Raw genomic sequence first — 72,089 nt, forward strand, 5'->3', positions numbered from 1 at the left:
TGCCTGTTGTGCTGTGATTGGCTGAGTGACACATCACACACATCACACACACCCATTTGGAGCATAGATACGGCCGCCACATACACTAGCGACTGGAAAGAGGGAAAAAAAAGTAGTGAAGAGCATTGAAGGCTCTGCCATCAATGGTTGATGGTTTTCCATCATTGCCAATTAATCATCAATGGTTAGTAATCGATGGTCAAGCTATGCACATAAAGAGGTCTGTAATTCTTATCAGGAGGCAGTGACTGATGTTTTCCCATCAGTGGCCTCCCGTTGCTGTATAAATAAATAAATTGCTGTCAGAACATCGATGGTTGCAACCTATCAATGGTCAAAGGCCAACTCTAGAAGGTGGTGGAGGAAGAGAGAGGAGAGAGAGAGAGACACAGACAGAGAGAGAGATTTATTTTACATTTTCAACTGCAATGCATAGTCTACAACACAGGTTCTCAAACTTGGTCCTCAGGACCCCAAACAGTGCATATTTTCCAGGTCTAAAATGTGTCAGTGAGTAATGAACACACCTGTGCTGGGTGACGTGGATAATATGACCTGTGTGGGGTCCTGTGTACCGAGTTTAAGAACCTCTGGTCTACAGGATGGTACTACACATAAGAATACTGTAGCAGTAATTTGTCACTGTGTGAATACAATTCGGTTTAACATGTAAGCGCTTGGTAAACACAATTGTATTAGTATAACTGATTAGTACTGTGTAGTGTAAGTACTTTAAAGTACAATTCTGATAGTTTACTCCCTATAGTTGTTAAACATACTAATCCTAGGCTACATATAGCTTATATAGCGGCCTTTAGCGCCAAACTATTAAGATAATTAAATGCTACAGAAATCCACAACAAGACATATTATACAGTATATCAGGGTTTCCCAAACTTGGTCCTCAATGTACCCTTACAGTCCAGGTTTTAAGGATATCCTTAAGAACATTATTATGTATCATTAATATAGTATCCTAGAGCAGGAGTTTCAAACCCTGACCTCAAGGTACATAACAGTCCATGTTTTAAGGCAGTCCATGCTTACACAGATGGTGTAAAATTGGAATTGCTATTTCATCCTTTTAATTCAGGACACATGAATTACACAGGTTCTGTAGCTGGCTGACTTCAAGTCTCCATTTCATCTGGTCTTAATCAGCCACAGAACCATTCACAGGTGTGAACTTAGTGGGACGATAAGGCAAGCCTATGTACAGCCAAGTTTTGAGAATGACACAAGTATTGGTTTAAACAAAATTTGCTGCTCCAGTGTTTTTAGACCTTTTTGTCAGATGTTACTATGGTATACTGAAGTAACATTACAAGCATTTCATAGGTGTCAAAGGCTTTTATTGACAATTACATTAAGTTTATGCAAAGAGTAAATATTTGACCCTTCTTTTTCAAGACCTCTGCAATTCGCCAACAGTAAAGCATCCTGAGACCATTCAGGTGTGGGGTTGCTTCTCAGCCAAGGGAGTGGGCTCACTCATAGTTTTGCCTAAGAACACAGCTAATAAAGAATGGTACCAAAACATCCTCTAAGAGCAACTTCTCCCATACATCCAAGAACAGTTTGGTGACTAACAATGCCTTTTCCAGCATGATGGAGCACCTTGCCATAAGGTAAAAGTGATAACTAAGTGGCTCGGGCAACAAAACATCAACATTTTGGGTCCATGGCCAGGAAACTCCCCAGACCTAAATCCCATTGAGAACTTGTGGTCAAATCTCAAGAGGCGGGGGGACAAACAAAAACCCACCAATTCTGACAAACTCCCAAGCATTGATTAGGCAAGAATGGGCGGCATCAGTCAGTATGTGGCCCGGAAGTTGATTGACAGCATGTCAGGCGAATTGCTGAGGTCTTGAAAAAAGAAGGGTCAACACTGCAAATATTCACTCTTTGCATAAACTTAATGTAATTGTCAATAAAAGCCTTTGACACTTATGAAATGCTTGTAAATAGATCTGAATACTTGAATAAGTTTGAGGAAAGATAAGCACCCCATTTAGTGATGGAATATTGCTAGTTCAGTAGAGGTTAAAGTAGAGGATGGGGCGTAGCCAGGAATGTGTCCATCAAAATAGTAGCCTATGGCAGTAATAAGGGGCAAGGCAGCTACTATTCATTATAAATAGTCTGGAAGGGAAGACATCTTCTTCTTTTCCAGTTTTGGAACCAGGAAAGGCTGAGTATCGCTGCTTAACTTAATTGCATTCATTGTTATCTACAGCCCATTCCAGCCTAGTCTCAGTCCTCACACCTGCCTCCCACCTCACTCCCTGCTGTGCCAGTAGTAGGCTGCGCTCTGCCCACCCCCAACCCCCGTCTCCTACTCAGCGTTTCCCGCCTTCAGTATTCCCTGGACCAGCCATTTGCCAACACCATTCCGATTAAGCGGCAACGTCCCGCAGCGGTGTACGTAGGACGCTGCCCCATGCATGGTCACGTGGGCAGCACGCACCCCGGTGGCTCCGGCGTCCATTCTCTCCCTTACAAGCGGCGAAGGCCAGACTCTCGCTACAATGGCAACCCCTCTGGGCCCCCGCGGCGCATGTCAGGCCGCTGCCCCGTGCATGGTCACATGGGCAGCGCACAACCCGGCCTCTCCGTCACTCACCCCCCCCTCATTCACCCTCCACCTTGTTACAAGGGGAGCCCCGATTATCCGGGCACCCCCTGACACACTATACCGGACCCCCCCGGCCCAGGCCACCGCACCACCAGTTGGCCCCGCCCACACCACTGCGGCAGCCATTTTCCCACAGTAAGCCCCACCTAGCAGGATGCTGTCCCCTGCTATTTCTTTACCCGCCCCCACTGCTTCAGGAGCAAGGGGGCAGCATCCCAGCGGCCACCCCTCCTTTATCATTTAGCTCCAGGGGCTCACATCCAGTTTCTCCAGGTCTTTATTACGTACAGGACTCTGCACCCAGCCGCTTCCCCACCCCCTTACCTTCAGCCAGCCCCCCCCCTTTTTCATGCTGTCCTACATAGGCGCTCGCAGATTGTTCCCAGCCCCCCCCCCATTGTTGCACACAGTTTTGTTCACCTATCCCCCAGTAACCATGCAGCATCAGCTTCACCCATTTAAATTTCCCTGCCTGTCTCCATTTCACAAGTGGCCACTGGTTTTACCAGCATTTACACCCGCCACTACACCTCAGCGCTGTTACACAACCCTCCTGCCCCCCACTACTCCTGGGCCCGCTACCACCGTTTCCCCATCACGATCAGCTGAAGGAGGTCACACCCCATGCTGCCACCTCACGTGTTATTATTTCAAGCCCTTAGGTTGCCATCTTAGAGTCTTCCAGGGTTCCGCAGGAAATGTCTTGGGCTGTCCAGGTTGATCAGAAGGGAGTCAAGTCGTGGTGGGCGCACCGCGCATCGAGGGACAAGCGTTCACAGGTAATGGCCGGGCCTTCCTCTGCCGGATCTGGTGAGCAGATTGACTCCTTTTGCGCAGCGTTTCCCCCTGTTTTTTGCATATTTTTGCATATTATATTATATTTATTGCAATGAATATTATAGCGATCCTTCCACATACACCGATAGGCCCAGTAAGTCCATGAGGTATTATGTGTGAGTACTATATTAACAGCTAGGGTCACGGTTGCAGCAGGGGATGGGGTCCATTGTGGAAACTCAGCTCCACTTTGGAGATTGGAGGGTAAAGTTATGGCAACACAGAAGGGGTAGTGGTTAATGTTACTGCCTCTCAGTGCAGACTTTGAGGGTTCATTTCCATCATTGGCCCCAACTGTGTGGAGTTTGTTTATGCTCTCTTGTACTCTGGTTTCAGGGAGCGGATTAAGAAAGGCAAGTTTGTAGGCATGTTTGCCAGTGCGGCGGAGGCTAAAAGGCTTAAACCAGACGAGGGCTTTGTTGGCAATTTGGGGTCAGTTACCGTCGTTCATACCGGATTTGGTTACTTGGCTTGTTCGTATTCGCGGTGGGTTTTGCGGGAACACCCGCCGGGGAATACATGGATATGATGAAGTACAGGCAGTTTTTTAGGAAGAAGCAGGAAGGTTAGGCAGTGTTTCACTTCGTGATTCAGGGACGTGGAGTTTTTTGGATTGAAAGTTACTCGGCAGTCCTACATACCTATGGGTTTCATGATAGCCTGGAAGCAGCACTGTCCAGCCTGTCCAAGTACCTCAAGTGCCGGGCGCGGTGAAGGCTATGCGTTGAATAATGCCTAGTGCAACAGGGAGTCGGGCGTAGGTGCAATGAATATCTGCATGCTGTGTGGTGTCGGCCCTCGGCCAGTAATATAGCCGTATTGGCGGGGCAGGAGCGGGTCGTGGAGTGAACGAAATGAGCAGCGAGGGGGTATTACATAGTGTTAGAGGGTTTTTAAGTTGGGTTTTCGTCTGCTCTTAACACGCAATATATACGTCGTATTCCAAACGGAACCTTCAGTCCATGCGCAATCACCCGGAAGTCGTTAGGAGTAACTTAGTAGCAGAGGTTAGATTGGGGCGCATTAGGGGCTCCCTTTTGCTGTCTTTCCCTGGGAAAGGATTTTGCACCTCATGGCTGGGGATGGTACGTAAGAGGGTGACGGGCAAGTTTAGATTTATCCAGCATCTTTCCTACCCGGAATGGTGATCTGCCAACGAGGCGTTAGATTCGGCAGTTTGCAGAGAGATGTCCCAATCCTTCGAGCAGGCACTGCAGAGTTTTGGCGAGCAAGCCCACCGGGCTAAAGTGGATATCGAATACACTTTCCGTATAATGCCGTTTTCACTCCGTACCTTTTCTGTGTAAGGGAATTTAAGTCGATGGAACTTATTCTGTAGTTAAGTTCTTTCCAATGGGTTGTTCTGCTTACTTTTCCTTTGTCGACTGTTGCAGCTAATTTTTGCAATGGCGCGTGCAAGCCCGTACACGGCACGGGGGGGGGGGGGGCGGGAGGGGAGCACCACAATTTTTTGGTTGCTTTACGGGTAGCGGGGCCAGTCGTTGGTTTTAGTTTGCAAGAATTTCCTTTTTCTTTACAGGCGTTTTTCATCGATTCAAGGTGTACCGATTTCTCGTGGCAAAACTGAGGTCTCTGTTTACATGTTTGTCCTGTATGGGCAATAGATAGGGACACTTTGCTAGGTCTTTGCCGATTGCCATTGGATAAAGTTAGTGAATTGGGGAAGCATCACTAAAGCAGTTGCAATCGCTTCTAGGCCATGAATTTTGATTGTAGAGTAATACCCACGGGCAGGAAATTGTCGTCGTTTGGACCACGCCATAGCCAGGATTCAAAATCTCACCATTTTTCGCTTGTCTCGGGACTTGTGGAAGGATCTGCACTTTTGTTTTGGTAATGTTTCGGGAGTTCGACGGAGCTAGAATTGGTTACCTGCTCAGGTGGACAATTATGGGTTCAGTTGCTTGAGGACGAGTCGAGCTCCGTAGTTTTCGTGGAGTTATTGTGCGCGAGAATTTGGCCGGATTCATGGATGTGGCAAGATCTAACTGCAAATATGCTGTTTTTGGAGTTTTTTGCAAGCATGGTTGCAGCCGAAGTCTGGGCTACCATACTCGGCAGCCGGAGGCTGAGTCCCCTCCGGCTTTACGTTTGTTTTAGGCATTTTTTCACCTCTTTATATGTTTGCGCAGGAGCATAGATGTTAGGGCTTGTCGCGTTCCGGGAGTGGAGTACGTATAGCAGATGTCCTTGTCTCGTTGTCCATGGATTGGGTTTCGGGGGCTGGCCTCCCCCTTTTTTGGTTGAGATAAATGGCTTACCCTGGTCCTGTTAATATCGGCTGGTTGTAGCGCCGGAATTTAAGTAGTTTGTTTTGTTGTCATTGGCTCCGCGTGCGCTGAGGATTTAGTTGACAGCTTGTAATGTTTAGCAAGGTTTCTTGGCTTATAAGGGCAAGGGAGGTTCGCCATTTCATTCATACCTGTTAGAATCGTTTGTAAATGACACGATCAAAGTCATTGCGGAGCGTCCACGTCGGCAGCTCGGTCTAGCGTGTTCTTATTTCACAAAGTTTCCTGGGATGTCGGTCGCGAACTGATGGTTTCTTTATTAGCTAAGGTAGGGAGAGGTCAAGGGTGGATGCCTCATTATAAGTGATTTCGCGAAGACCTATTGCGCTATCAATTTTAAAGTAGCCATAGTTACAAGGTCGGTGATCGCATCGGTTTATTAAGAGGCACAACTCTTTAATTTGCCAATATGGTTAGCTTAATTAGGGATCTTTATAATTCGCGGGTTGTTATCAAATAAGATGAGTTGGACATCAATGGGTTGTTGTTTGAGAATTAAGTTTCAGTCTAACCTGTAATTGTGTCGTATACATAGATTAATAAACTGATCAGCTTGCTAAAGGGCGATGGACCTCTATCCCGGCTCAAGCACACCCTTTCTCCAATCCAGTAGTTTTGGCCATCCGTTTAATAGGTCACGGCCCCGGGTAGCGCACGCTGGCTCCTCCACGCCACTCATACATTATCTAGGCTTTACTTTACAAGGGTCTTTCACAACTGTTTGATTGCTTTAGATTTGCCGCTAGATCAGTTTGGCACACATTTTTCTGGATTATGGCGGCAACCTGCATGGAACCTCCTTCCGTTGACACCTTAAACATTTAGGTCGATGGTAGTCCTCAGCCTACGAGAATTAGTTGCGTGGCGATAAGTGGCATAGTTAGCAGCGCTTCTTCCGAGTTTGTTGGGAAACCCAGGGGCCCTATGCCTACTGCCGCTATGGATTTTGAAGGGCTTTTCAAATTTATCCTCAAAGAGGTTTTGCTGTTTTTCACCTTCAGATGGGTCACCCAACTATTGTTTTCCTTCCCTTGGCTAGGCTGTTTTTCTATAAATTGTATTAACCTATCCGGGCGTGATTAACCCCTTTTTGCAGGTTTATAGGAATGCTAGCTGTCGGGTGTGGTTCGTGGGACATTCATGTATCTATTGGGCTAATGAGCATCCTTTAGCATTTTCAGGCCCTGCATTTATTAGGTACTAATAAGAATCAGTGGTTCGGTTTTAGGGGCATGCCCTGAGGTGGCCTTTATTAGATGTTTATGGACAGCGGAAGCCAGATTAGGGACCCCATTTGGTGGTACATTTGGGGGGGCAATGATATGTGTATTTGTGATTGCATTGCACTTATTCTTGCTATTAGGAAGGACCTGCAAATAGTCTACTAGAGATGGCCGGCAGTAGGGTAGGCTGGTGGTAATATCTAGTCCGGTCACTAATGGACGGATGTGTTATATTGGCACCTTCTATTGCCTTGCAAGGAGGGGAATATTTATAGGCCCAATGGGATACACCTCAGGGGCACAGGTATAGAGTCTTGCATTAGTAACAGTGCTGTCTTCCTTGGTGTGCGATTATTTCCTGATGGGTGGCGGGGCTCGGCTCTTTGAGCCGAGCTTTTGTGGGAACCAGTGCTCCTAGGTGGCCTATCACAGCGTAAGAGTGCCTGGGTAGCATTTGCCTTTTGATAGCGGCGAGTTGGTCATTCCCTTTGGGGGAGGACTGGGCCATCATCTTAGGGAGGGGTCAAGGGCTATGCCAAGTAAGGGAGAATGGTTCTACCTCAGGCCAGTTTGCGCCGGGCGGGGATCCGCCTCTTATTTAGTTAGTCAAATATAATTGCCGGGCTGTGGCCTTAGAGCACTGCTTTTTTACTGCCACCATCTTTCTAATTACAAATTGATCAATAAATTTTGGCTGTATCCTCTTTTAATTCCACATTGGTGTCCATGTGGTTATTTCTAGTTAGTAGTTACAAATCTGCCCAGCTATTTTGTTGCTCATGGCGTGGCGTGAGTCACACCATGGACTTGTGGCGTGGCGTTCAGGCCTCTGAGTCGCGCCATGGACTTGTGGAATACCGTGGCTACGGCATGTAATACAGTGCTTAACCGCTGGGTGGCGAGTGCTCCACATTTGTAATTGCATGTAATATAGTGCTTAACCGCTGGGTGGCGAGTGGTCCACTGTACTGAATGCCTTGTATAGAATGCCATAATGTTAAACTTACAGTAAATTGGGTGGATATCACATTCACAGCATTTTCATGTACGCACAACCCATACTGTATTTTTAATGTCGCATAATATACATATACAGTATACACTGTAGTACTGTACCGTACGTAACATCTTATAACAGGATGCAAATCACTGCACATACTGTACGGTGCAGTAACTGAATAGTAGAGAAGTTGCCTGAGTTGTTGTCACGGTATAACCGATACTGTAGATTAATGAGATGCACGCACAGCTTTCACTGATATGGGATGCATTACAGTATGACAATTTTTTTTTTATTTTTATTAAAAAACAACAGCGGGAGGAGTGCACAAGGATGAGGCCACTCTCTGTGGTTCACTGTAGCTGTCGTGTGGGCTAGTGGTTAGGTGATCACTTTGGTAGAATTATGGTCCCGGGTTCGATCCCTGGAAAAGAATATACCGTACCGTATATTTTTTTTTGTCACTGACACTATAGTGAAACTACTCTATGGCGTACAGTATGTACATAACTGCAGAAACTGCTAGTGAATCTACTGTCTAGAATGTGAGACAGGGCTCTGCATCACAAACTGTGCGACCAAAACCGCAAAACGCAAACATGCGACAACGCATATGCGGTCTCAGCCGAGTTCACTATGGCTACGTCCCTTGGACTGTGTCTGAGAGTGGTTTCCGTCTGTGAGAGAGCGCTCTGTGTTCAAAGCTGACTGTGCGTTTGAAGCGCAAAATAGCGTTGCATCGCAAACTTATGACATTGGTGATGCTGCTCCAACCTTGCACACTAAGTACGGTAGTAGTGGGATCTGTATGAGAGAGAGCTCTCTGTATTACACGGTTGGCGCTATGGTCGCTGTCAGCCATCTGCGATGGATTACAAATGGAGGGGGGTACAATGGGATCTGTGGCGCCAAGCCATATGCCATGTAGCGCTATGCTATCACTGAGCATGCGCAGTTGGCTGTATTCTTGCAGTCAGTACAGTATTGTACTCTATGCTGTTGCATTTTCATCTGTGGTGGGCGCATGCCCAGTAAGAGGGTTGCGATGGGATTTCTGGCGCATGCCCAGTGGGCTGAGAGTCATACACAGTGCATCAGGTCCCTTCCCCCAAAGCAAGCAAAGAGCCTCACATTACCATAATAAAGGAAGCTTTGTTAATCCATTTACTGTAAGCAGTCAGCTCTGCCCTAGTGTCCTGAAAAATGCTACGAATTGTCACCATTGCCAAGGACACCATCCCCCCGGCTGCTAGGACAACTAGTGTGCCGCTATGAATGTGCCTGTACTGAATATCCAAAACTGACGGTGCCGTACAATTTAGCACCACAGAATAGTGATTTCATAACTGCAGAAACTGCTAGTGAATCTACTGTCTAGAATGTGAGACAGGGCTCTCCATCACAAACTGTGCGACCAAAACCGCAAAACGCAAACATGCGACAACGCATATGCGGTCTCAGCCGTGTTCACTATGGCTACGTCCCTTGGACTGTGTCTGAGAGTGGTTTCCCTCTGTGAGAGAGCGCTCTGTGTTCAAAGCTGACTGTGCGTTTGAAGCGCAAAATAGCGTTGCATCGCAAACTTATGACATTGGTGATGCTGCTCCAACCTTGCACACTAAGTACGGTAGTAGTGGGATCTGAATGAGAGAGCTCTCTGTATTACACGGTTGGCGCCATGGTGGCTGTCAGCCATCTGCGATGGATTACAAATGGAGGGGGGTACAATGGGATCTGTGGTGCCAAGCCATACGCCATGTAGCGCTATGCTATCACTGAGCATGCGCAGTTGGCTGTATTACTGCAGTCGGTATAGTATTGTATTCTGTTGCATTTTCATCTCTGGCGGGCGCATGCCCAGTAGGAGGGTTGCGATGGGATTTCTGGCGCATGCCCAGTGGGCCGAGAGTCATACACAGTGCATCAGGTCCCTTCCCCCAAAGCAAGCAAAGAGCCTCACATTACCATAATAAAGGAAGCTTTGTTAATCCATTTACTGTAAGCAGTCAGCTCTGCCCTAGTGTCCTGAAAAATGCTACGAATTGTCACCATTGCCAAGGACACCATCCCCCGTCTGCTAGGACAACTAGTGTGCCGCTATGAATGTGCCTGTACTGAATATTAAAAACTGACAGTGCCGTACAATTTAGCACCACAGAATAGTGATTTCATGCTGCGTAAGTAAAGTACACCACATTGTTTTCTACAGCACTGTATCGCTCTCCTTTTTTTCCCTTTTCAGTCTCTCTCTCTCTTTTTCTCTCTGTCTTTTTCTCTCCCTCTCCCCCCCTCCCTCTCCCTCTGTCTGTGTTTGTTGTTATGGAGGCTCTGTTCAAGATTTATGGTGCGTACACACTGGGCGATAAAGTGGATGACTCAGGGAGCATATCGTGTAGTGTGTATGCACCATTACACAGTTTATTTGTTTCTAAATGGTTTTGATGGAAACTGTTCTTTTTCCACAGTCCCAGCACCAGCAACACCACCACCACCAACAGCAGCAACACCACCTCCACCCAGTGGCGTCTCCATGCTGCGTAAGTAAAGTACACCACATTGTTTTCTACAGCACTGTATCGCTCTCCTTTTTTTCCCTTTTCAGTCTCTCTCTCTCTCTCTTTTTCTCTCTGTCATTCTCTCTCCATCCCTCCCCTCCCTCTCCCTCTGTTTGTTGTTATGGAGGCTCTGTTCAAGATTTATGGTGCGTACACACTGGGCGATAAAGTAGACGACTCATGGAGCATATCGTGTAGTGTGTTCGCACCATTACACAGTTTATTTGTTTCCAAATGGTTTTGATGGAAACTGTTCTTTTTCCACAGTCCCAGCACCAGCAACACCACCACCACCACCACCAGCAACACCACCACCACCCAGTGGCGTCTCCATGCTGCGTAAGTAAAGTACACCACATTGTTTTCTACAGCACTGTATCACTCTCCTTTTTTTCCATTGTCAGTCTCTCTCTCTCTCTCTCTCTTTTTCTCTCTGTCTTTCTCTCTCCCTCTGCCCCCCTCCCTCTCCCCCCTCCCTCTCCCTCTGTCTGTGTTTGTTGTTATGGAGGCTCTGTTCAAGATTTATGGTGCGTACACACTGGGCGATAAAGTGGACGTCTCAGGGAGCATATCGTGTAGTGTTTATGCACCATTACACAGTTTATTTGTTTCCAAATGGTTTTGATGGAAACTGTTCTTTTTCCACAGTCCTACCACCACCAACGGCGGCAGCGGAGGCCCCACCACCACCACCACCAATGGCGGCAGCGGAGGAACCACCACCACCAATGGCGGCAGCGGAGGCACCACCATTTTCCACATTTAGAACGCGGCTTGCCGCCCTGAGTAAGTACCGTGCACTACTGTACTGTACATTGTGCTCTCCTTTTTACAGTGCCTCTCTCTTCCTCCTGTACTCCAAAGACCCATCTCCAACCTCTTCTCCTTACACACTAATTGTTTCTGTACTTGTGTAACAGGAATATTTTTTTTTTTCCCACAGTGCGGGAACATGGAAGGCCACAGCCCCCCACCGGCCAGTTGCCAGAAGCTGGGCCAAGCAGGCCGTGTAAGTACTGTACCCTACACAATTGTACAGTATATTGTCTTCTTCTGTACTGTCTCTCTCTCCTTTTTTTTGTTTACACAGCGTCTCTTTCCCTCTCTTCTTTACTACAAAGACGCATCTCCAACCTCTTCTCCTTACAGACTTTGTGTTTTTTTTTTATAAAGGACATTACTCTAAAGGTGCCGGTATGACAACCACTGCATGATTACGACATTGTAATCATGCAGTTGTTTGTCAGTACAGTAAGTGATGAGCCTACTCTGAACAAGCAGTTGTTCAGTGCAGGGTCATCAATCATTTGCAAACATGCTTTGCAGATACTGTACAGTAATAGTCATTAAATTGTGGGAGGTTACTGTACTGTATCTACACCGCACCAAAAGTATGCCTCTGTCTGCCAGCTTCAGTCAGTATAATCACTTTTGGTGTAGCAATGTTTAAACTGTATAGTACTTTTCCTGCATTGTACCGTACTGTAGCCATTGTATTGTTCTGTTTGTTTATGTACTGTACAGTACTTTGTTAGGAGCTACAGTAGCCAAACCATTTACAGTAGCACCATACCAATATAAAGGTAAATACAGCACTGTTAATGTGAATATATTTTTTTCCAATACAGTCTTCAGGCAGGGACCCCAAAGGAGGCAGGGACCATGCCTGACTCGAGGTAGAGTACAGTATTTACGTTAGTGTCAAGATTGTACAATATTGTGTATTAGTGTTGTAATACTGTACCCTTTTTTTTCTCTCCACAGAACAAATTATGTTCTTTTTAGGCCTGTACCGGCAGATGGCCCACCACCTAGTGGATCTTTTTTTTTATTTTTTGGTTACTTTATTTTTGTTTATTTATGATTTTTATTAAAATTTGTTTTATTCAGTAAAACGTTTTCTGTCTTTACTTGGTTCTGTGGATAAAGTACAGTATACTGTATTTACATTTATTGATACTGTAACAACTAAAATGTAAGAAAATACAGTACAGTAAGTCACCCATTCAGTACTTTTATTAATTGCACACCACTCTTAAGGGGTGATTTAATAAAGCTTGGGGAGAGATAAAATTGGAGAAACTGTAAATACAGTAGCACCAACCAATTAGCTACTGTACTACAGTAACTGTCATTTTTCAAACACAGCCTGTACAGTGACAGTTAGGATCTGATTGGTTGGTGCTATTTATCTACAATTTTATCTGTCTAAGCTTTAACTAAATAAATACACGACAACAGTAAACTTTTTTTACCCAATCATGTGTTTTTGCTCCAATAGGTGAAAAAGTGCCAACCAATGTGCTCCCAACTGTCATCTCACAGGCGGTGTTTGAAAAATGACAGTTGGGAGCTGATTGACACCTTATCACTTTTCACTCTGTCTCCTAACACTGCTTAGTACAGTAAATAGACCCCTTGGAGTGAAAAGACGAGACCGGCTAAAAAAAAAAAGTAAATAGACCACCCCTAAATTCAAAACGTCCCTCAGTGTATACAGTACTGTATGTCTACTGTACTGTATTCTACTGTAAGTGCCGGGCAGCTGTGAAATCACTGTGATGGGCAACAGGGATACTGTACAGTATATGACTGTGGGCGGCAACCCCCATCGGCCGGCGCGCCCCTGGTGAGTGAAATCCTGGCCAATAGGACGATACACCCCTGCACCTTTTTAATGACAGATGCACGTGTTGGGTCTCAGGCGCACTTAAAGACTGAATTACATACAGTACAAACACCAATTGTATAAATTAATGACAATTTTTATTTAACCTACAGTAACATGCTTTACAGAGGGGGGGGGAACTTCTTTAGCTTTCCACCCCCGTAGTCCTCTACTGTACCCCGCTTCTTTCTTCTGCCGCTGGCATGTCCAGGAGTTCCAAGCTGGACATGGACATGACTACTGTACAGTACCTAGGAGGAAAGAGATGACGTGAGAACAGTCCTTACTCAATGACGACCGATACGCCCTACTGGACCGAGGAATACACAAAAAGAGTAGGCTTTTAAGTTAAAATCATCACCGGCACTTTTGGCCTTAGATGCAGAGTTTCACCTATACCAGGTGCAGACTCTACCTTGCATCAGAGTGCAAGGTCCACTGTACGCCCTGAAGAAAGGAGGATAGGCAGAGACAAACAGATAGTAAAAGACAGACACACAGGTATGGTACGGTACATACAGTACTCACCGGAGATACTCTTGTTCTTTGTCCCGCTCAATCCCACACAGAGGTCCCTGTAGGAGAGAGAATATGCCATGCAAGGCCCTTTCCTTCTCTAATAGTGTCACACTAATCTACTGTAACATTAATATCAGCCCTACTGTATCTCACCAGCCTAACAAACTACAATATAAATTAATGTACAGTACAGTTGGCCTCACAGAGGGCCTACCGGTACCTGTTATGGTGGAAGAGGCTTTGAGGGGGGGAACTGCTTTAGCTCTTTTGCTTTCCACCCATGTAGTCCTCTCTTGTCCTCCGCTTTTCTCTTCACATGGGTCTTCCTCTCTTCAGACCTGTTGGTCTACTGTAGGTTGGTTTAATGTTCCGTTGGCCTCACATAGGACCTATCTGTTATGGTGGAAGAGGCTTTGAGGGGGGGAACTTCTTTAGCTCTTTTGCTTTCCACCCCTTTAGTCCTCTCCTGTCCTCAGCTTCTTTCTTCTGCCGCTGCCATGTCCTGGACAGCGGCGGCGCCGGGTCTTCCTGTCTTCTGACAAGTCCCTTCAAGTCGTGTTTGTTGATTGCAGATCTGTACTTGTATGCGTGACTGTCCTCCATGCATGTTTCCTTGGCATGTGCAGCACCCCATTCAGCGTGTCCTTTATCCGGGTAAGTTCTTCTTTTCCAATCCTGAATCTTGTCCGGCATCTTGAGAGGATATCTTCTCTTAAATTGTTGGGGATTGGCACTTTCTTCCGACTTCCATCAAAGTTAACCCGCTTCGTCCAATTGCAATACAGGTCGTAGGGCACGTGTTCCTGAAATATTGCTTGCGCATATCAATGCATCTCACAATTCACAGCTCTGTAAATTTCATTGTCCTTGTCAACGTTGATCACAGCCAGTGGTATATCTGGTAAGGGTGTTCCAAATACAGTCAGTGGTGCTGGCGTGCTCGACATGACAGGCGTTCCTGGTGAAAATACAGGCATGCTTGCATTGTTGATCCTTGATTCTTCAACTGACCGTTCAGGCAGGCGATGTGATGCCACTGATGTACTCTCCCACTGAGGCAGGCTGCATGATGGCACTGGTGTCATGTCCAAGTGCTCTGATGCCACTGTATTGTCCATATGTAGCAAGTGGAAGGATGGGTCAGTCTCCAAGTTGAAATCGTCATCGTTCTCCTCAGGCTCAAATTCATCCGGTGTGACCATTTCATACTGGATTGCCTGGTCATGTCTCTTCCTGGTACTCTGGGCAGCGGCCTCTTGCCATTCTTCTTTACTTTGCCAGATTGCTTCTTTCATTGCTTCTGCAATGGTGTCCTTCAGCCCTTCCTTCAGCTCTTCTTTCAAGTTGTCAATTTTCGCTTCCAGTTGACCAACTTTTCCGACGAGGTCTCTCACCATCCTGGCACAGCTACATGTGCATGCGTTATCTTCTTGGAATGACAGTTTTCGCCAAGTTGGTGAGCAGGATACATCTTCAACAAGAGGCTCAAAGGTGTCCAATTCTTCTGGCCCATAAATGACTGGTGTTTCCTCCTGGTTCGGGACATTCATGGGTTGCTCCACGTTCCCTGGTCCATTTTCTCCGATGTCCACTTGCAAAGTGTTGTTCTTCGCCTTTGCATTCTTCCTTGCCTTGACTAGAAGAGGTACCTGTAAATTTTCCTTACCTGTTTTCTTCTTGGAAGGTTTGCTTGTAGACCGTTGTGGGACTAGTGCACTCAGCCTTTTGGTCAGTGGAAGTGGGCAAGATTCATTTCCGTTGTAAAAACCTTTGCTCTTCACCATTTTGACAGTTCGGTGCACTCTGAAATACACAAGTATAAAGACACTAAATACAATGTTAAGTAAAATAGTGGAAATACTGATTGGTATGTGTGTGTACTGTATACAGTAAATGTTTCACATTACAACACTGTAAACAATGACAGTACTCTTTCTGTCTCCTAAGACTGTGCGTGTGTTATACAGTATATACAGGTAAATATAGGAGATTACACAGTGCTAAAACTGTTAAAGCACTTACCACTATTGTGAGATTGTATAGAGGCACAAGATAATAAATATGATAAATACAGGTGTATAAAAAACACTCCCTAATTATATACTGTACGGTAAGGTACAGTAGGTGTCAGCTCAACAGTAATAAAATGTGTGAATATCTCAACTGATATACAATACAGTACTGTAAAGTACAGCGCCAAATTTGCTATTTTTATAACATAAATCAAAACTTAGTGTGTACATGACCATTAAAACCATTAGTCTCAAAGTTAAATGTGCAAACTGGTGCAATAATGCAAACACACGTTAAACACAGCAATATTGCGACTGAAACTAAAATGGCCGCCGAGCAAAACAAGATGGCGGCGGGCACTCACGGGAAACTATGAGGGGCAACGGGAGGTTAGGAATGATCCGTATGTGTGTGTGATAGTTACTGGATTCACAAGTAAGCCTCTACGGGGATGGGTGAAGGACGGGGCATACCGCTATTCTTGTGGTTGGTTTTTCCTACCACTATATTGCAAGCAGTTCTGACTATAAAACAACCAGGTGACGTGGTCAATGACGCTGCTGTATTAATTATGCACACCTATAAAATGCCCGCTTTGACCTTTAAGCACGCCTGCGTTCTGATCTCCACTCCCCGTTTTCATGCACCTTCCCCTGTTACCACCCACATACGCCTCATCCTGTCACTCAAAATTGCAGGCCTTCGCTATATAGCGAACAACGATTTTCGGCCACACTGACTGGTTCGCGCATGCGTACTAAAAACCGTACGCATGCGCAGATGTGCGAACATTGCTCGGAACGAGCGTACTGCCGCTTACGAGCGGCTCTGAATGAAGCCCTTTGTGAAAAGCAATACTTGTGTCATTCTCAAAACTTTTGCCCATGGCTGTACAGTATAATAAAACAGACAGAAGTACTAAAATCAGTTTCCACTTACTTTTTAGGAGGCGTCTTAAGTAAAAAGACTCTCCCTGACAACTTTCTAATGCAATGCTGTGTCCAAAGATACGTCAGCTGTGTGGCCATCGTACACACCCCTGTTTTCTTGAACACTCTGTGTCGCCACCCCCAAATCAGCATGTCAGTTATACAGCAGCAATTGGGGCACTGCAAGTGACATCCCAGCCCCAGATCTGCACATGCGGAGTGTTGTGGCTTCTGTGCATGTATAGATCTATAAACATTGGAGATGTGCTCAATCATCGGCTTTACATACATATCTACATATCTGAAATAGGCCGGCCAAGGAGAGTGCACGAAAACTCACCCCATCGGCGATGCCAGCAGCAGAGAGACATTCCATGTCTTGAATATTCAACTTCTGTCTTGTCCCCCAATTAAGGGTGGACATCGGCAGCCGATGGTTGCTAACCATCAATGTTCCTGATTCGATGGAAGTACCATCGGTATTCGATGGTTGCCAGACATCAGTTACAGCTTTCCAATGCTCATCCGATAGATGACAGCTACTATTTAGCTGTAGCCATCTGGAAGTGATGCCCAAAGCTCAGCTAATGTGCGCATATGCAAAGTTCTGAATGCTTCTGTGCATGTGGACAGTATGTATAACCATCGATGATTATACCCTAGAATGGTTAATATGCGATGGCTAGTAGCCATTGCATTGCTGGATTTGATGTTGGAAGCACAATGACCATTCAATGCCAATGTTCATGCCTGTACTCAGTGGGCCTGATTCAGCAGTAAATGCAAGAGCATTGCTGATCACAGATTCCCGATCATCGGGAATGAGGGCGTGCGCAGGCCCATTCTGCGAGTGTGCATAATGGGTCCTGCCAAGATGCGCGGAAGCCCTTGAATGCCTCCGTCTGATTGACAATCAGAGGCATTTAAAGGGCAGTGCATGGGCGGCCGGCGTTCCCACAAACGGGGGCGTGTCCGCCCCACTTTCTGGGGGTGGCCAGCCCAGGATCCTGGGCTAGCAAGCCGGCCAGGCTGAGTAAGCTGAGGCTTTCTCAGCTGGCCGGAGTCCCGGCACCATCCACTATCGCGACAATTGACCACCGATGGTCGTGATGGTGATCCCAACCTGCGACCTCCGTCACAGTGCTGGGATCGCAATTGCAGCAGGGGCTGTCATACACCTCCTGCTGCATTTGCATTATTGCAAGGATCGCAATTGCAAAACTGCCTGCGTGCAGCTTTGAAATTGCGATCCTTGCTGAATCATGCCCATTGTGTCCTCATGAAAACACGTTCTGCAACTTTATGGCTTTTTTTTTAAAGCTTTATTGACAAAAGAACAAAACTTCACAGAGGAGAAGACGTCCAGATTTTCAACTCTTCTCTCTGTAGGTAGGTAGATAATGACACCTCCAATAGACGATTTCAGCGCTGGCAAAGATGGCTTGAGATAAGTGACCCATCTCCTTAGTAATACCTGGGTCACTTAGCACTGCTATTGGTGCTTATGGCGGCACCAATGATCCAGCTGGCTATTAACGCAGGCTGAAGGCAGAGGAAACTCTTTAGTACAAGATGTCGAAAATCGGTTGGTGCTCCTGGCTGCCCAGAAGACTTGGGCAGTCTCCTGAAGCCAGCCTGCACCCACTGCGTCCGCCCACTCACTGAGTGAAGTGGGTGGTCCGTAAAGCCGATAACGCGATTCACGCTGATACAATCATGTTTAACCATTTAAGTACTACTACTTTACAAATAAAAAATGACAAAGACACCAAATAATAATGTGAAACTAGGTGCCACTGTCTGTGACACAATGGTGGCCACTGGCACCCACGTCGCTTGCTCACATAAAATCATTGTGACACAATCAGACGTGTATTAAGAGAGGAGGGGGCCTGTGTGCATTCCCCGTCCGGGGCCCCCTCCTCTCTCCCTGGCAGGCAGCCGCGCACTGACCACAGCAGTAAACTCTGGGAACTAGCCTGTGCCCCGAGTCTACTGCGCATGTGCATGTCACCGGGAAAATGGTGCAGCCGCCATTTTCCTGCTGTTTTCCCTACTGTGCATCTGCAAAACGCCTGGAAAATGGCCGCAGCGCCCATTTTCCAGGTGTTTTGTGCAGCGCTACAGTCGACGAGAGACTTTGGCGGGGTAAGTATTAAAAAAATATTGGTGCATGGTGTGCGGTGTGGATTCCCCCTGGACCCAGGGACCCGTGTGCACCGCACACCCTGCACCCATTATAAATACGCCCCTGGACACAATGGTGGACCGGCGTAGATAGATACTATTCCGAATCCTTGTTCCACCAGATTACAATAAATCCAAGAACTGGTTAAGCTGTACCACGTGTGGTCTAACCACCACCAGCACAAACACCTGCGTTACACACACATGGCACCATCAGTACCTTTTTGCATCTGGGTCTAACTTCTCATCTAGAGGACTACTGCACCAAGCACATTCCGCTAGGCATAACTGTGACAGCTTTACTCTGGTACTACTCTGCTAACAAACCCCTCAAAAACGTCAGGGGAAAACTGTTGGTGTATCCTGCATCCATGGGGATACTCAGGGGTCTATTTACTAAGCTGTGATAGGAGATAAAGGGAACAGTGATAAGGTACCAGCCAATCAGCTCCTACATGCCATATCACAGGCTGTGTATGAAAAATGACAGTTAGGAGCTGATTGGCTGGTACTTTATCACCGTTCACTTTATCTCCTAACACAGCTTAGTAAGTAGACCCCTCGGTTTTATAATACTGCTAAAGTGAACATAGAAACACAGAGCGGGATGCGTTGGTAACGGCGGTATGCATGACGAACACCGCAAAGGACTGCCCTCTCAGTAAGAGTGGCCCTTTGTGATGGAGGGACTTCCGGGTCTATAACCCAGAACCCCTCTGGCGTCTTTCTGTGTATGCACAGAAGGACGCGCATGCCGCAGGGGCTGCTGGGAAGGATCCTTCTCTCAGCACTCTCCCGATAGAAGCCCATAGGCTTCTATAGGCTAACTCTATCAGGAAGATGGCGTTACACATGGCAACCAGGCCCCCTTAGTTCATTCCATTCCGGGGCTTGGTGCATATGAGAAATGCGGTCAAACCCACATTTTCGGAGTTTGAGCGCATTTCTCCCCTTCCTGCATCCCGCCCACAGTGTGGTCCCACTGTTATCACTGTGGGACTGGTTCCTTAATTGATGTTTGGGAGAGATTTTTCACACTTCTATGGGAAACCCAACTGGACTGGTATTGGCAGGAGATGGCACTTACCCTCATCTTGCCAACACATGGTAGAGAAGAATGCAAGAGTCTGCACTTACATTGCAGCCATAAAAACACATGTGAAGAATTTAAAGGGACACACACCCATTTTATTCATTTATTTATTTTACTATTGGAAAATACTGTTATATTGTTAGAGCTAACATGGAGGACATATGTGATACCCCATAAGTACCAACATATTCTTGGATTTTTATATGCTGCCCTGTGCTGGGGAATGTTCTGGAAGTGCAGTGAGCAGAGACTCTAGGACCCAGGAGACCGGGCAGTGTGTGCTTCCGTGCAGTGCAGAAAGTGAAACTAGGTGAGAGAGAGACTGGAAGCAGCAGAAACAAGGCAGTGTCAGAGAGCTGCAGGAACTGGTCTGTAGTTATTATCAGCAGCTGAGTGAGGAGTCTCTGAGCTGGGACATCTTGCAGAGGGACAGACAGGGGGAGCTGCACTACCAGTACCTGGTGGGAAGCCTTGGGGAGAGACACAGTGAGCCCCAGCCTGTGAATGACAGCTCCCAGGCAGACACGTGACAAGAAGTGCATTATATGTATGGCGAGATCTGGTCCCCAGCACACTGCTCTGTTTGCAAGAGATCCTGCCCATTACCAGCCTGTGCAGTTAACATTTCACAAGTTAAAGTGCTATACCAATTCATTTCCCAAGTTGATTCCTACAGATTCTCAATACTCTAGTACATGGTATCATTTGAAAATTCTCTCAAATAAGGAGGACTACAGTGTCCTTAAATCTCAGTATATGACAATTTCTTGAGTCCCCCCTTTAACGCACGTGCGCCGACGACAGCCTGCGCAGGAGGAATAGGAGCATTGTGCTCCGTATTGATAATTTGCAAATAATGCTTTATACTGAAACACTTGTTTATGAGACCTATTATATTGTCCTGCACAGAGAGTTTATTCATTAGTTAAACTTAAGGCACTTATATATCAGTTAAGATGCATGCACACACAACGATTTTTTGAACAATTATCGTTAACGATATCGTTCAATCATTGAAAAAATCGTTCACTTTCTAAGTTAAAGCGATGAACGATTATCGTTCATGTGCGTTCACGTTTGTAGTTCAGTCAGACTGAACAACTCAACGATTTTCTTTAAGGGAATATGCAAAAATTGTTTTTAGTTCAAACAAATCGTTTATTACATTTAGTAATTGAACGATTTTAGTAAACGATTTCATTCATGGGGGGCGTGGCCTGGCACAGCATGGAGTAGCAGCACGTCGCTGTAACTCCCGACGAGATCCGAGTAAATATCCTGTTCCCCTGGTGGTCTAGTGCTGGCTCTTTACCTGGGGGTGTATGAACTCCCGCTGAAGCCTCCGGTGTCTGGTGCGGGCGCGATCGGCGCTCCGGGAGGCTCCTTTGTGTCTCGGACTGCTGGGGCCTGTGACGTGGTGAGGTCTGTGCCTCCTCTCTCCTGGCTGAATCCCTCTGATCGGCGGGACCCGCTGGCACGCTGCTGCGCTGCTCCTCTCCCTCTCAGTTGCCGCGCGCTGTCTGGAGTCTCTGCGTTCCTTAATCCTGACAGTGGGTGTTCTCCGCTGCTGGTGCCTCTCCGCTGGTCCTTGGATTGGTAAGCTCGCCTGTGGGCGCCATTTCAGATGGCTCCTAGGTCACCTGACGCTGTGTTCCTCCATTACAACTCCCCTGTTTTGCTGGGCTGCTCTGACCATTGTTACTTTGGGCACACATAGTGATTCTTTCACTTAGGGTGGAATTATCAGTTGTTATTAGCACTGCCTGACTGCCCACATATTAAGTTACATCATGGGGACAACTAGCAATGTTGCTGGAGCGGGCTGCTAAACTAGAAAAGTTCGCTAGAAATTCTCAGGTGCATCAACCGTCTGGTCAGGGTGCTCTTCATCCCCCGTCGCCTTTGTCTGTCGAGGATGACACGGATTCTAATGATACATCACACTCTACTCAGCAGATCCTACAGGCAATATCCACATCCGAACAACGAGTTACCGATAAAATTGGTCAGGTGCAGATCGATGTGTCTTTATTACGTCAGGACATGCAAAAAATAAGAGAGAGAGTCGGCGAAACTGAGCACCGTATTTCCGACCTAGAGGACATCACCATGCCCCTAAAACAAAGTGGAGGATTTGTCTTCGCAAGTAGTATCTATCCAGGCCAAACTTTCGGATGTGGAGGGGCGCCTCAGGCGCAATAATATCCGTATTGTTGGGCTCCCTGAGCGGGCTGAGGGCTCGACGCCTGAGAAATTCCTCGAGGACTGGCTAATTCATCTATTTTCTCGTGAGGCGTTTAGTCCACAGTTTGCTGTGGAACGTGCCCATAGACTTCCTTTCAGGCCTCCTCCACCGGGTGTTCCTGCCAGAACCTTCATTGCCCGCTTACTACACTTTAAAGACCGGGACACTGCTCTTCGATTGGCCCGCACCAGGGGTCCACTTCAATTTGAAAATCAATCCGTCTCATTCTTTCCTGATTTCTCACTGGAGGTGCAGAAGAGTCATTCACAGTTCCTACAAGTCAAACGCAAACTCCGTGACTGTAATATTCAGTACTTTCTGCTATTCCCTGCTAGATTGCGGGTAGTACATGATAATAACACCCATTTTTTTGCTAATCCTAAGGAGGCGGAATCCTGGCTGGAACGTCAGCCCCGTGCTCCTCGCTGAAAGGAATTAATGCTTGCAAATATTATTGTCTATATTTTGTAATGGTTTTATTTTATTTTTTTTTTCCAGTGTGACTTTGGGGGGAAAAAATTTATATATAGATGTCTGTCTCCACCAGGGGACCAATTACGTTTATTTTTTCTTAGGGAGTTCCTTGCTGAATATAGCAGTAGGATATATTTCCTATTCCCTAATAACTCAAGCTCTAAATTGAAGTATACTGGTTAGTTAGTTAATTAGTGTTAGGTGGGGGGGGGAGTTTAGGGCATGGGAACTAGGTATGCCTTAGGTTTTCGAGGTTATACAGGGAGGGTTAGGGAAGGGGTGGATGTTTTATTTCTTTTTTTTTTTTTTTGTCATCAGGTTGTAATGTCTCTGCTTTTTTGAATGTGATATGTTGTTCGTTGCTGCCCTGCCGGCTAGATGCACACGGACTCGTTTCTTTATGTTTCATCGTTATCTCAGTATTGTTCCCCATTAATGATCCCTGCTGCGCCATCCTGTATCTATCGAGATATATAACTCATGGCTACGTCTGTAGGTGATTTACGTGTATTGGGTTGGAATGTCCGAGGCCTGAACGATAAAGTCAAGCGCTCTCTTGTTCTGACGCAAATTAAGAAATACCAGGCTGAAATTGTATGTCTCTCTGAGACTCACTTATATGGTAGTAAGGTATTGGCCCTTAAAAAGCCTTGGATAGGTCACATGTACCACTCTACTTTCTCAAATAATGCAAGAGGAGTCTCGGTCCTTATTAGTAAATCACTACGTTTTAATTTGGAATCCAGCCAGATTGATACCCAAGGTAGATATGTCTTTATGCGTGCTGTTGTTAATTGTGTTCATCTTCATATACTAGCGATTTACATCCCTCCTCCATATAGCAATGATGTTATGCGACAGGCTGCTATGTTTGTTGCTCAATCTCCTGATACCCCTGTGATCTGTGTGGGGGACTTTAATAACGTTGTAGATCGTCGGTTGGACAGGTGGAGGGAGAGTACTGATTTGATGCTGCCCTCTCCCACTCCATTCGCCAATCTTATAGCTGAATTGGGTTGGATTGATGCTTGGCGTAGTAGAAATCCGAATGCCACTCAATATTCATGTCATTCTACCTCCTATCAGACACTGTCCCGAATTGATTTAGCTTTGTTGTCCTCTAATATTCTGCGCATTGTAAGCGATATAAAATATTTGTCTAGGGGTATCTCAGATCATTCTCCTATTTTACTTGCTATAAACATGTCTCAAGATAGAGGGGTGCGGTTTTGGAAATTACATCCATTCTGGCTATCTATGATGGGAGCTGGCTCTGAACTGGTTGCGGCATGGGAGGAGTTCCAGATAGATAATTTCCAATGTCCAAATCCAGGTATTAGGCACGATGCTTTCAAAGCTTACATGCGAGGCTCGTTTATTAGACGGGTATCTGAGATTAAAAAGTATAGTAGGGGGGAGGGGTCTCGTCTTGAGCTCTTGTGCTCACAGCTGGAGGGTCAATATGTCCTCTCTCAATTACCATGTGATCGTGAATTGTGGTTGAGTACACAGAGGGAGTGGACAGAATACTTATTTGACAGGTCTAGACGTAGACTACTCTTCTCTAGACACAATCAGTATTTTCAGTCGGAGATTGGGGGTAGATATTTAGCCTCTTTAGCTAAGGCAGACTCCCATATTGGCACTGTACAGTGTATTAGAGATTCTGGAGACCAGTTACGCTACTCTGGTGTCGATATTTCTAAGGTATTTCATGACTACTATTCTTCCCTATATGCCTCCAGAGTTTCCTATTCCCCAGATCAACTTCGGGAATATTTGGATTGTGTTACTCTACCGAAACTATCTCAAGAGGCTATCACATGTTTAGATGCACCATTCACTTTGGAGGAGATAGAGTTGACTGTGTCTTCCCTTCCTGCTTCTAAGGCTCCGGGCAGTGATGGGATTCCTGTAGTAGTGTATAGGAAATTTAAAGATTTTTTTAATCCCTATTTATTAAATTTATTCAACTCATTATTTGACTATGGAGCTATCCCCCCGTCTATGTGTGAGGCTATTATTGTAGTACTAGCTAAGTCGGGGAAGGACCTTACTCTCTCTGAATCCTATCGTCCTATCTCATTATTATCTACAGATGTTAAAATATTAGCTAAATTGTTAGCCACTTGCCTAAATTTAGTTATCACTTCACTTATACACCCTGATCAAACTGGGTTCATGCCGGGGAAGTCTACGGTTCAAAATCTCCGTAGATTATTCTATCATTTGCAGAGAAAAGATATGCTTGGGGAGGGGGCTGTGGTGGTGTCTTTGGATGCCGCCAAGGCCTTCGACTCAATAGAATGGGGTTATCTGTGGGCAGTACTTCATAAGTTTGCCTTTGGTCCCCGTTTTATAAAATGGATTCAGCTTCTGTATTCTTCTCCGGCAGCTAGGGTATCTGTGAACGGCCATATGTCAGATGCATTTCCCCCGATGAGGGGGACTCATCAGGGATGCCCTCTATCACCTGCTCTTTTCGCTATGGCCATTGAGCCATTAGCCTGTATGCTTAGGGCGGATCCTGATGTCCGAGGAATTTAGGTCAGGTGTGGCAGAGGATATAGTGGCCCTATATGCAGATGACATGCTCCTCTTTCTGGAGGACTATGCACACTCATTGGAATCAGTTTCACGTATTATTAGTGTGTTTGGCGACTTTTCGGGGTTACATATTAATTGGGGTAAGTCCAATATTTTTCCCATATCGGGATGTATCCCTATACAGAAACATTTGCCTTGCCCCCTGCAGTGGACCCTAAGGTTTAAATATTTGGGTGTATGGATTACTCCATTGGCATCAGATTATATCTCACAAAATATAGACCCCATAACCACTAATTTTAAAGCAAAAATCCACGTTTGGAAAAAATTACCTCTGTCAGTATTGGGGCGTATAAACTTAAAATGTCTATCCAGCCCAAGTATCTATACATCTTACAGCATTCTCCAGTTTATTTACCTAAAAGGGTGTTCAGTAGTATTGATAGTATTATTATATCTTTCATCTGGGGTTGTCGTACTGCTCGTGTTTCTATCAAAACCCTTTGTAAAAATAAAACCTCTGGGGGCTTAGGTCTTCCTAATCTCCGGTTTTACTACAGTGCTGCCCAGTTAGTACATTTGTCTGAGTGGATATCTGATACCTCCAGTTTGACGTTACAGGGTTTCTTGACTGAACGGGTGGGATTCTCTTTTACCCCTTTGTTATTTTTACTATCAGGCATGCCCACCTCTAGATTGCCCCCTCTATTGCGACAAGCTATGCTGATTTGGCGATATACCCATACTCTGTTTGAATGGCCTGGGACAGACGCGGACTCCCCCCTCTGGTTTAACAGTTTGTCTAATGACAATTTGTGGCTTTTAAGGGGTATTAAATCTATAGGTCAGTTATATGAGAATGGTCATCTTAAATCATTTTCACAATTACAAACTGAATTTGCTGTCCCCAATGTAGCCTTATTTAGGTATTTACAGTTACGACATGCTGTGCAGGCGCAGTTTACAGGAGCTGCTCCTATACTATCTCCATCTCCTGTTAAAACTCTACTTTCTGCCTTGAGGTCTAGGGGTAGGGATACCTGTATTTACGCGACTCTTAATAATAAATTAAACCCAGAGTTGCTTGCTCCCCTCAGGCTGAAGTGGGAAGTTGACTTTGGCCCCATCTCCGATGAGCACTGGCTACAGATCTTGGGTTCAATTAGTTATACTACTCCATGTATTAGGTATCAACAGGTGCATTATTACGTATTGCAAAGAGTATACCATACACCTGTATCCCTGCACTGAGCTGGATTTAGAATGGACTCACTTTGTCCTAGATGTCAGGAAGAGAGTGCTGATTTCTGGCACTTATTATGGAGCTGTCCATTAGTAAATTAATTTTGGAGGCAGGTATGGGGAGATATTTTGGTTACGGAACCTTCTCTGCCAGACTTTAGTCCTGTGACTTGTTTGTTCGGACTGGATTTGGAAGAAACGCACTCCCCAGTACTCTATCGATATGTTATGTGTCTCTCCACAATGGCTAAAGTGATTGTGGCCCGCACGTGGTTTACAACTGACTTCCCCGTTCTACATAAGTGGAGAGCGTTGGTGAATGTTGTAATCAGACATGAAAGACATATGTTTAGGTCCCGCAATGCTATGAATACATATCACAAAAAATGGGACAGATGGTGTCACTCAGAATTGGGCAGAGCGAATGAGGCAGAAACTGACGTATAAATATACTGATTGGAGTCGAGTTGTATCTGGCTTACCTTGGGTTGTAGTGAATTTATAAATGTATTCCCAATATTCTACTAATTAAAGTGTTATACTGATGTAATGTTATGTAATAACCTGTTTTTTTTTTTAAATTGTTTTCTGGCAATTTGTACATGTTACGATGCAACAGTTGCATTCGTAATCATTTATAACCTTTTTGTCGGCGCAAAATAATCACACATGTCATGTTTGCTTATATAATGTCTATTTCAATAATTTTTTTCTCTGTTTATTGTAACAATGTAATCTATTACAATCTACTCACGACTGTGTTTCAATATAATGATGATGCTATTTTATTTTTGTTTTTGTTTGAATGTTATGTTTATGGAAAGCTTTCAATAAAAAACAACTGATTTAAAAAAAAAAACGATTTCATTCATTTTTCCCTTAAAAAAAAATTAACGAATATCGTTTACTAAAATCGTTCATGGAAAAAATCGTGTGTGTATGCAGCTTAAATGATAGTAAACGTGAAGCAAGTATTGGAATATTTTACTGTAACAACTATTGTATGCCTTAATGAGTACTTGAAGACAATTCTAGTTACTGCGTAATTAATGGTTATTGCATCATTCTCACATGTTCTGATATTTAAGACCAGTGTGACAAAGTACTGCAGCACAATAAAACTAAGGTGTGCCATTTCTGGGGTGGGGGGATCCCCTGTTACTCTGCCATGCAGGGCCGGCTCTTGGGGTGTTCGACCAGTGCGGTCGAACAGGGGCGCCACCCCATAGAGGGCGCACCCCTCCCCAACATCCCGATTTCAGAAGGGACAGTACTGTCCCGCTATTCCACCCGTGGGCCGAAGTGGCCCGCAGGTGGTCAAATCGGGAGGTTGGGGACCCCCACTGCCACAGCTGTGCAGGCAGTGCCGGACCCCGGAGTAGCTGAATGGATGCTGCGCGCATGCGTGCGGCATCCATTCAGTGGCGGGAGAGGGCTGGGGAAAGCCCAGCTTGTGACGTAGTGCTGGGCTTACCCCCAGCCTGACGTTATTTGGAGGCGTGCCATGCGGGCACGCCTCCAAATAACGTCATTTAGGGGTCATGACCTATGGTAATTAGGCCACCCCCCCATTTTTGGCCGCTATTAACTGAGCTGGGACAGGGTTCTCCGACCCCTGGAGCCGACCCTGCTGCCATGGTAGGAGGAGTCTAGAAGAGGAACGGCCCTAAACCATCTGGTGGTCCACTCCCACGCAGGTTCCAGAAGAACAACAAGTACGATCCACTCACTGGCATTCCACCAAATTAAGGGGTGTTACACATAGTCAAGGCCTTGCTACACACTTCATCAGCTCAGCAGGAAGCCACCAGGGTGTAGCATTTGGCCATTGAAGAGGATCAGTGGCAACAGCAATTAGATAATGAGGAGGTCAGAGGGTGACAAAACCAAGACCTCATGGTACAGAATCTGTCTGGAAATGCCTCCACTGATGTCCCAACTAGAACCAACTCCATACGTGTCAGTTATATTCTTCAAAGATGACTTAAAGTGATGACATTGAAGCCTATTTAACAATCTTCGGAGAGAAAGTTGGCCTAAAAGTCAGTGGCCTCTTAGCACCCTTCCTGTCTGGAGAACTGCTAAAATCAAACTTTAACTTGAGCCTTGCTGATACCAAAGACTTTGATAAACTAAAAACTGAAATTCTAACTTGTTTGGATGTTACAATGTCTGTTCAAGCACAAGGAGTTCATTGCTGGGGCAGGGCCAGAAGGGCCGATGGGCAGATGGGCCGGTCGGCGTTAAACCCTGGCTGGGCAGCTCTGTCTCCCGGTGCACTGCTCGGCCAGGATACTGACAGACGGGGTGAACCGTGAGGCCAGGCCCCGTGACTAGCGGCAAGTCCCCTTATGAGGTGAGGCCATGCCCCTTTTGCCGGCGCGGTCAGGGGGACTGCCAGAGCTGCTCAGCAGTCCCAGCCCATTCCTGGCTGGGCGTACCAAGTGGATAATTCTCCCAGATCTCAAATGTATGGCCTCATCCATCTCACCAAGAAATGGCTACAGCTGAAGAACCTAACAGGGTCACACATCATGGAAAGGGTAATTATGGACCCATATCTATGGTGTCTGCCTGCAGTTCAGAAATAAGTAGGTGAGCCATGAAGTCCCTAAAATAGCAGACCAACTAGTGGAAATGGTGGAGAGGTATGTGTCAGCTAAGGAACTGTTGAGTGCACCCCAAAAGGCCCCTAGTCCCACAACAGCGATCTCCAGCAACATTTGGTAAAACTGTGCCAGGGGAAAAGGAGGCTGGGTGGTGGGGTGAATATAAACACCCTAAGGGCAGGATGAACTATTGATCACATTTCCGTTTTTTTTTCAGCTTTTAGATCGTTGCGGTAATTTGAACTTACGGCTACATCATCGCCGAAATGTATTATTATTTCTTCTTCAGGGTCCATAGGGCTCCACAGGGAGACCTTGGGGTGTAGGTGGTGGTTGAGGACCAGGCAACAAACAGTTAAAGCTTTGCTCCCAGGATGCAATGGTCCTTCCCACTATACACCACCCCCGTGCCAGAGGCACTTCACTTTCGTTGGTACCTGGCTGGAGTCGGGTCACCATTATAACAGTGGGCTGCTCCTGCAGCCCAAAAGCTTTTATTTTTATGATTTTCTTTATTTTACATTTATTCTTCTGAGCAGGCAGTGTCAGACCATCCGCGGGACGTCTGTGCTGCCACTCCATCACCCCTCCGGGAGCCGCAACGCCAGCTTTGACTGGTCCTCTCGGTGGACCTTGCTAGCCAGCCCTGCAGACAGACCCAGATGGCAGCCAGTTTCTATGGGGACAGGTAAGGAAGAAGTCTTACCTCCAGTTTCAGGGGACAAACCGGAGGTGCTGAGGGTGAACACTGGCTCCCACCACATGATCCACTAGACCACCAGGGTACATATGGAGCGGGAATCCAGTGTCCCGGTGGTTAACAATCAGCACGGGGAGGTCAGCTTTCCCTATTACAGTGGCCCCTCAGCTCGGCGCCATTCCTCTGAGGTCTAGCTTCTCTGAGCTGCACTCCTCCACTGAGCCCTGTGGTTCAAATGGCGGTCCTTGGAGAGCCCTAAGGACCACATCCAAATCCAAAGGAGCCACAGGTGGGACAAGGGAGGCTGGATGCGAAGCACACCTTGCATAAAGGTGTGTACATCAGGAAGAGTAGCAATCCTACGCTGAAACCACACTGTCAGGGCAGAAACCGGCACCTTCAGAGAAGCAAGGCGAAGACCCAGATCTAAGCCTGCCTGTAGGAAAGCCAAAACCCTGGATATTCCAAATACCTGAGGGTCATAACCTCTGGGGCGACACCATTCAGTGACGTCCGGCCTGAGGGGCTGTAGATGTCAGACGCTCCATTTAACAACATTAACGTGCATATAGGTTCCAATTATCTGAAGGCTCAAATACTTCCACCAAACAACTAGGAGTAAAAATTCCAAGATGTACATAATAGGAGGACTTATTCATCCATCCAGCACATAATTATCGGGACTCCGTAATATGTTATATTGTGTTGTGAGATCACTGACAAATTGATATTATTTTGAAACAGTCTTTTACTGATTGTAATGAATAATTTTCTTTCCGTGTTTGAGGTTGTCCATATCATATTCTTACTCTGCTAAATTCTGACAGCAGTGTTATATATTTTTAATGAGAAGCTTTATATGTTTAGTTTTTAGATATTGAAGTATTTATAATATAAAATGTATTGATTTAAACAGATTGTGTCCTGAATTTCTGTTTCTGCCATATTGGGAACATTACCCTTGTGATTAGCGTATCAGTGAAGTGGACCTTCCATCTGGCGTACCTATTCCCTCCAGTCTCCCTTCCTCGAGTTCTTTGGAAGTTCAAACAAGACGAAGGCACTGTCCTGCTGGTGGCCCCAGCATGGTCCAGACAGCATTGGTACTCAGATCTTCGGAGCCTCTCCATAGATGCACTGTTCCTGCTACCTCAGCGGCTGGACCTGTTGTCTCAGTGTCCCTGTCTTCACCCGGACCTGGATCATCTGTCTTTGACAGCTTGGCTCTTGAGACATCCCTCCTGAGGTCTAAAGGGTTTTCTCACTCTGTGGTCCAGACTATGCTCAGAGCGCAGATTTTGCTTACCTGCTGCTGGACTGCGCTGAGCCTGTTAGCAGCGCTAAGTGGAATAGGAGGTCCTGCATGCCGCTGCATGCAGCGTGCAGTGCGGACCTCCCTCAGTCAGCCGCACAGCAGTGAGTAGAACTGGCTCCCATCTAACGGGGTAGCCAGGTTAACACAATAGCGGCCATTACAGCAGGTCAGGTTAGAAGGAGATTTGACATGCAGAGAATATCTGGTTGGGGCGCCATAGTGGAGGTGGAGGCTAGCTCCGCAGTCATGCTCTGTTTTTGCAGCCATCAACGCTTCAGCTGCGGGTGACCATTGACAGTCTGCTACATATAGAAAGCCTGCACCAGATCCGGACAGAGGCTTTTCTTCTGCAATGCTACTACAGGTGAGAGTCACTCTTGTAGCTGATTGCCTAACTTGATACTGTTAGCAGACAGTGGAGGTTGGGCTGGTCAGGAGAGCAAAAAAGCATCAATGGCTGTGATAATGGCTCTCCTTGGAACTCAGTCCTCCTTTGGCCGCTTGAAGTGACTATTGTACCTTACCTAGATGATTTCCTCTGGAAAGTTCCTTCCAGGCCTGAGTTGTTGGAACACATATTGTGGATCCACAGTCGCCTCATACTATGCGGATGAATTTTCAAGGGTCTCATCAAAAACCAACTTAGAGGTTCGCATGTCTGGGAATGATCTTGGACATATAGCCCAGAAGGTTTTCCTTCCTCAGGGAGAGGTAACCTCCATTTCATAGTTCATGCGTCTAGCCCCACTCAACAAAGGTCGGTGCGCCTCTACATCCATCTCTTCGAGAACAGGGTGAGATTTATGAGGCCTTTCCATCCACTTCAGACCGGTTCAATGGGGGCCTCCTCTCTCAGTGGTCGGGTTCACCTTTTTCCTTCACCAACAAATGAGGTTGGGCCTTAGTACTCAGGACACCTTTGTTCTGGTGGTTGACTTTTTCTCACTGGTTGGAAGCAAGTGGTTTGGAGTTTAAGATTAGTTTCTCCTCTTCACAAAGTGTGTCTGAGAGAAGGGGGGCAGTGACTCTAGAGAGACACTTACAGGGCCCTGGACTTCTCTGGAAGCAGTATTGCTGATAAACAGTTTGGAATTCAGGGCGGATAGATTAAGAGTCCATGAAAGAGGCAAGCTGTTCTCTGCTCTGGACAGAGGTATTTGCAGTGGTGATTTCAGCAAGATTATTCCCAGGAGTGGAAGATGGAGAGGCTGTCTACCTCAGTTATCAGGATGTTTATACAGGAGAACGGGCATCCCTCTAGGGATTTAACAGCTGATTCACCCGTGGGGTCTACCGCAAGTCAACCTCTCGGCAGTAGGACATGACTCCACATTGGCCCCAAGGGGTGTGGCATTTGCATCCTATGCCTTCTGCTGATCTTTCCATGCTCCAAGCTAGGAAGGACATTCCTTTAAAGCACTACCGCCGCATTGGAAAGGTGTAGGTATTTTGGTGTGAACGCCGGGGCTCATCTCCTACATAGTTGAAGGTGTCTAGGCTCCTCTTTTCCTGCAGGCAGGTTCTCGGTGGTCCTTCGTCTGGAAACTTTGACAGTTCTGGTCTCAGCACTGTCTATTTTCTTTCAGAGGAATCTGGTTTTGCTTCCGGACATTCACAATTTCCTCCAGGGAGTTATCACATTACTACCAATTTTTATTTCTCCCATGGCTCCGTGGAGATTGGAATTAGTTCTTTGTTTCTTATAGTCTCTTCTCTGTTTGAAGCATTACAGATTGACGATTTGATATTCTTATTTTAGAAAGTGGTTATTTTTAGTCCTGGTTTTATGCGGAAGTGTGTCGGAACTTGGGGTTCTCTCCCATTGTCCTTCCTGCTTGTCTTTCCATAAGGACAGGGTTGAGTTTCATTGCACATGATTTTCTTTCTTAAGGTGAGGTCTGCGTTCCTCATTCTTCAGCCTATTGTGTTTCCAGTGTTTATGGGGATTCTCTGTCCTCTTGATCCCTGGATGTTATCAGAGCCATCAGGGTCTACGTGAAAAGGACGGCATCTCTCATGTAGACGGGTTTTCAGTTGGTCCGGTAGGTTTTTGCTCGTCTTCATTGTCGGTCACGCAGCAGGCTATTGTAGGCTGCATTAGTCTGACCATCAGTCCGGTCTTTTGGCCTCATCTCAGGAGCCTCTTGTTTCCATCAGGGCGCATTCCAACGCGCTTGGTGGGTTCTCCCTAGGCGGTTGGCCTAGGGGTTTTCTATGGCTCTGCTTTGAGTCGCGGCCTCTTGGTCGGGCCGACATACCTTTTGTCAACCTTATCGTTTTGACTCTTTTGCGGCCTTCTGCCTCGCATTTTGGCCTTGAGGTTCTTCAGGGTTCTCAGCGCCCTCCTGCCCGGGATGGGAGCTCTGGGATGTCCCCATTGTAATGAGATGCCAGTGTCCCCTAGTGGATGAAGGAGAAAAAAGGATTTTGGTACTTACCGATAAATTCTTTTCTCTGATTCCACAGGGGACACTGGATGCCCATCCGGTGCTGTTCTTGCCTGCCAGGTTTGATTGTCAGTTCTATGTAATAACTGACTGTTTTCTTTGTCTTTTACATGCAGAATGTGTTTTTTATCTTTAGTTGTGTACTTGTTTCTCCTCCTCCTTTGCAGTGATCTATTTCCAGCTCTCCTCGGGCACAGTTGTCTAAGACTGAGGCTTGGGGGGGAAAGTATAGATGGGGAGGAGCTACTCTCACTTCTAAATTCTAAAAGTGTCAGCTCCTCCCAGTTAGCACACCTATATATCCCCACTGTAATGAGACTCCAGTGTCCCCTGTGGAATCGGAGAAAGGGATTTATCTGTAAATACCAAAATCCTGTTTTTCCCTCCTGTGGCTCAGTGGGATTTGTCAGTGGTTTTTCGGGCCTTGCAGGTCACTCCGTTTGAACCTTAGGACTCCAAGTGGCTCACAGCGAAGACTCTTTTTTTCTTCTAGCTATGGCGTCCATCCGAAGGGTATCGGATTTAGGGGCGCTCTCATGTCGCTCCCCATGTTTAATCTTCCATCAGGACAGGGCAGTTCTTCAGACTCGCCCTGGTTTCCTTCCCAAAGTAGTTACTCATTTCCATATTAATGAGGAAATCGTAGTCCCTGCCTTCCAATCACCGGACCTCTCGGTAGGTAAGGCCTCCTTGGATGTGGTCCGTGCTCTCAGGATTTACGTGGACCTTACCAGTTCTCTGAGGAAAACAGACTCCCTATTTGTGCTCTATGGATTTCACAAGAAGGGTTGGCCAGCCAATAAACAGACATTGGCTAGATGGCTTCGCATGACTATCTCACAGGCTTACACGCAGACAGGCCTTCCTGTACCGGCTACTGTCACTGCTCATTCCACTCCCTCTGCGGGTCCCTCATGGGCAGCTCGCCATTGCACCTCAGCTGAATAGCTTTATAAGGCGGCCACAAGGTCTATTGTTCACACCTTTCTTAGGTTCTATGCCTTCAATACATTTGCCTCTCAGGATGCTTCATTTGGACCCAGATTCTCCTCTCAGCTGAGGAGCATCCCCACCCTTGACTAACTGCTTTGGGACATCCCCAGGATCTCCCTGTGGTGCCCTATGGACCCTGAAAAAGAAAATGAGAGTTATGGTAAAACTTAACTTCGTTAACTCTTTTTTCGAAGTCCATAGGGTCCACAGGGGACCAGCCCTGATGCACCTGGCTTCTATGGGCAATGTTTCCAGGTCACCTGTTTGCCGTATCCTTCTGTGTGAGAATGTGATTCTTGTGTGTACCAGTCTTCCTTCTCTCCTTAACTGGCCTTAGCCTTATCACAAACTGAAGTGCCTCACGGTATAGGGGGAAGGACCGTTGCATCCTGGGAGCAAAGCTTTAACTGTTTGGTGCCCAGTCCTTTGTGTACACCAAATTGCGTACCGGCACTCCAAACCGATGTACACAAAATTGTACACTAAATGGCGTACTGGCTCTCAAAGCCGTAGTACACAGAATTGTACATGAACTTGTACACCAAATTGCGTACCGGCTCTCAAAGCCTCATTAACTGCTTTCTTTTTTCTACAATCAGCTTCAGGCTGCACCATCAGCTCACAAAGCCAGATCGATTGTGTACTGCCTTCTGCTACCGGCTCCAAGCCACACCATCGGCTCTCAAAGCCTCATCAATTGCTTTCTTTCTTCTACAAGCAGCTTTAGGCCGCACCATCGGCTCCCAAAGCCGCATCAATTGAGTACTGTCTTCTAGAATCAGCTCCTAGCTGCACCATTGGTCCATCAGCCACATCATTGACTCTCAAGTCTCCTGGATACCAGTTTCTGTTCCTGTCATTCCTCTCTCCATTGAGTCCCATTGTATTTCCATGTGAACCTCTATTACCCCAAGTTATAAGACCAGGCGGCCGCCTAAGCACCGGTGAACATTTCATAGTTCCAAAGGAACAACGGGTGGTTGTTATTGGTGGAAGACCTTGCTAGCCTTGGTTTTAGGGGGTTCACATGGAGCTGGCCCTGGGATTCGTAACACTAACACCAGGCGCACTACAATGTTCAGCATAACCCTAAGCTCCAGGCTGCGATATTTCACACAGATTGCTTACCTCTGCTACACCTGTGATATCCCTTTGTCATTTGTTACTTGCTGTTCCACCAGATTACAATACGAACTGGTTGAGCTGTGCCAAGTGTGGTCTAAATGCCACCAGCCACAACACCTGCGTTCCACCCATAGTACCAGCAGTACCTTGGCCAATACATGTATACCTGGATTTAACTCCTTGTCTGGAGGACCACTGCACCAAGCACATTCTGCTATGTATAACTGTGACAGCTTTACTCTGATACTGCTCTGCTAATAAGCCCCTCAAATTGTCAGGAGAAAACTGTTGTGTAACCTGCATAATGGGGATACTTCGTTTTCTGCTAATGCTGAAATGAACATAGAAACACAGGACCTCATTCAGACCCGCTCGCCAGCGCTATGCGCTCACAAGCGAGTTGATGGTGGGGCACGCGCCACGCGCAAGCCCTGTAGCTAGTGAGAAATTCACTCGCTCCGGGGCTCGCTACAAACGGGGCGGCTGTTGATGCTGATAGACAGCTCGCCCCATTTTGTGGCTGGTCAAACATAGGCATTCCTGAAGGAACGCCTGCCATTTGTGGGTGGCCCTACTGACATCATTTGTGATGTCAGTAGTGAGATTCCTGCTCTATTTGAGCAGGAAGCTCACTGGGGCTTGCAGCAGACAAGACCCTACCACAAGGGTCTCGTCGCAAGCACGATGGTTGCGATAATCGCGACCATCACCTGGCCACTCGCAAAAGCTGTGGGTGGTCACCCACAGCTTGCAAGCGGCCAGGAGGCCGGGTTAAAAAAAAAAAGCGGCCGCCCTGATTTAGAGCGAGTGCTCGCTTTTTGCGAGCGCCTCTGAATGAGGTCCACAGTGTGGTCCCACTGTAGTCACTATGGGTTTGGTTTGTTATTTGATGCTTGATGCCATATTTGGGAGAGATTTTTCACACTTCTGGAAGCTGTGGGAAATCCAACTTGTTACAGAAGTAAATAACCCAGACCCCTTTCATAATGGCAGTGTGAGTATTCCCAGAGCCGTAAGTGTTCTCTTTTCAAAGCATGGTTGGGGGGTCACATAGTGACAAGAGCAACAGTAGAGTCATAATAATGTACCCCATGCTGAAGTATGAAATGTTGAACCAGCTGAATGTACTGTAAGGGGTAAATTTACTAAGATTCGAGTTTGGTTGAGATGACAATCTCTGGTGAGATTAGTCATGTTTTTCATCTCGCAAATTTACTAAAGACAGACTCGGATGAGTTTTGGAGAGATTTCTCTCTTATCACTCGTTAAACTCCGGGTGAGAACTTGAATCAACTCACCAACGGGCAAACTCTGAAGTACTTTAAATGAAAAAGATGCTATTTGCAAATTTACTAAAATTCGCGATTACAATCTCGGGTGAGATTAGAGCAAACTCGCAGAGAAATTGAAGTTTCAAACACTCCACCTCCTGAGCTGCGAGTTTTCCAGAAACATACACAGATCAGTGTGATTTATGTATGTTTCTGCATGTGGACTTAATGTAAAGTCTTTATATTAAAAAAAAATTCTGTAGGGTTGCCCCCGCGGGATGGAGGTGAGTATGGGATCTTTTTTCCAGGTACACCCATGGAATCTACATGGGACAAGGGGACAGACCAGCTGGTACAGGTAAGTATGTGTGAATGGGTTAAGTGTATGTAATAAAGTTTTACTGTATATGGTGTGTATACTGTAGTTTTTTAACTATTTATTTTACAGTGGGGGTATGGGTGTTGGCCACCTGCTGGCACTTGTAATTCCACAAGTGCCAAAGGGAAGGCATGCTGGCACCTGTAGTTCCAAAATACAATAGTTTTCAACTATTTTACACATTATTACCCCCGTACCCACCACTCCAAGGGTGCGGGGAAGAGCCCCGGGCTCCAGACCAAGCCTGGGGTTTCGGGAGAGGGGGGACCCTTTTTGGGGGTCCTCACCTCCCGAGATCTCCGGCTTGGGGTGTGAATGCTTTGGCCATGGAGACCCGGTAATAGGGTCTCCTGGCTGTAGCATTACACCCCAGTCAGTGTGGGACCGGTGCTGGTTTTAAATATAGGGGGACCCCTACGCAATATTTTCCCCCTATATTTAAAATCGGCACTGACCCTGCAGCCAGGTGCTGGTTCCTAATATATGGTGGAACCCTACTCGTTTTGTTTCCTATAATGTTTGGAACCAGGACTGGCTGACCAGTCCGGGGCTGGTTATGCTGATGGGGGGGGGACCCTACATAATTTTTATTAAAGATATAACCCTTTTTTAACAGGTTGACCACACAAGCAGCCTTCTCATATCTCACTGATATGTGCAGGCTGCTTGCTCGGGAGAGATTTGCAGAGAGAAAACACTGTAATGTCGGGTGAGTAATCTCATCTAAACTTGCTACTCTTTGGAGAAATCTTGATCTGCTTCACCATCGGAAAACTCACTTTCAGCTAAACTCACACTTCTTAATAAATTTGCGAGTTTAAAAACAGGAAAATCACCCGAGCTTCGGCCATGCAAATCGTGTTTAAAAAAAAAAAATCGATCAGACGCGAATCATAGTAAATTTACCACTCTGTCTGCACTTGAGGTGAGAAAATTTATGTTTGTCTCAAAACAGGTAACAGACCCTAGACTGGTAAAGGCCAGAGAGAATGTAAAAGTAGTTGATGGAAACCTAATAGAGCGTGATAGTAGCTTGTCATACTCTCACATGGTAGTACGGCAAGATTGCCTATTACTGAGTCCCATTTGAGAGACTACCTATGGATTTGATTAGACCTTTAATAAAGCCTCCCCGGTGTCATCAGTATATTTTAGTAGTAATGGATTACGCTACTGAGTTTCCGAGAGGATGCCATCATGCAATACGTCAACAAAGACAATTGCTAGGGGACTAGTTTGTGTCTTTAGCCGAGTGGGAATAGCTAAGGAAATCCTAGCGGATTTGAGTACCCCATTTATATCAAAATATCGTGAAAGAGTTGTGCAAGTAGTTTAAGGTTGCTAAGGAGCTCCGTGTATCACCCGCAGACTGATGGTTTAGTTGAGAAGTTTAACAAATCTTTAATGAATATGCTAAAGATTGGAAAGATTGGGATTATTTGTTACCCTATTCACTGATCATTAGAGAGGTTCCACGATCCTCAGTAGGGTTTTCATCTGATCAACTCCTTTGGGATTGATGGATATTGCAAAAGAGACATGAGAGGGACAACCCAGTCCTTCTAAAACTGTTATTCAGCATGCAGTTAAGAATAGCTACAGAGGTGCCGATAGTGAGAGAGCACTTGGAACAGGCCCAACAGGCTACTACCTGACTCAGGGGCGTATCTATAATGGGTGCAGGGAGTTCGGTGCACACGGGCCCTCACCACAAACCCTGCACCCATATTATCTAAAACTTACCTCTCAGAGGTCCCGCGTCAGATGTCTCCCAGCGCTGCTCAAAATGCTGGAAAATGGCTACCACGCCCAAATCTACGGTGTTTTGCGCATGCGCAGCGAGGAAACCGCCGGGAAAATGATGGTTGCACCATTTCCATGACTATTTGAGCATGTGCAGTAGACTCTGGGCACACTCTAGTGCCCAGAGTCTGCGGTGGCCGGCCAGCCGTGTCATTCGGCTGCTGAGGTGAGAGGAGAGGGCCCGTTACAGGGGATGCACACGGGTCCCCTCCCTCTCTAAAGACGCCCCTGGTCTGACCCCTATGTACCAATTCTCGAAAAGGTAAGCTTTTTGGAGTTTGGGTCCGTTGGTTTACGCCATCTTCAGATGTCACAAATTGCTTTATGCTTCTGGAGGCAGTCTCCCTGAGGAGGGAATCTTACAATCCCTCTCCCACAGCCTCCATCCAGCTCCAGAAACTGACAGTGTCAGATTCCAAGGAGGAGTCTTGTGAAAATGTGAATGACTCCGACCATGTGGCCAGATGTAACTCGCAGGGACAGTGGTACATGGAAGGGATATTTATGTTAAAAATGAAAAAGTCCATCAAAATACAGACTGATAATAATCACGACTATTAATACATCTGCCCCTAAAACTTTTCTTAAAAACATGGAAGACAGAGGGGGGTATTCAATCAGGCTGCGAAAAGATGATGTCATTTTCGCATGTTTCAAATATCCCCGTATTCAATTTCAAAGACTTTTCGCAGGTTCGAAAAGTCTTTGAAAAAAAACGGGGATAACTTTTCACCACTGAATAGGTGGTGAAAAAAAGTGCAGAATTGGGGTTTAGGGGTGCAGGCTTAAAAAATATAGCCTGCACCCTTGGGAATGACCCCTTAAGACAAACTGTTATAAAAAGTAAAAAAAAAAAAAATCGGGACACCCCAAAAAAGTGATTTAAAATTTTGGGGTGAAAAAAAAAAAAGGGGAACAGTGTTAAAAAATAGCGAAATAGGTTCAGGGGTATTCTGTAAGTATGCAGCAGGTGTTTTCTAGAATAGGATATTAGCGGCAGGTGTTTTTTTGCACAATTTAAAAAAAATTAGTTTAGGGACTTAAAAATATGCTAGTACCCATTTTCATGTACCCCAAATTTGATGGGACCATTTTTAAAAACGAAAAAAAAAAGCTAAGTGCTCTTCTGCATCACTTCTTCAATGTCAGGAAAAAACACCTGCCGCGGCTATTTAAAAATGCAGAACACATTCTGGGTACCCAGACTGAACCCCCATGTCTGGACATCTGTAGGGGGGTCCCTAGAATATTTCCCGAAAATTCCCGTTTTTTTTTTCGCTGTTCCAAATTGCCGGGTCCCGTTTTCGTTATTTTTAAATTGAATACGGGGATAAAGTGGGCACGCGCCTGGTACTTTATCCCCAGAAAAGCTCCAATGTGGAGCGAAAAGTCCAGCACGGACTTTTCGCTCCTAAATTGAAAATGGCTGAGAGGCTGAAATGGGAAAGGAAAATCTGGGAACCATTCAACAGAAGTCACCGCAACCATTCGCTTCTATTGCAAACATCTCACTACATTGATCGAGGCCAGTTGCTGATCGCTTGCTGCTCCTCGGCCCTTTTACACTTGCTTAGTAAATGACTTCCCCTGACTTTAGTTATCCGTGTGTCTTATTAGGTGTAAGGAGACTCGTATTTTGTGAACTTTACTCTATAACGTAAACTTCTTTGTCCAGGTGCAGCAGCCTTCAAAATCATTTATTCAGAATGTCGGCACAAATAAAAATCCTTCCTGCTAACGCTGAAGACTACGAAGAGGTGATGTCCATCTCTGGTGGAATATACGAAGGAGGGGACTATCTGCCTCATAGATACCATGAATGGCTGGTGGACCCTCGACGGAGGATGTTTCTGGCCAAGTGTGACGGGAGAGTGGTGAGAATGACTGAGGACGGGATTCCGCTCTAGTGAGCCTCAACTGTCTAATTATTAGCAAAAACCTTTTTATATACATAGGTCTGGCTTTCCATTCTGTTTGCATCCCTTGGATGCTTTTCTCTGTTGCCCCACCGCCTTACACCTTGCAAGGCTCCATTGACCAAAACTGTATAAAACTATTAGACCCTGTGCACTCATTAATATTAGACTTATCTGTACACCGTTTTGCACATATGATTGGCAAAAGTTCTCCTAGAGATCTCTAATCAGTGATTGGCTGCAGGAGGAGTGGGTCTGTGAGACCTCATCAACAGGGGTCCCCAGCTTTATACCCCTGCTCTGACTTATTCTCAAGAAGTCTTCTTTTGTGTTGCCGCGACAGACCATTACCGCTTGGTCTGTCCCGGCACTTAAATATGGCAATATTCCTTTTTCGCAGTGAACAACGGTAATATTGGAAAAGCAATTTTGCCTTTTGTATATAAATAGAATATTTAGCCTTAAATGTATTTAACTGTATTTGCCCCTCACACCTGTTCCCCAACTCTCAGTACATATATGAATATAATAAGATATTGAATAGCTTTAGGCACTGGCCCTACTGCAGTGATTCCCAACCTTGGTCCTCAAGGCACACTAACAGTCCTAGTTTTGGTGATATTCAGACTTGAGCACAGATGGTTAAATCAAAATAACTGATGTACTAATTAAGTCACCTGTGCTCCAGTATGGCTATCCTCAAAACCTGGGCTGTTAGTGTGCCTTGCCCTACTGTATGTGACCTTTCCACATAATTTGCCCTTCCTATAGAACTAGGTTACAGTTGGACTTATTATATGATATATGTTGTACGGTGGGTACATATGTCTCACTGAGATCTCTCTTCTAAGGTGGGCTTTGAGTCATTCGTGCTGGTGGATGGTGGAGTTACTGCAGTGGTAGAAGGCCTTCGAGTAGCCCCCTGGTTGAGAGGACGCGGGGTGGCTGGTATCATTCAAAAATTTTGTATAGACACCCTGCGTTCTGACCACCCTGAGGTGAAAACAGTCAGTCTGACCCGTTCAGAGAATCCTCCGCCGTCCCTGCTGAAGAAGTACACCCTGATCAACTCCAAGGTTGGTGTCTAGGAGATCATCTGAGGGCCCTTATCTCCATTCTCACTGTCTCTGGCACTTACCTGTCTTTATATTACCTATACTTACTAACTACCCAGCCTGTTTTCGCTCACATATATACAACTCAAGTAGAGTTGAACCCACTGCATCTCAGCCATATGCAGGAAAACCCAATTTACATGCAGCATAAAAGTTTGCGTTTCTCCAACAACTCCCCCGTCACCACCCCCAAACGCTGACGTCCCATCCCTTGGTCTACGATGGCTTTGTATCTGCATAAGTGATCGCACGTATGATCGTAATGTTAATTCAAGCACGCGCAGTGCATACGCATGCATTGTACACACCATCGGCTAATCTGCGTACGCTGTTGCGATCCGTAATGAACCGGGCCGAGTGTTAATAATAAATGTGAAAGTCGCATGGTCCCACATAAATTGTAATGACACGCAAAACACAGAAAATACATAAAAACAAAGCAAATTACATACAAACATCTATTATCTTTTCCTATAAAGATTAAATGGGAGCCATGCTTTCTGCAGTAACGTGAAATATCAAAGTTAGTAATGCAAAAAGACAGCAGTGCCATAATGTTATATATCCAATATGCTTATGATTTAAGTACTTATCAGCTGGAGGGATGGATAGTCAATCAGCCAATCAGAAGTGGCTTGTTAGTGCTGCTGATATTCTTCATCATGGCGTATATATTTACACCAGTCCTCTTCGTTTTTTACTCCCGGCCACTAAGAAGAGTAGGCAAGTCTCCCGGAGCAGGCCGCTTCCCTCCTGCACCCCTCCCCCAGAGCTGCCCACATACTGAGGGCCTGATTTAGACCCGGTCGCTATGAGCGTACGCTCGCATGAGGCGTATGCAAATATTTGAAAGAGACGCGGCGGGGAGCGATCGCTCGCCAAGGCATAAGCACGCCCATCGTACCTGTACGAGCATTCACTTTGTGTATGCAGACTCCCCTAAGCGTATGCAGAGACGCCCACTGCCCCACGTCATCTCCTGGAAGTTTATGAAAACATTGCTACATCAACCACTTTCGGATGTGAACGCAGTGCTTGTGGTAGCTTTTTTTACCGCAAGCATTGCGAGTAAAACAGAGGAAAAAATGGCTGGTGAGGTGTACTATGACGCTGCCTGTTAAATATGCACACCTCTAAAACGGCGTTGAAACACTCGGGCACGCCTGCGTTCGCATCTCCAACCCCCCATTTTTATTGGACTGCCCCTGTCACCACCCACAAACGGCCTCACTCTGCTGGGCTATTTTTGCTGGGTGAGCGAGGGATCTGTGATCGCACAGTGTTGTTCGCGCATGCACACTGCGATGCATACGCAGATTAGCAACCATCGTGCAATTGCGAACGGACTGCAGATACCGTCCGGGTCTGAATCAGGCCCTGAGTTCAATCCACTCGAATCACATATTCGTAGCTCCGCCCCCTGCTTTATAATGCCGTTTAATATTGGCATTGTATAGGGGGCGTGGCCACAATTATGCAATCAAGCCGCCACACCCATATACTGCCTATCTATGCTGCACCACGCCCCCTCACTCCCCATCCTCCTGCTGTGTTGTCCTGGCTGGCTCCCTCTCCCAGGGGGGGGGAAGTCAGAATGTCGGTAAGTATGGTATGAAGTGATGAGTCGTGGGAGGGGGGTACTCATCTCAGAATTAGATGATCCTGTAGGATGGTAATGAGGAGACAAAGGGGTGGAACACTGTTGACCTGGATAGTAAACAGTTGGAGGGCATGCTGGGAAGGATTCATGGTGGAGGGATAGGGGTGGTGAGCTATGAGCAGGGCTGGTAAGGTTTGGTATACAGATGTGTCTCTTAAGGGTGTGTGGGGAGGGGGGGTGTAGACAGAGATGTAGCAGAGGCAGAAGTGGTTTAAGGATATAAAAGGGAACATTAAACCAAAACCACCCACAGAAAATATTTCCAACTGTACACTGTTGAAACCAATATCACGCACTTGGTACACATTGACATGCCTTTAGCTGCCCACTAGCTTTTTCTCTCACATGACCCCTGCCCACCAGCTTTTTCCCTAGCATTCCCTCTGTTCCACATAACCCCTCTCATCTACTCTTAATATATTGTTTTCCGATACACAGAGGAGTCGGCAGTGTCCAACTTCTCCAATGAGGGCGCAATACACTCCACTCTGACCCCTGGGGTTCAGCCTCCTAGAACTGGGGCTCAGGGCCTGATTTAGAGTTGTACAGAAAAGTCGAGGCCGCTAATGAGTCTTTATGCTAATGCCACAGCTGATCGGCCCCGTGGCACGAGTCCACCAATGTGCGCACAAAGGCAACGGAGCTGCACAATCGGACATTCTAGCAATCCTATGGTTGCTCAGAAAGTCCGCTGGTCTACGGCTGCCAGTGCTAGTGGCACTGCGCATAGGATGCGCATCCTCCACCCGAGTATGAATCAGCCCCTCAATCATTAGAATAAAATAGCAGCAGGGACAACTGTCCTTGCTGCTCTGTCACTATACCCGCAAAACCAGCAGCCTTCCTTCAAAATCTTGGTTACATGCTGTGTTAACAGCGGTTGGAGTGAAGACCTCTGCTGATGACTGCTGACATCGCTGCACGTACTGCACCAGGGGGAGTGAGGATCTAAATGGCACCCCCCCCGAACCTAGGCACCATAGGTGGCTGCATTAAGCTGCTTAATGGTAGCACTAGACCTGTAAGGATGCCATTAGTTGAATCCTTTTTAAACTTAAAGTCCATTAATAACCTAGATAATAGTGTACATCCGTCAATCACATGCCATGTTGAAAGGTATGAAGGCGGCTTATATAAGAAGTTACATACAGTGACGAAGATAGTTAAGGTTAAACACGGCTGAAATTCTGAGTCATCTTGTTGTCAGTCTGTGTGTTTTTTTTTTTTTCTTTTAGACAGTTAGTTTCCTTTCTATTACCAACTAGAGCCATGAATGTAATCTGTTTCTGTACAGAACGAAGTCCGAACAGAGGGCCTGATTCAGAGCCGGACGCTCCGACAGAGCGCTCGCTCTGAATCAGGGCCGGCCCTCTGGTTTTTTAGAGCGGACTCCAGGCCACTTGTATAGCTGTGGGTGACCACCCACAGCTATAGCGAGTGGCTATGATGATGGTCGCGATGGTCAAGACCATCAGGCTTGCGACGAGACCCTTGTGGTAGGGTCTCGTTCATCGCAAGCCCCAGAGAGCTTTCGGCTCTAACAGAGCCGGAAGCTCTCCACTGACATAATTCGTGATGTCAGTGGGGCTGCCCCCAAACGGCAAGCGTTCGCCTCCGAGTCGTTCCCGAAGGAATGCCTGCCATTTGGGGGCGGCCCCACTGACATCACGAATGTTATCACTGACATCTATTAGAGCCGAAAGCTCACTGGGGCTTGTGGCAGACGAGACCCTACCACAAGCGTCTCATCGCAAGCCCCGATGGTCGCGATGGTGTTGACCATCGTGACCATCAACCTGGCCACTCTCTAAAGCTGTGGGTGGTCACCCACAGCTTAGCGAGCGGCCAGGAGGCCGGCTCATTTTAGAGATGCGGCCGCCCTCATTCAAAGTGAGCGCTTGCATTTTGCGGGCGGCTCTGAATGAAGTCCTCAGGCTTTCTGAGATCAAGGGGTGTATTTACTAAGCAGTGTTAGGAGACAGAGTGAAAAGTGATAAGAAAGTGATAAGGTGCCAGCCAATCAGCTCACAACTGTCATCTCACAAGCTGTGTTTGAAATATGACAGTTGGGAGCTGATTGGCTGGCACCTTATCACTTTTCACTCTCTCTCCTAACACTGCTTAGTAAATAGACCCCCAAAGGTTGGTGCATTCTAGATTTCTATCTGCTCTTTTAAAAAAAAAAAAAAAATAAAGATATTAATTGCTGACATACTGCATGTGCCTGTTTGCACGAACACATTCAATCTCTGTAAAAAATAACTAAAACAATTCTAGGCGTGTCCTAGCTGCCCTCTAACCTCCAGTGTAAACATAAAGCTGCCCAGTATTTCTGGGCTACAGTACATGCAGATAGGTATCCGTACTGCATGCAAAATAAATACATTTGCACCCCTTGCACTGCAACATAATTTGCTCTTGGTCAAAGCAACTCCTTTTTCCTGCTTTGCTATAAATGAGGTCCTAAATGTGTGGCCCCTATAGAGGATTTGATGTGATTGTAAGTCCAGGAACAATTAGAATTACATTTTTACAACCTTAGAATGAAAGTGTTCCCATCACCAAGGCTGGACAGACCTCAAGCTTTCATCCAGCACTGCCACCATCTTTGATGGGTGTTTTTGGTTACACATGCAGAATTTTTGCATCTAATGGATTGATAATTATAAATGTCATATTGTGGAGAAGGGCTATAGGCCCCCATACATCTGCCGGCGGATGGCACGATCCTGCGATCGGATAAGCCGATCCGCAGGTCGCCATCGATGTTCAGCGATGCGTCGCAAGATCTGTGAAATTCTACATGTTAAATTTCACCGATGGGCCAATCACGATCATTTTTTGATCGGGAATATCTGTGAAATCCAACATGTTGGATTTCACCGATCCTGCGATGCAGGATCGCAACATCGCATTAATCCGTCGCAGATGTATGGGGGCCTTATCTCAGATTTTGTAGGAGCTAAATTCATGAACAAAAGAAAAAAATATTTATTTCAACATTTGTCTGCATCCCATGCACTATGCTACACTTGTATACTAATACCTCTCTCCACCCTAATTACTCTTTTATATCCCTTCTCCTATTATCCTTTTATATCCCTGCTCATTTCTGCAACAGGCCCCTATTCTACAGTACCTCATATCTATCCCAATCTATGGCCCTGATTCAGAGCCGGACGCTCTGACCAGAGCGCTCGCTCTGAATCAGGGCCCACCTCCATTACTATGGAGCGCCCTCCTGGACGCTCGTATAGCTGTGGGTCAAGACCATCGCGACCATCGCCACTGCGAGCAGAAGCCTGCGGTTGAGTTTTTCAACCGCAAGGCCAGGAGTGATTTTGGCTCTATCAGAGCCAAAATCACTCCCACTGACATCACTAGTGATGTCAGTGGGGCCGGCTTCAGATGGTAGGCGTTCCCTTGGGAACGCCTCCGTCTGGCAGGCACGCCCCCGGCACGCCCACCAAAGGGGGCGTGCTGTCAGTCAACATCGACAGCATGCCCCCTTTGATGAGACACTACGAGCGAAGGAAAGTCCTTCGCTCATCGCGTCTCGCGCATGCGCACGATGGAGCTCCCTCCGTCGTGCGCATGCGCAGTGCAGACCATCGACCCACTTGCGAGCGGACAGCCGCTCGCGAGTGGGTCTGAATGAGGGCCTATACTCCTACATTGGCTAAATCATCAGAATGTCACTCTACACTCCTCTCTTCATGCCAAGCTTCTTATGTTACCCTCCACTCTCATGTTCTGTCACCACTGTGCTCCCCGCTGTCCTAACCCAAATCTAATAATTGTATTTGCTTTTGAGGTTTGTTCCTTTTATATTTACACTTCATCACCTCTTGATACATTCTCTTATATTCTGGGTTCCCCATTAGGCTATGGTATCGGTTCTTCTCCCCTCTGATCGGTTTGAAGAAGGGCTCAAGTTGTTGGAATGTCGAGTGGACAATTTAGAAAGGTCCAAAAACCACTCTGTCCTTGAACCAACTGATGTGCTCAAACTCTTTGAGGGAACAAAGATAGAAGAGCTGCTTCCCGGCAGGAGACTGGTTCACAGTAGACTCCCTCTGACCACCCATAGATCCAACCTCGAGCTACTTCTGGAACGGAAGGTTGTTTGGCTGTATTCCCACCCATGTGATACAGGGGATTTCCTCGCGACCTCCAGAGATACCACCACTATTGACACAAGCAGATGCCAACCCAGCCATGAACACAGTGCAGTCCCTGCATCTACCCTCATGCCATCTGATTCCACATCTTCTACTCAGTCCCTTCATGTTTCTGATCCTCCTCTCTCATCAATAAATACATCTTCCCCTCGGTTCCTCAGCCTTGGTACCCCTCCATACCCGGTTCCATTAGCAAAAGGTGCCCACCGCTTGGACATTGACATGTTTGGAAATGACCCGGCATGTGCCAAGATCCATGTCCTAAAGCAGTTACAGATGGGTACACAGGCTCTGCCTGCAGGGGGCGATGTCATTTGCGTCCTTTATGCAGAGGAGAGTCTCGAGGCTGCACTCAACGACCTGTGCGAAGGGTTAACTCCATTCTTCAAAGTGAAAAAACTGCTAGTGTTAGAAATGAATATCTAGAGTTTTTGATGCCAATTTGTGAATACCAATTGTCTGTAGTACTTACAGTAGGTCAGCCCCGGAGTCATTTGTTGATTTGGTGTGTCTACTCAAAGGTTGCCAGCCAGAGAAGACATTACTTCCTCTCTATTCGTTTCCTGATTCCAAGCCCTTATCCCAGAGTTTTTATGCTTTACTATGGTTTGCATTAAAAGTATCCAGTTTCATTCTGAGTTTTCTGTTGCTTTGTAATAAGCAGTGCTATGCACGGGTGGATTGGTATAGGAAACCAGCCCATGTCACTCCTCAAGCAGCCCTAAATGGGGGGTGGAGTCTGTGGAGAGGGCGGGGTCTGATGGCTTAATGGCTGCAGGGCCAGTCCTGGTTTTAATTATAGGGAGAAAAAAATTGCGTAGGGGTCCCCCTATAATTAAAATCAGCACCGGACCATTTCTAGTGGGGGGCAGAAACCACAGCAAGGGGGTCCTTTTACCGGGCCCCGCACATCAGTCCTAACCGCTAGTCAGCCCACAGTGAAAATAAAGTTTTATTACATACATACATACACACTCATACTTACCTGCTGCCAGATGCTCACGTCCCCTTGTCACCGTAAAGTATCCTATGGAAGTACCTGAAAAAAAGATCCAATACTCACCTTTTGTCCCGCAATGTTCTCCGCAGAACTCCAATAAGGCCCATGGACCCACTGTAACAACTCGCTTCAGCATGTTGTTACAGTACGCGAATGATAGCTCATGGGAATGAGCTGTCATTAGTACCGGGCCACGAGCCAATCAGTGGCGGATTCACATTAGCGGTCGCTCATTGGCTGGGACCCACATAGACCCAGCCAATGAGCGGCTCCTCCATTGAAGTCAATGGAGAGCCGCAGGGCAACTAAAGTTTACTTTGCGGTCCCCACCATTGACCTTAATGGAGGAGCCGCTCATTGGCTGGGACCCACGTGGGTCCCAGCCAATGAGCGGACGCTAATGTGAAGCCGCCACATTTCTTTACAGGTGAACTACATGTACCAGTGGGCCCTTAATGCCCCACATGCAGTTACTTGTGGTTCTCCAAGTGCAAGCATGTGGGGGAGGCTTGCTGGGACCTGCAGTTCTACTGTAAAGACAATGTGAAAACTTCTCTATTATTATACTACACCTACACTATCAACCCGCCACCCACTGCCCAGGGGTGGTGGGGATAGCCCCGGCTATCAGCCTAGGCCAGGGGTGCCCTGGAGAGGGGGAGCCCTTTATCGGGGTGGTCCCCAACTCCCCAGGGATCCCTGGCCTGACTATTGGTCAGGGCTGATGCTGCGGCTGGGGGGCCCGGTGATAGGGCTCCCCTGGCTGTGTCATCAGTCCCCTGCTAGAAAGGGTCCGGAGCTAGTTTTAAATATAGGGGGAACCTCACGCAAATTTTTTTCAACCTATATTTAAAACCAGGTCTGTCCCTGCTGCCTGGTGCTGGTTTTTAAATTACTGTGGAACCCTACACATTTTGTTCCCCGTAATTTTAAGAACCAGGACTGGCTGGCAAGTCCGGGGCTGGTTATGCTGACCTTACGTATTTTTTTGTAATAACATTTAACCCTTTTTTTACAGGTCTTAACACAAGCAGCCAGCTCATAACTCATTGATATGTGCAGACTGCTAGCACGGGAGAGATTTGCAGAGAGAAAACACTGCAAGCTCAGGTGAGTAATCTCATCTTCACTTGCAAATCGGGGGAGAAATCTCGATCTGCTTCACCATCGGCCAACTCACTTTCAGCTAAACTCACTTCTTAGTAAATTTGCGAGATGAAAAACGGGAAAATCACCTGAGATTTGGCGATGCTAATCGAGATAAAAAAAAAACAACAGTCTATGAGGACACATCTTTATGAGAGGCATCTGGATAAGTCTGACAAAAGACCTGATTTGGATTTATATGTAAACCCGATGGCGTACATACACATCCAATGTTTTGGAATCTGCACATGGGCAGAACGGGTCCTGCGTGATCGCTCGCAGTTGACATGCTGCTGCATTTGAGGGGCGTAGCAGGGGGGGCAGAGACCGGGACTGTTCTACAAAGTGTTGTCCTCGCTTTGTAGGCGTGCTGAGCCCGGGGTCTCCGTATTTGGACGCAGACTTCCTTGATCTCGCTGACCAGTTCCGACAGCCAGTCTGAGTAAGTTTCAGCTTACGCAGACTGGCCAAGGGCTGTGACCTTCGCAATGCTGCATCCAAAGACGATGCTGAGTCTTTGGATGCAGTACTCGGATTGTAGATGCATGCAGGAGGCGTCTTTTTCCTGCAGACGCTTATATTTGCATTTTAGTTGTCCGGCAGCACAAATTACTGCGACTGTGCAATACAGTACAAATCGTAATCAGGCCCAAATAGTGGTGATTCATTGTATTGTAGCAACAATGGTGTGTTAGGGGGGTAATAAATTATTCTTCATCTCTAATAAAGCCAGAGATGGTGGAAGGCCTGTGCCTCCTCCAATGTTTGGAAAATTCACGTGTTTTGTTGTCAACATTGTACTTACCCCACCTCCACTGTATTTACTCACAACGACACTGTCACTTAATGTTACTGTGGCCCCCCTTGCCCTCTGTTCTGTCCACACTAAGGGCCTCATTCAGAGTCGGTCGAAGCGGCCGCACGGTCGTACGGAAAAAGGGGCCGGATATGCAAATGATTCCCTCGCAAGTTGCGTCCCTAAGTTCGGATTAGAAGTTGGCCGACCAAGGGGAGGAAGCGGTCGGATGACAAAAAAATACGCCCCCTTCTCGTACGCATTGCACGTCATCTCCGGGCATATAAGGATTAATCGAGACCATCGGGAACCATCGGAACTGGTCGTAGAGCTTAAGGTTGACCATACCCTCTCTTAAGCTCTACGATCATGTCAGTGTAAAAACCTCCCATGTCACATGTGCCATGATGCTACTTTGTTAATTATGCACTCCCATAATCCGTATGCACTCCCATAAAACGCCGTTCGCATAATGAGGCACACCTGCGTTCGGATCTCCACTCCTCCGTTTTCAAGCACCTTCCCCTGTTACCACCCACAAACGCCTCCATCTGTCACTCAAACTACCGACCTGGCTGTGTTCAAGGAGAGAGAAATTTCTGATCGTAGCGGCTAGTTTGCGCATGCGCATTGCGAACTTTACGCATGCGCAGTATAGCGAACATCGGTGGCGTACGACCGTGCGGCCGCAACGACCGACTCTGAATGAGATCCTAAATGCTTCCATTTGGGCTATATAGTTAGGCACATAGCATAACTACTCCTACTTTTCAACAAATTCACTCTAGATGTGTAAATCAGAAGATTGGTGTTTGTTGTAGCAATAGAAGAATATGGTAAAACTGAAACATAAACATAGAAACACTGAAAATGGTTACAACACGCACGGATGTAAAAACATAACACATAACTGATATCATGATGGCAGATTTAGGTCAGAGGGCCTGATTCAGATAGGAGCACAGTTGCTTATACGCAGGCAATCGGCCGATTGTTACATTCTGCGCGTACGCGAACTAGCCATTGCGTACGGGACTGCAATTGCAATGACTGCGCAAACCCATGACCAGAGTGATTGACAAGAAGTACCGTTTGTGGGTGGTGATGGAGGGGTGGTCGTGCGAATGCAGGCGTGCCATTGTATTTGAACAGCGCTGCAGGGGCATGCATAAATTATCCACTGTGACACCATACGCAGCTTGTGTACTCATTGCGTGCGCTGAAGAAAGCAATTCCTGAGTAAGGTCTGACCTGCCTTAACTGCGTATGGGTCCGATGGTATTCGATTGTACCATTGTTTTTGCAGTCTTATGGATTTGCGTATAAGGTAAAGTGGGCGTCCTCATGTAGTGCGGCGGCATTACAATCGCAATAGATTAGCTTACAATTGCACTGAACTGCATGCGTACGCACTTTTGCATACCGTAATGAATCGGGCCCAGAGTCCTTACCATCAGCATATGCTACAGAGAGGAAATATGCACCTGTTTGCTGATTCCATGTGAGATCTAAGAAGGAGTTCTCCACTATCTCTTACCCAGGGTGCATTGGGAAACTAGCTACAGAGGCCTGAGATGCTCAGTCAAACTGATACTAGGCTGACCACTAGGTGGAGCTTACACAGAAATAAATGCATACACAGACATAAATGAGGCTGAAGGCATGACACCATTCATATCTATAATGGGTGCAGGTTGTGAGGTGCACACTGGCCCCTGGGTCCAGGAGGGACCCGCACCGCATACCCTGCACCCATATTATCTAATACTTACCTCTCCAAGGTCCTGCGTTCAGTGTCTCAGCCCTGCACAAAATCCTGTAAAATGGCCACAATGGCCATTTTTCTGGTGTTCTGCGCATGCACAGTGATGAAATTGCAGGGAAAATGGTGTCCACGCCTTTTACACGGTGTCCCGGGCATGTGCAGTAGACTCTGGGCACAGACTAGTGCCCAGAGTCTACTGATGCTGCGGTCAGATGCGTCAGTCTGCTGCCGGCCACCAGGGAGCCCCAGACGGAGAATACACATGGGCCCCCTCCTCTCTTAATACGCCCCTGCATGACACCCTCCATATCATTTTAATTTGCTAACAAAGATAAGTTCACTATTATATTGTACAAGTACTGTAGATAGCATAATGCTGATGTGAGAGGCTGTGTCCCTTCTCCTAACAATACAATGTATCCTATAGCCCTCCACCTCCGCTCCCATCTACCCCAAAATGCCAGCTCTCAAACCAATGCTGCATCATAATTATTATTATTAGTATCAACTACTTAACATAAAACTCTGGCCCTCATTCAGAGTCACTCGTTAACAGCAGCACGCACGTTGCGTTCCGATGTTGAGAAAGTGCGCATGCGTCGTTGTAACACTGCGCATGTGCGTACGGCATATTGCGAGTTTTTTTGGTCTCGTTCGTCAAATTGCGTACAGGAAGTGACATGTCAAATGTGATTGACAGAACAGGGCGTTTTTGGGCGTTGACGGGGGTGGAGATGGAAAAAAGCAGGCGTGGCGAGGCGTTTTTTGGGCGTACATACATTATCTGATGCGAACGTCAAATGTGTTCGTACCAAGTCATACGTCACTGGATGATCCTCTTTCCGTTCAAACTGCTCGCACAGCTTGGGGTCTGGATTACTCGACCACATTGGCGATGGCCTTCTCCTCCGTCCCGGCACTCCACGATGTTTCATCGATTAATCACGGCTTGTCAGTTAAACAATCATCTGTGTATTGAAAACCAGCTTGTAATGTGTTTTGAAAACAGTTTTTTTGGTTAGCACAAAACCGTACGCAGGTGGAAATCATAGCAGCTAATTTCAGGTTTACACAATCAATTAGCGTACATTTGTTTGTCTTTTTTTTAGTTTTGATATTTGGTTTTTGTGCTATTCTAACAATAATGTCATCATGTTTGTGTGTATTATTCCAATTTGAATTTGTCGGCCGAATTTGCATCCTTATGTAAATTTTAAAGTGTTCCTTAAAGTGCCCTTTTTTTTAAAATGCTACTTTTAATTTTTTGGTTGCTCGTTTTTGCCTTGTGGGCCCGGATTAAATGTAAACCATTTCTAAAATAATGTCAGAATACAATGTCGATCATTTTTTGTAAATTTATTGGAAAAATAAAACAATTTCTGGCACATTTTTGGCCCAAACATATTTGGCAGTGTTATTCCTACAAAAATTATAATTTGTGCAAACATAAAAGGTATGGAAACTTAAATAAAAAAAATAAAAACAATTCACAAGAAAGGAGAGAAAAGTTTTGGCCAGAAAGGAATATGGGGCAAGCACAGAAGGATTGTGGGAAAAGTAGCCAGTGCTGTCAACGTTTTTTCCCCCGTTTGGCTGGGGGAGGGAGGGCGCCAGACCGGGTCCGGGATGTCATCGGGCTGGCCCGTCCAGAGGCAGATGTTGTGGCCTCTGGACTAGGCACAGGGCTAGGCACATTTGGAGGATTGGCTGATGTTGTGCCAGAGGTGGGGGATCCTGATGTTCCGGCAGGAAGGGAGGTCGGCTCCACCATGTGCTGGCGAATGAGCTGCTCCAGGGCATTGGCGATGCGGATGTTGGCCCTGGTATTTTCTGCCAGGGCCTGACCAATGGTCTCGTTGGCCGCAGCATTTTGCTCCAGGGCCTCAGCCACCCGTACCAGACTGGCGTCCATCCTCTGCAGAATCTCCGTATGGAAATCCGATTTAAAATTGAGTTCTGTGAGGAGGGACACTGCCTGCGAGGGGGATTGCCCTGGACTGGCTTCTGCAGGGTCCTCAGCCGTATGTACTAGTTCCTCCCCTGCAGAGCCAGCAGAAATTATGCGGCCAAGGCTCCCCTCTGGAGCAGACTCATCCGCCTGTGTCTCTGTTTGAAAAATGAGAAAAGAGTCACATTAGAATCTACATATTGGCACAATAACATTTCAGAGTTGGTGACATTACAATATTTACCTGGGACAACATGAGGAGCCACAAAGTCTGGCATGTCCGTATCCATGTTGGACACGCCAAACACCTCCACAGCCTGCACACACCCCTGGGCCAGCTCTTCTAAATCATTCAACTCCAATGACACAGGGGTGGGACCCCCACCTGTCCCCCTTGCATGCCTAGCCCTGTCCGCCATTTTTTGTTTCAGGCGATATTTGAAGTCGCTCCATCTGTGGGTGAAAAAGGAACCATTAATCTGTTTTTTGGGGGGGTTTTGGTTTTAGGGGGGTCAAGTTTTTACTTACCGCTGTTTGACATCCCGGGCTAGACGGACATAATCACCCACCCTATTGACAGCACTGGCTATCTCCTCCCACATTTTCCACTTCTGGCTTATGCCCATATTCCTGTCTGCCTGTGGCAGGATGTCAACACACTTCTGTACCAAAACCTCCATCTCCTTTCTTGTGAATTGTGGCTGCCTTTTTTTTTTCCCTGCTTTGGCCGGAATACTGGGCCCAGCAGCCTCTTCCATGTCATCCTCCTCACCTATTTGTTTAAACGTTGATAAATTTAAGCTTGACAACTTTCCCTATATTATGTTTCAAAATAACCCTTGTTTGGAAATGCATGAAATACTTACCGGCAGACTCTTGGCCATTGTTTCCCTGGTCTGTAGCCATTTCTTATCTCCCAACAAGAAATACACCAGAATTTTTTTTTTGGGTCGTGACGTATTTATACATGCGCACTTATTTTTCGTCCGCATCATTCATTGTGCGTTCCTATGATCCCTCCTTAATTTGTGCGGGAAAATAAACACTATTTATGGCTTGGGGCGTCTCGAGTCGAGGTGGCGGTTGTTGGTTGTTGGAGGTTACTTTGGTCGGAGTGGATTGTTGGCGGGATTTGGATTTGGCGTTGTTTGGAGTGGTTTTTGGTTTGTCTTGTTGGATTTTTTTTTTCCGTTCGCTTTTTTTGCTGTGGTTGTTTTCTTTGTCGTGGTTTTTTTTGGAAAGTTTTTGCCCGTCTTACTTTTGTTCACTTTGTGTCTCCTTCTTTTTGTGAAGTTTCTCTCGTTAATTTATTTTCAAATCTCCTTTGTTAGGTTTCTTTTGGCTCTGCCCCAACGACCTTTTTATCCGGTGACTTATAAATCCTCTATTGGTAAGTTAATATTTTCCCTTGTTTATTAAATGGTCATGTTTTTGCTAACGTAACTTTGTTTGACCTTACACTTGTAAACTTTGGTTTTGTTTTTCCGAAATGTATGAACGATTTTGTTCATTTTTATCTGCGTATTTGTTGCCTTGTATTTGCGAATTGATTAGCGCATTTTTAACTGCGTATTTGTAGCCTTGTATTTGCGAATTAATTAGCGCATTTTTATCTGCTTATGTGTTGCCTTGTATTTGCGAATTAATTAGCGCATTTTTAACTGCGTATTTGTAGCCTTGTATTTGCGAATTAATTAGCGCATTTTTATCTGCTTATGTGTTGCCTTGTATTTGCGAATTAATTAGCGCATTTTTATCTGCTTATTTTCTACCGTGAAATTGGTTGAGATTTCCCTTTAGCAATTTTTCTAAAGATTTGGGCCCAAATTTAGGTAGTCTGCGCACTGTCATTTTGCTCTTTGCCCAAATGTGTGTTTCTCCCCTTTTCTGTTTTGTCTTGCACCCAGTTTAGATTACTAAATGCCCACCCTAAATTGTTGCATTGTTTATTTGTCGTTATTTATAGGTTGGTAAAATCATGACAATACCCCGGCATGTAAGCATCATTGGATTGTATCGTCAAGCTAAGTAATTTTTCAATTATTTTTGGGCAAAAAAACCTTACATTCAATTCTTGCAATTTCAGGTTGATCTTGGTCGGATTGTTCTGGCCATGCTCCCGGAATCCGACCAACCTCAATCTCGTCCCAGGCGTAGGCATCGTAGGCGTGCAAGGCCCCTGATATATCGAACACATGTCACCCTTTTTGGAATGCCCGATGATGAGGTGTTAAGACGCTACCGTCTTCCGCCCCAAATCATCATAGACACTCTCTCATTAATAGAGAGTGATCTTGAGCGGCAAATTGACAGTCCAACAGCAATACCACCACTTACGCAATTTATGGCGGTGTTACATTTCTGTGCCTCAGGATCGTTTCAAACAACGGTGGGAATAGTGGCGGGAATCTCACAATCCTCCTTTTCCCGGATCCTGAGGGCAGTGATGGAGGCCCTTTTCAAGCACCTCCATCATTTTATTAAAATGCCTTTGGATATGGGTGCCCTTAGTGTGGCCAAGGCAAATTTTTACCAAATAGCTGGCTTCCCACACATCATAGGGGTTGTGGATGGTACTCACATACCACTTCAGCCTCCAGCACGGCTGGAGGCCATATTTCGCAACCGGAAACACTATCACTCCCTGAATGTAATGGTGGTATGTGATGCCTCCCTCCAGATCCTGTCCCTGAATGCAAAATTACCCGGAAGTGCACATGACTCATTCGTCATCCGGCAATCAGGGATATGGCACAAATTAAACAACCTACAAGCTGGTGATGTGTGGCTTCTGGGTAAGTGGAGACCTTTAGTACATAACAATGTTAAGCTTGATACACAGTGATCCTGATGTTGTCACTTCTTTTTCACAGGAGACAGTGGCTACCCTTGCACGCCCTGGCTGCTCACTCCTTATTTGGCTCCCACACCAGGGCCACAAAGTAATTTTAATGCCGCACTTACAGCCACCAGGCAAGTGGTGGAGCACTGTATCGGCCTTTTAAAAGGCCGATTCAGATGCCTCCACCGCTCTGGTGGCGAGCTCATGTATTTGCTGGATATGGTTTCGAAATTTGTGGTCCTGTGTGGGATATTTCACAACATCGCCATAAGGAGTGGTGTCCCAAAGCAGCCAGAGGATGCCTTGCCTGAGGATGGCCCCCCCGAGGTTGGACAGAGGTCAGTATGTGGGGGGGCCATACGCGATGATGTGGCGGCCAGATATTTTAGGTAATTATTGGCAACACAACAGTGTTTAGACACAATGTGGTAATGATTTTTGGAGAACATCTAATTAATTTGTTTTTTGTTTCCCATCTTCTGTTTGATTTCATAATCTTTGGGACTCAAGCGATGACTACTTCCTGCTACCCAAAAAAAACCTTCATGGGGACACATTGGATATATATTCTGGAACCCATATTGCAACGCAACATTTGTGGAATCATGTTGGCATGCTCCTTCGTCAACCAGTTCTTGATTTTTCATTTCTTTTTTCATATGGTGTTTGATGTGTTGTATTTTTGGGTTTCACTGTGTGTTTTGTTTGTGAGTCAACACTTTGTTTTTTTAGTTATGTTGTGAATAAATGTTTTGAGAGTGTAATTTTGGAACTTTTATTGCCCATTACAAGCAAGTGTAACCAGGTTCACCCACGTTAAAATTTATTAAGGGTTAATCCTGTAATGACGCAATTTGATCTAAATTTAAAGATGCTTTCTGGGTCAAAACCAACACCAAAAGGAATTCTGTACAATCAGTAGGCTTTGTAATCTCGGCCTAAGCAGGTTGCCCCCCAAATAGGAACATGTAAAATGTAATAATATATAAATTGTCAAACACAAAAAAAGGCCAATCCGATTGTTACTGTTAGGTGTTTCAGGTGCCTGTTTCCCTAAAAAATACAACACACAATCTTAGTGACATTAATTGCTATACTTGCTGGAAGAGTCTACTTATGTCAGTGTAAACAATCTAAGATTTGGAGACAAGGGCCCTCATTCAGAGCCACTCGCTAGCGGCAGTACGCTCGTTCCGAGCGATGTTCGCACATCTGCGCATGCGTACGGTTTTTAGTACGCATGCGCGAACCAGTCAGTGCGGGCGAAAATCGTTTGTATGCAATATAGCGAGTGCCTGCTATTTTGAGTGACAGAATGAGGCGTATGTGGGTGGTAACAGGGGAAGGTGCTTGAAAACGGGGAGTGGAGATCAGAACGCAGGCGTGCTTAAAGGTCAAAACGGGCGTTTTATGGGTGTGCATAATTAATATAGCAGCGTCATTGACCACGTCACTTGGTTTTTTTTAACTCAGAACTGCTCGCAAAATAGCGGTTGAAAAAACCAACCACAAGAATAGCGAGCAGTTCATACGCTGTTCAATGTACTCGATTAATCTAATAAATAGCGGACATGACGTATGGTGCGAGCGGCCAGGGGGCGTTTTTATCAAATAAACGAGCGTATGTTTTGCTCGCTCGTTCAGACTTAGAGGTGTGAACAGACTGCAATGTGCGAACGGATCATTTGAATAGCCACCCCTTGTTTTTGAACGAACGAACACAAATAGCGAACGGCTCTGAATGAGGGCCTAGGAATGAGACAGAACGTTAAGTTTAAAATTTTAATGAATACAACTATTTTTGAAAAACAAAAAAAAATTAGGGACGCAGGATGACAGACATATGGTCAAGGACCACCAGCAGCCCGATGACGTAGCCCCGCATCCTTTCTACGCATCCGGCTAAGTCCGCCAAATGCCTCTGTTCCTCTGTGGGTTAGAAAAGTGTGGGGCTTAATACATAATTAATGAAACCCCATGAAAAAACAAGCCAAACAAAGCTATCCAAAAATGACAAGATTGGGACCAAAAGCACATTTAACCCCAAAAATCCAAGGACCCAAAAATGGACACCCCAAAAATTGCACCAAAATACATGAGATTCTGACAGGTGTGATATGTGTATGGGGAAATCAGCAGTAAAAGGTAAAGACAAACAGAAATCTACAACAAATTCTGACAAACCAAAAAAAGTAAAAGGCACAGACACAGGATTACATACAAACAGTTTTATAAAAAAAGATAAAAAAAATGCAAACATACCGTTCAAAATCACACCCGGGACAGAAGCAACTCCCTCGTCCTCCTCGGAGGTGCCAACATTCCCCCAACGAGGTGGGAGGGGTGATTTGGGATTCAGGGGAGGGGGTAGTTACGAGAGGGGTGGTTGGAGGGGAGGGGGAATTGGGATGGAGGGGAAGGAGCCCCGACACATTTTCCACAGGGTCTGTGCAGGCTGGGGAGGAGGGGGAAATAATGGAATTTTGGGGTGTGGAGGTTTGGCTGGGGGTTGGGGAGAGGGGCCGAGAGCACCGTCTTTGACGGCGATGACGCCGTAGTCTTCGCTCTGCCCCTAAAAGATGGGAAACAAATTGTGGTTATTTTAGACCCTGACCTAGTTAAACGCTAATTTTTGACAACACAAATATGTAAACATACCCATGCAGATATGAGTACAAAGAATAAATAGGCCATACATGAAAACATGCCCATGCAGATATGAGTACAAAGAATAAATAGGACATACATGAAAACATGTCCATGCAGATATGAGTACAAAGAATAAATAGGACATACATGAAAACATGCCCATGCAGATATGAGTACAAAGAATAAATAGGACATACATGAAAACATGCCCATGCAGATATGAGTACAAAGAATAAATAGGACATACATGAAAACATGCCCATGCAGATATGGCCACAAAGAAAAAAATGAAAACCACAGTCACAAAAACTTACTTTCCGCGATCTGCATGCGAAAGCATGCCAGCAAGCGGGGCATCCGCCGTTGCAGGTCGGACCACCTGCGCTCCAGCTGGCCAATCTGGCGGCGTGAGCCGAAGGAACGCAGGCGGCCACGTACCTCCGCATATGCGGAACGCTTTTCCCTATTGGTGATGGGGGGAGGCTGGCTGGTGATCCGCCTGTCCATGACCTCGGTTAACACCATCAGCTCGCGCCTGGTGAATGCAGAGGCTCTCATGATGGCAAATGTGTATTTACTTAAAATCAATTTTAATAAAGACACGAAAAAAAATTTGATTGGCTAATGTATTTGGGTAATTAACAGACCAATTCTATTGGTCAGTGTATGAGTCATGTGTTCGACAGGGCCACAAATCTTTTGCGAGTTATGATAGGCTTGATGCAGTGACATGCGTAAGCAAATTTAAATAAAGAAATGAACCCAGTAAAATATGCGTGGTTAAAAACAAAGAAAACAAATGTTTAATTGTCTCAAACATGTATTTTGACAAATAACAGCGAATGTTTAAGCGTACGTATTCTGCGGGTAAACACAAACACGGACAAGAGTAAAGTTTATTGCATTGCCAAAAAAAAAAAAACGAGCAATTAAGCTAATTGATATATTGATTGGCATGATACGATTGAGGGAGGTAGGCAGAATAAAGGAGCAGGTAATCGGAATCTGACAGTCCCACTTCCGGTTTGTACTTGTGCGTGCGTTCCCTGCAAGCCACATTGGGGATGTACGCTCGCTATTTGGCACGCTCGTTAGTTAGAGGAGGGGTTGGTAGAGTTTGGGGAGGATGTTTAGATGCGTTCAAAATTACGAGCAAGTGCTTGAATTAACATATGTCTGTACGTACGCCGAACGTACGAACGCCCACTTGCGTCCGGGTCTGAATGAGGGCCTCTGTCCTTTTGTACCATGTATCTTTTTTATGGTGCAGGTGACAGCTCCTCTGTCCTAATGTGTCAATGCCAGAGTATCATGAAGCTGAAAGTACTGGGAGGAGTTGGGTGTGTCTCAAAGTTGTCCACGATTGTTCAGGGTATACCCCAATATGGAGGGTTAGCGCCCACCCAAACACTGGCACCCTAGGCTGCAGTCACATCTGCCTAAAGGTTGATCCGTTACTGATTATCCTCCTACCCTCACACCCGGCTCCATCCTCTTCTCCATCACCGTCTGGGCCTGATTCAGAGCCGGACGCTGTGACCAGAGCGCTCGCTCTGAATCAGGGCCCTCCTACCTAAACTTGGAGCGGCCTCCTGGCCGCTCGCATAGCTGTGGGTGACTACCCACAGCATATGCGAGCGACCAAAAAGATGGTCGCGATGGTCAAGACCATCACGACCATCGGGCTTGCGACGAGACCCTGCGGTAGGGTCTCGGTGACCACAAGCCCTGGAGTGATTTTGGCTCCATCAGAGCCAAAATCACTCCCACTGACATCACTAGTAATGTCAGTAGGGCCGGACCCAGATGGTAGGTGTTCCCATGGGAACGCCTCTGTCTGGCAGCCACACCCCCGGCACGCCCACCAAAGGGGGCGAGCTGTCAATCAATATCGACAGCACGCTCCCTTTGGTGCGAGACCCGTCGCTAGCCGGGTCTCGCGCATGCGCACGACGGAGCAGCCTCCGTCGTGCGCATGCGCACTAGGGCACCATCGACCCGCTTGCAAGCGCTCGCGAGCGGGTCTGAATCAGGCCCTCTGTTCCTTCCCTCACACGCTGGCCCCATCCTCTTCTCCATCATGCTCATTCCCTCACACCCTGGCCACATAACTCTGCTCTGTCATCCTTGTTCTTCCCTCACACCCTGGACACATCATCACCGTCATCCTACCCCATCCCTCACACCCTGGCCACATCCTCTACTCACCCTCCTTCACTCACACCCTGGCCACATCATCACCATCATCCTCCACCTTCGCTCACACCCTGACCACATCATCACCATCATCCTTCACCATCCCTCACACCCTGGCCACATCATCACCATCATCCCTTCCCTCACACCCTGGCCACATCATCACCATCATCCCTTCCCTCATACCCTGGCCACATCCTCTACTCACCCTCCTTCACTCACACCCTGGCCACATCATCACCATCATCCTACCCTATCCCTCACACCCTGGCCACATCCTCTACTCACCCTCCTTCACTCACACCCTGGCCACATCATCACCATCATCCTCCTCCAACATCGCTCACACCCTGGCCACATCATCAAAATCATCCTCCAACATCGCTCACACCCTGGCCACATCATCACCATCATCTTTCACCATCGCTCACACCCTGGCCACATCATCACCATCATCCTCCACCATCGCTCACACCCTGGCCCCATCATCCTCCACCATCGCTCACACCCTGGCCACATCATCACCATCATCCTCCACCATCGCTCACACCCTGGCCACATCATCACCATCATCCTCCACCATCGCTCACACCCTGGCCACATCATCACCATCATCCTCCACCATCGCTCACACCCTGGCCACATCATCACCATCATCCTCCACCATCGCTCACACCCTGGCCACATCATCAAAATAACCCTCCACCATCGCACACACCCTGGGCACATCATCAAAATCATCCTCCACCATCTCACACACCCTGGCCACATCATCACCATCATCCTCCACCATCGCTCACACCCTGGCCACATCATCAAAATCATCCTCCACCATCGCACACACCCTGGCCACATCATCACCATCATCCTCCACCATCGCTCACACCCTGGCCACATCATCACCATCATCCTTCACCGTCGCTCACACCGTGGCCACATCATCAAAATAACCCTCCACCATCTCACACACCCTGGCCACATCATCACCATCATCCTCCACCATCGCTCACACCCTGGCCACATCATCAAAATCATCCTCCACCATCGCACACACCCTGGCCACATCATCACCATCATCCTCCACCATCGCTCACACCCTGGCCACATCATCACCATCATCCTTCACCGTCGCTCACACCGTGGCCACATCATCAAAATAACCCTCCACCATCGCACACACCCTGGCCACATCATCACCATCATCCTCCACCATCACTTACACCCTGGCCACATCATTACCATCATCCTCCACCATCGCTCACACCCTGGCCACATCACTATCATCCTCCACCATCGCTTACACCCTGGCCACATCATTACCATCATCCTCCTCCATCGCTCATATCCTGCCCACATCATCACCATCATCCTCCACCATCGCTCATATCCTGCCCACATCATCACCATCATCCTCCACCATTGCTCATACCCTGGCCACATCATTACCATCATCCTCCACCATCGTTCACACCCTGGCCAAATCATCACCAACATCCTCCACCATCGCTCACACCCTGGCCAAATCATCTCTTCCAACCTCCTTCACTCTTGCACACACATGGGGGTTCAGAAAAGCCAGAAACCCCAATTCACCCTGATAGACCAATATTTCTTTTGTCACTGACCACAGCCTGCAATGCAGAGCTGGATTAAGTGGAGTGGCCTGCGGCACTATTTATTGTAGATAACCTCGTACTAGAGGGAGCAAGTGAGTCAGGTTAGCCATACACATACTGTACCATGAATGATACCAAGTGCTTGGAGGCCATGTGCTGCTTGTGCGGGTAAGTCTCTCAGACTATTCAGAGCAGCGATGGGACAGGAAGGATAGTGCGAGCTATGATGGTCATGGGAGTCCCCTTGGCACAACCTGAGAGAGACATGTTGCCGCACCCAAGGGTGGAGGAAGGGGAGGCAGCCAGTCTATGGGATCTCACCATGCTGCCACTGCTCCCAGTTCTCTTATCCGACACATTACTCCACAAAGCCCAGACACAGGCCACCTAGTGATCTGCAGCTGAAGTTTAGCTGACCAAAAAGGAGTCACACAGGATGATCGTGCGTGGGGCTCACGTGTAAGGAGATAAAGAACAGCCCATTTGAAAAAAAAAATCTCTATATATACACAGTGACGGCTCAGTCAGTGTCAGAGAGCGGGGCTGCAGTGTCCCAGCCACACCTGCTCATGTGCCTCCATGCCCGACCCATCAACCCCAGCAGCCATTGTGTATGCTAGACTAATACACTGAGGCCCTCATTCAGAGCCGCTCGCAATTAGCGCTCGCTCGTTCAGAAAAAGGGGGTGGCTATTCAAATGAACCGTACGCTCCTTGCGGTCTGTTGCCGCCTCCATGTCTGAACGAGCGAACAAAACATGCGCTCGTTTATTTGACAAAAACGCCCCCTGGCCGCTCGCATCATACGTCATGTCCGCTATTTATTAGATTAATCGAGTACATCGAACGGCATATGAACTGCTCGCTATTCTTGTGGTTGGTTTTTCCTACCACTATATTGCGAGCAGTTCTGGCTATAAAACAACCAAGTGACGTGGTCAATGACGCTGCTGTATTAATTATGCACACTCACAAAAAAGCCCGCTTTGACCTTTAAGCACGTCTGCGTTCTGATCTCCACTCCCTGTTTTCAAGCACCTTCCCCTGTTACCACCCACATACGCCTCATTCTGTCACTCAAAATAGCAGGCACTCGCTATATAGCGAACAAACGATTTTCGGCCGCACTGACTGGTTCGCGCGAATGAGGGCCTGAGCCCTCACAGGCTGTTTGCCACCGATTGGCCATACTGGAACATTTTAAAGAGCAGTACACTGATTGCAACCACAGCGCTGTAACTGCGTGACAGGCAGCTTCCCTAAACCGATACAGACTACCAAATTGGCAGTCAGTATCAGTGACTGGCAAACTAATTGGTGAAAGGTGGCTATGGGTAAGAGAGGGGGGCCGAAGCATGTGCGCCCAATGTTTCCCCTTTAATCTGGTGAAAGAAAGGGTCCGGCCCAGCTTGAAGTGTCTTCTCCTGGTGGCCCGATCCGCCCCTCATATGAGCAGCACATTTATATCAGCGATACTGCCTATTTATACAGGTTCAAGCTTTTACAGATGTATGCTCACAATGACCAGTGTTCCTGGTCCATCTGCACATCCAAGAACAATTGCAACTATCTTTGAGGTGGTATGACTTTTAAGTCTCTAATCTGGCTAAAAAGGGTTAAAAAAAGAAAGTCCTGTAAAAAAAAAATTCAGCAACACTGTTTTCCGGATCATATAAATATAAAACAGATTTTTTTTTTAGCAGCCTGTTCGCATCATCCCACTTAGAGCCGTATTCAATTTGAGCGGACCCGTGTTACTTTTCCGCCTCCCGGACTTTTCGCCTGTTTTGCAAGCGGAAAAGTATCGCGCGCGTGCCCGCTTTAACCCGTATTCAATATGGAAGTAGGTGAAAACGGGACCTGGTGAAACTTAAACAGACGGAAAGTACTGTCAGATTTTGGGAAATCAACCTGACACCCTCCAAAAGATGCTCTGACATGGGGTTTAGCTACGGGACCCCCCGATTTGGCTTGCTGAAGGTATCTGGTGTATTTAAACGGGCTCAATAGCTGCTAAATAGTGTTTTTCTATATGTGGTGCAGAACAGTATTCAGGAGTTTATTTTGCTTAAAATAAGTTATCCCAGCAAATTTGGGGTACTTGAAAATGGGGGTCAGCATATTTAAAAGTTGCTAAAGTTGTTAAAAAAATTGTGAAAAATCCACCTGCCGCAAACACCTGCAATCAAAAAAACACCTGGGGCATAATTGGGGACCCTCCCAGAGTCAAGTTCACTAGTTTTTAACTTTGTACCCCAACATTTTTTTTTTTCGCCCCCTTTTTCAAAGTCATTTTTAGGGGTGTCAAGTGTTTTTTTTTTTTTTTTTGACACAGATTACCTTTGGGGGAGTGTCTGTAGGCTGCACGGGGGTTCCCGCAACGTTGCACCCCAAAACCCCAATTCTGCACTTTTTTCCACCTGCCATTCATAGGTGAAACTTTTTCACCTATTAAATTGCATTGACTTTCCACCTAGGCGGAAAGTCTTTCAAATTGAATACGGAGTAGAATCAAAACAGGCGAAAATGATGTCATCAGCGAAAAAGTATCGCGGATACGGACTTTTCACGTCAAATTGAATACGGGTCTTGTTCTGATCTCGGGTATGTATTAACAACAGCATCCGCTGCAACGCATTTCGCCAGCTTCTTCATTGTCATCTTTTTTTTATTTGCCAGGTGACCACAGCAGCATGCAAGGAAAAAAAACAATGGTAGGAACAATATAAAAAGATTCAACGAACAGTACAGAGGGAAAGATAACAATACAACTGAGTGACAGTAATTAACAGTAGCATTCAGAAGGGACAAAAAGGATCATACTGAAGTTGCTAAGGGTTACTCAGATGTTCAATGTTCACCAGATACAGCAACAGAGTAGAGAATCTGGCAGTGGGCGTCTTGTTACTTAAGATGCCTCCTGGGGTTTTTATATACTGAGGCACAGCCTCTGCGTAACCAGATACAACGGCTGTAGCTACTGGCTTCATCTCTGAATCAGGCCCTTAGTGCCTATATGAAATATCCAGGAGGTCTCCATTATAGGAGTAGATTTAAATGATCAATTCATCTGTGGAAAGCTTCACTTCTTTGCCATGTTAGACCCTGTGGGTCAGATTGAGGAAGCTGAAGATGTAAACCTGCTCCGGGAAAAGAAAGATCTTTTGGATTTTGAACACAGACGCCATAACCCAAGAAGGGTAATTAAGGAAATAGCCATAGAAGTTCTTTATATGGTGACTGCACACTGCTGACTGCAGTCTGCCCCCTTGTTAAACATTTCCAGATAACTGTAATGTAGATAATTGTTTTGAGCTGGGGTAGGAGAACACTTACCCTGGGCTCAACATATCAAGGTAATATATCATACCATTAGCACAAACCTTAATATAGGCATATCCGAGCTATACAATGAGCTCACATTGGGGCCTATTTATCAACGAGTTTTATCAAACGCAACAAGTGATAAAACTCGTTGCGTATGATAAATGGTACTCCAGCCAATCAGCTCCCAACTGTCATCTGTTTGAAAAATGACAGTTGGGAGCTGATTGGCTGGAGCATCATTTATCATACACAGTTTTATCACTTGTTGCGAATGGTAAAACTCCTTGATAAATAGGTCCCATTCTGTCCCATGTGATAAGGCAGCTTTTGTAGCTGTACTGGTTAAAGAGGAGGTTGTTTTGTACAGATCTTGTGATAGACTGGTAAACATTTGTGATGCAAGTCATTACACGAAAATTGGGATGTTCCCCAAAACCACCAATCAAATGTTTGCTTTTATGTACTAAACTGTAAGTGAAAAATAAAAGTTATTATCTGACTGGTTGGGACACTGCTGTCATAATGCCAACATACTTTCTCAACCTCGGTCCTCAAGGCACACTAAGTGATATATTTACTAAAGTGAGAGTTTTTAGAAGTGGAGATGTTGCCCATAGCAACCAATCATATTCTACTTAACATTTAACTAGCACCTTCTAGAAGATAATAGCTAGACTCTGATTGGTAAATATACCCCTAACAGTCCAGATTTTAGTGATATCCATGCTTGAGCACAGATGGATAAATCAATATGACTGAGGTACTAATTAAGACACCCGTGCTCAAGTATGGCTATCCTTAAAACCTAGATTATTAGTGTGCCTTGAGGACCGTGGTTGGGAACCCCTGCTCTATGGTATTTTCCCCTGGCCAACCAGATGACAGTATGACCAGGGTAATGGTCAGCACATACAGGGCTAGCCTTCAGCCCCTCACCCATTCTCAGTATTGTAGATGTGGGAACATCTCTCACATCCAGGCAAAAATCCAGTCCTGTAAGGTTTATTAATAAAATAGATACTAATGGCGCTATTAGGGATAGTGGCAAATACAAACAGAGCAGCAATTATACTGCATGTAAGAAAAGGATAGCATAGGCAAACGCAGGGGGGGTGTTTCCGTCTGCCTGGAAACCCCCCTCCCCAGCCCACACCATGACCACAATAGAAATAGTTATGTAATAGAATTTTACTAGTGCTGCATTTTCTTCACAGTATCACAAATTAAATAATTAGCACCACCTGTAGATCTACTAACATGTATCAGTCAGTAATAAATAATCTGTGCACCAACTAGGAGATCTGGAAAACATGCACTGTTAGGGATGTGCTGCTATAGAGCCCAATATGTACATATATGTCCAGGGCAGTGCTAGGTTATACTGCTGCTCCTCTAGGCTCCCGGACTTGCTCCAATAGTCTGGAATGGTGCCCACATCTAAAATAAAAACATTAGTCTCAGGCAGGATGGCCCTACTGCCGCATTTAATGGCTTACTGTGATCGCTGGTCCTGTATGTGCTGGAATTATGACACACAATACACTTTGTATGATGCCTATTAAAGCTGGTTAAGTTCTAATTCTACCCTCTTCATGGAATGGCCACACTCACTCTAAAATCAAGCATTTGGAAACCCCCCTCTAGAAATCCTGCGTTTGCCACTGGATAGTAAAAAAATGTCATACTACAGTGACTGTAACAGTAATATTCAGTGCAAGGACTGAAACACCCACTGTCAGCTTCTCCGTCCGACCGACTTTTAAGAACTTTTCACACATGCGCAGTTGCAAAACAAAACCGCTTAGTTTCATGAACTTCACTATTGCAATGCAGAGCTGAGTCAGGCCCATTGGCTTATCAGCTGTAATTCATGTTGGGATGAATGCCAAGTCACTATGAATGACAGACTGTCTGCAGCATATTGGGTGGGATGTACTAAAAGCAAATTCAAATTTTAAACAGTTGGTGCTTATTTTGCTGTACGTTCAAAGACAGGCTCTGGAACACGTGAACAAGATGTGCCAGGTGGTCAGTGGAACTCTGTGTAATGACAAAATGTTTGCCTATTTAATTCAGAACTGTCCCAAAATCTCATCCCCCAAACAAGTCCCCATTCAATGCTAGAATGCACCTAAGGCGTTCATCAGGCATTCATTTGTATAATCCCATTGGGAAAATGAAAACTGTCCTCCCTCAATCTCCTTTAGCAAAAGGTATCTGCCAAAAACAGTGGTAAGGTCTAGCATATTACATGCCTGGCACCTCCGGGCATCACAAACACAACACCAGGGTGACTTTTTAGATTTTAATTCTATACGAGGATTATTGGCACCACCAATAAACTCTTGCTCTCCTGGATGACCTGTCCTCCAGCATCATCCTCAACACATCTCTCACCTAGTGGAAGACTCTTGCTGAGTGATGCCTGTGTCTCATGCACCAACTGGGAGTGTTCAGTGTGGATTCGATGAGTGATAATCATCATGGCAGGTGCTGAACGGCAACCTTCTATTCCATGGCTAATGGCCTTCATGAGCTTCCTACTTCGCATTTCCCTCTAGATTTGTTTGTTTCCGCTGAGTTCTCAGCTGCCCAATCATCTACCCTGATGTGCACTACACGGCAAGACAACATCTGAAAGAGTCGCAGTTTCTGAACTCAGGTTCAGGAGATGTATGAACACTTTTCCCTGCTGTACCGTGTGTTCAGCCATTTCCATGTCACTTAGTGCTGTCTTCAGGATATTCTCCCACCAGCAGTTCGGCACTCTTCAAAGTCCAATGATATCCTATCCCAAAATGGAAAATTACACTCCATTATTGCCTCTTGGTTTTGGAGAAAATTAATATTTTTTCATCTGGATCACATTTTCTTCAGCCATTGCAGAAAGAGCCCCTTTTTTTCCTGACTTTTGTCATCTATTTTCAGTAGCTGAAGTTCTGGAACGATAGTCCCACAGTCTTCTTAAAGTCGACCATTTCAGGCATAATGGTAACACTTTCCAGGACTCATTCTGGGACCTTGCTCTTTCCAACCGAAGTGAGCCACTGAACAAATAACATCATGGAATAGACAAGCTGTTGGCTGCCTCAAGCCTGGGACACAGCCCCCGACTTTCCTCCTGCTACCATAGACACACTATTCCTTGGTCATAGAAGTCACCTGAGATCCAATGCCAATAGGGAAGATCTCCTATTTCACCATTTCTGGTCACTTATACAAGTGATCTTGACCCAAATTCCTCATCGCCTGGTCCTCTATGTTTGGTGATTCTAGTTTAAAGCCATTCTTCTCCCCAGGGGTGACATCTGTCACTGATGACTTGGTAAGAGAAGAAATAACAATGGTCATCAAGGACTGTAAGGAATTCTTGTCTTCCTTATACTGAGCTGAATAGGGAGCTGTGCCAGAGGGTGAAGACCTCCTCATGGATATTTGGGGAGAAACAGGAGAGAGATATAATTGCCGTCTTGGCTTCTAACTGCCAGCTTTCTCTTCCATTTCTCCTCTGATTTACGTTTGCGCTATTGTCTCTTTTTTTGTCGTAGTTTACACTTGTTCCTGTATGTCTTTCATCATATATTCGTCTACTCTTCCTGTTGCTTCCTCTGCTACCACCTTCCTTTCTGGTTTGCCTCCTAAACCCATCCAAACTTCCTCCTCCACTTCACTAACTCAATGTAGTATCGTAGCCACACATGCAGTAACTGGTTGATGTTTTTGGTCTGAACACTCGTCCCAATGGTTACTGCTCTAAGACGCAGAATGAATTTGGACAAGAGAGACGGATTAGCCAGTAAGCATCTCAGGAGGAGGGCCATCGACCGCGGCATTAGCATAAAGACCTAGTCGCGGCTCCGTAACAAAAAAACGCAGTCGTGGTTCCAGCTTCGTCCAACTCTGAATCAGGGATTATGTCTGAACCCATTTCAAGTTTCTCCGGCTTCTGCAGTCTGGATAATAGATTGAGTCGGGCATCATGGTGGTGAGCAATTTGATAACTTTATAGGTCCCTGGTGTAGGGCTTGTGTTTTTTTCCTGTTGGGTGCAAATGTAGAATGGTAATATAAATCTGGGGCTAATGTTATAATTGCTAAGGTGCAAATTGCAATATAGAATCTATTTGATTTCACAATATGAATTTCGCTAGATTAATTAAAGCAAGAAGAAATTACCAATAGGTTGGGTACAGGTGCTGAAGTGGGTTGTTACTACCAAGCTGCTACTAGATGGGTTTAGTCAGGCCCATATAAAAATACAAAAAACAAGATGTGTAGTAGTGCTTTGATGATGGATATTCAGAAATAGATCCTTTTTTCATTAACAACTCATGCTGCTTTAATAAAATATGATATGCAAAAATACAATATAAATTCAGTACGAAAAACAGATAAAAAGAAATAAAAACAAAAATTAACCAATGTTGCACCCTGATGTGAGTCCACACCAATATAATGCCTGTTCCTACAATACTCCCGGATGGGCCGATGACCATATATGCAATGAATCACATTTGCATAAATATTCACTGGGACTGTCCTGTATAGATAGTCAATAGTCAGCAAATGACACTTGTGTCAGTCGTGTATAGAACTGTTCCTAGTATAGTTACCATTCCTGGCACCGATAAGGGGATGCTCCTATTTACATACATGGTTGGTATGCTGCACTTGGAGTCCTCCAGAGTTCACAGTGTATGTTCTGCCCCTCACTAAGTGTTTGACAAATTTGGAGCAGACAGCATAACCAATACTCTATTTTCCAATAATCCAGTCAGATGTGGTGTGAAGAACGGAATTTATTATTCA

At 46.1% G+C, this 72,089-nt stretch overlaps 2 protein-coding genes across 4 annotated transcripts; both read left to right on the plus strand.

Moving 5' to 3' along the window:
• The first annotated feature begins 3,577 nt into the window (after nt 1–3,577).
• On the plus strand, nt 3,578–18,091 carry LOC148507468 (uncharacterized). The gene is made up of 7 exons (XM_088446110.1): nt 3,578–3,582; nt 3,812–3,897; nt 10,476–10,547; nt 10,833–10,904; nt 11,214–11,351; nt 11,509–11,574; nt 18,015–18,091. Exons 1-7 carry the CDS (start codon nt 3,578–3,580, stop codon nt 18,089–18,091), a joined length of 516 nt encoding a protein of 171 aa, XP_088302236.1.
• A 2,151-nt stretch (nt 18,092–20,242) lies between these two features.
• LOC148507469 (histidine N-acetyltransferase-like) lies at nt 20,243–48,576 on the plus strand. Of its 3 annotated transcripts, none has more exons than XM_088446051.1 (4): nt 20,243–20,284; nt 40,800–40,998; nt 41,892–42,116; nt 47,700–48,576. In XM_088446051.1, the coding sequence occupies exons 2-4, from the start codon at nt 40,831–40,833 to the stop codon at nt 48,420–48,422; spliced, it is 1,116 nt and encodes a 371-aa protein (XP_088302177.1). In that variant the 5' UTR covers nt 20,243–20,284; nt 40,800–40,830; the 3' UTR covers nt 48,423–48,576. The 3 variants fall into 3 exon arrangements, with proteins under 3 accessions (XP_088302177.1, XP_088302175.1, XP_088302176.1); XM_088446049.1 differs by lacking the exon at nt 20,243–20,284 and adding an exon at nt 20,327–20,521; XM_088446050.1 differs by lacking the exon at nt 20,243–20,284 and adding an exon at nt 20,327–20,460.
• Nucleotides 48,577–72,089: the final 23,513 nt, after the last annotated feature.

Source organism: Taudactylus pleione, unplaced genomic scaffold, assembly GCF_031769625.1.
Source record: "Taudactylus pleione unplaced genomic scaffold, aTauple2 ptg000393l, whole genome shotgun sequence".
Classification (NCBI taxonomy): domain Eukaryota; kingdom Metazoa; phylum Chordata; class Amphibia; order Anura; family Myobatrachidae; genus Taudactylus; species Taudactylus pleione.

Coding starts and splice junctions, on each gene's coding strand:
- LOC148507468 (XM_088446110.1), top strand. Junction 3,898..10,475: donor ACCAGACGAGGGCTTTGTTG/GCAATTTGGGGT, acceptor CTTTTTCCACAG/TCCCAGCACCAGCAACACCA. Junction 10,548..10,832: donor CAGTGGCGTCTCCATGCTGC/GTAAGTAAAGTA, acceptor CTTTTTCCACAG/TCCCAGCACCAGCAACACCA.
- LOC148507469 (XM_088446049.1), top strand. Junction 40,999..41,891: donor CCAAGTGTGACGGGAGAGTG/GTGAGAATGACT, acceptor CTCTCTTCTAAG/GTGGGCTTTGAGTCATTCGT. Junction 42,117..47,699: donor ACACCCTGATCAACTCCAAG/GTTGGTGTCTAG, acceptor GTTCCCCATTAG/GCTATGGTATCGGTTCTTCT.